Raw genomic sequence first — 58,656 nt, 5'->3', positions numbered from 1 at the left:
GAAAGCAAGTCTGGAAATACAATAAACTGGTGCATGCGTCACACTGTGCGCCACGTTATTGTTTCGGTGAAATGAATTTCTACAATACTGTTACTGTTAATTCTACTCTCTGCAGTGTTTAAATGCTTACATATACACACAGTTACTGTCCCTCCACACATTCGACTCGGTTCTGCTTCTATGCCCCAGCTTTGTTTACTTTTTCCCACCGAGGCTTCTAGACTTCTGATTGGGCCAACATTTCTGCACGGTTAGGAATCTAGCGCCACCTGCTGCTTTGGCATGTTCATAGCAGCGTTTTCCTTCATTTCTGCCTTTATGTGTGGACGGGATTATTTTTTTAAAACGAAAACGGAAAATCTCCGTTTTCAAAAATACCCGTGTACGTGTGGACGTAGCCTCAGTCTCTGACTGGAAGCGCTAATTCGTCATTCGGCTTTTGTCAGACTAAAGTAACTGTTAAAACTGTTTGAAAAGCTAAGCTATACAACAAGGAGAGATTGAGAATTTCCTTTTAGTTCTCAGTTTATTTGATATTGACAAAAGGTAGTCAGTTTTGTCTATTCTTCTGTAAAACAAACTAAGATTTATTTTTAGAATTAATATTTTGTTTCTAAGTGGAACTGACAATTTAGTCTGTTTCGTTTGTTCTATTTTGAAACTTAAATGCTTTAGCGGCTGCCTTTTGTGTAGTTTGCAATATTTGCCTTTATTTATCTGAAAAAGTCTCATGTTCCTTAAGTACATCTACCCTGTTGAACTTATTATGGGAAATAAATATTTAAAAACAAGCTGCTGATTATTTCACATTTTACTTGTGAGCAACGGCACATTTAAATCTTACAAATATAGTTATTTGGCTTATATCGTGATAGATATCGTTATCGCCTGAAATGAAAAAAACATATCGTGATATGAAAAAATCTCATATCGCCCAGCTCTATGAGAATATTTACTTTATTTTTAGGAGTGGCGATCATGAGCTCTGTAATTGCTAGAGAAAATGCTGACTTTGTCTGTTAAGTCCTGACAAGAGAGATTGCAACATGCTCATTAAACGGAGGAGGCTGGAGGCACAACACCTTTCCAACACATCAAACCAACACCAGGCACTCAGCTGAACTGCAGCACAAACCTGAGAATTTAGCCACAAATATTTAGGTCACCCCTGAGAAAAGGAGGAAAAAAGGATTTGAGAGCAAACTTCAAAATCTGGAGTTGGAGTTTTATACGACACTAGCACAATATTATTTTTTAACAGTATTTGTAGTGGAAAGAACATATTTCTGCAGTATTAATTAATTAATTTTCACTGACCAGTGTAAATTCATCAGCTGTTTGAGAGACTCTGTGATCAGTTGTTCTGATGCAGAAGTAACAAGGAATTTGTCCATTTAAATGACCCATTAATGCACACATGAGCTGCTGTGGAGAGGGAAGCATTGGTGATATATGGCAGCTGTTCTGAATGTTCTTAGCTCAATCCTTTACAAAGTAGTTGTTACCAAACTGCTAGTATTTGGTGCATTTAACTGATCAATTATTGTGCATTTTGGTCAACAGTCACTGTCAGGAAGAAAGAAGAAAGTCGTCTTTGCCTGACAGCTGGCGACCTGGATGCTGGTATGACTTTGCATGGAAAATGCATGGCATCCGAGTACCTTTACAGGGCTGGGTCTCAAAGACTTGATGAGGGCAGCTGTCCTGATTCTCCATGTCTTGAATAATCACGGCTCTGGAGCGCGCTTAGGGCGACCGGGGGTGGTTTCAAAGCTCCGCCCCTGCCAGGGCAGGTCAAACTGGCACGAGCTCCCAAGACGACCACTCAGTCAAAGGCAGTCCTCCTGGGAGGGGAAAAAAAGACAGTAAAACATCAGTGATAGTCACAACTTGGTCAATAACACTGTCAGCCTCTCCTTTCAGATACTTTGCAGGGTGGTTATATTCAGCTGCCAACACTATTTCAGGGATCGTTTTATGGCTTCCCCTGCTAGCTCCTGGAACATTAAAAGAGATCGAAAACAACTTCAGCACACAATCTGCGGCTGATAATGTAACAAATGCACAAACAAATTACTCAGACAGCCCAGTGGGTATTCAGAAGTAATAGACCAACCAGAGTTATAAATTATACAATACAAGCTATAACTCCAAGCTGGACTGTAAAGTAAACCCAATACTGAAATGTGTCTCAAAGGAGATGGAAAATTCATTTGGTTTAGTTTTGGAATATTTTTTTTAAAGGATAAAATCTGTTTGGTTTTTGAATGTCAACCACAAATATCTCTTGTATTTCTTGATAGGGTCACATTGTAGTGATAATATCACCCACAGCCTCAGCTACTCAGCCAGAACAACCCTCCGATTCTTTGCCCTGAACACCCATTAGTAACTGTCTGTGGATTGGAACATCTCATTATCTTTCATCTTTATATGGATACAGTCTATCAGCTCTTCACTCATGCTGCTAGAACCCTGGAAACATGCTGTAGCAATAGCTACAGTATACAGCAAACACACACACACACACACACACACACACACACACACACACACACACACACACACACACACACACACAACACACACACACCCATCACAAGACATGTCAACAACTCCTCCTCTGGCCCCTACTCTGCGTCTGCCACCATCACATCAACACTTACATGAACACATACACACACATCTGCTCTTGCCATCAAACACTCCTGATCCCGAGCCAAGACTCAGAGCAAAGGCGGTTTGAGTGATGAATCAAGGAGAGGATCAGAGGAGAGTGAGAGGCATATGAACAAAAGCAAGCACTGCTCGCTCTCTTCAAAGCACAAATTAACAAAAGCCATACATGGAAGTAGCCATGCATAGGAGGTCATTTTTTGAGGGGTGGTGATTTTACCATAATGACTCTCTCTTTAAAAAGAAAAAACAGAGAGAAAATCAAATATATTCTATAGAGTTTGTTCAGCTAGCATATGCCTAAAGACAGTAATGCTTCATTATAGACTCGCAGGGTGGAAAAGCAGACAGTGACAAGTGAAGCAGGTCAAAACTGTCAGCTGGCCAGTAACTCTCTTGGTTAAGGCAAATTCTACATTCACACTGTGGCCTAAATAAAAAAAACACGAGTTGAATGTCAGTTAACAATGATACACTGTCTGTCTGTTGCTATAGTGATTTTTACAACAATGAGCTTAATCAATTTCTATGCACAGACCCAATAAAAAATCATGACAAAGGTTCATTGTAGGGGTTCCCAATATCCTCACCAAAATAACAAACTAACAGCATGTCGTGCAAGAAGTCTACTATTATGTTGTTTACATTTCCGTTTGAATTAATACATGCAGTGTTAATTTACTACAGACAACAAGGTTGAAAAGCTGCAACATGCCTTAATTTCGAAAAAGTCTACCAGAAAATTTGCATAAATTGATTTCGTTTAAAACAAGTTTTTGCATTTTAGGCTGCTGAGGTAGAGCACATAGCAGTGCAAGATTCACCATCGCTTCTTATTTTTATGTTTTCTTTTTGCTACATTACAGCTACAGACAGTTACTCTACCAACACTGGTGCTCTGCTATCGTTATCCATCACAGTGCCAACATGTGGTGTGATGTGCACTGCAAACAGCACACTGACACAGTGACATTTACTGTACTGAACAATGCAGTCTGGAGTCTCCAAAACATCACCTCACACTTTAGTGTAGATACACATGGTATAAGCAGAGGTATATTCATTTTTTAAAGTAATGCAGTCCAGTAATGGGATTTGTCTAAGACTGAAATGTCAGCTGACAAACTTCTCTTTGATTGGACAGAAATCATAACTTTAAAAAAAATAACTCGATACAGTTGAACAGGTTCACAAGCTATGGCTAGCATTAGTCCAAGATACAGAATTATTTCATCACAATAATGTCAGAAATGATATCAAAGACACAAAGCAGTTATATTTGAAAAAAGATGAAAAATATATGCTCATGATGAATTCATGCCAGCAACGGGGGAGACCAGTTACTGTACTTTTCACAAGGTTTTTTCCCCTCATACTTACTTGATGAATGATAAATTTCAGGTTCTCAACAGTTTGCAGACTTCTTTGTCAGAGACAATGCTGATTTTTCAATAAACAACAGGTTTACAGAAGCCATACTAAGGTACTATTATAGAGGTAGAATGGGGTTTGGCATAGTCTTTCTAAAATAAGCAATGCTTTTCTTAAAATTATGTTGGCTAGATGTTGTTCAGAAATCGGTATATACCATTCAGCAATAACATGGGCGTAACTTTGTGCTGAACATTGGGGGGATGATTATACATGCTATTTTGTATAACTATGTTAACTATTTTGCTGTTAACTGAAAATGAGTAAAGAAAATCAACAGGCTATTTATGCAAGGTAGTTCATAATTTTATTGGGGGGGGTTCTATTGGTTGGATCTGATTATTGGGGGGGGGGGCATAAACCCCCCTAAGCCCCCTGGAAATTACGCCCCTGAGCAAAGGGGCCTTCAAAGGTGTGCAAATGACCCATGCATATGTGCACTATAGTATGTATTTCAAACCTGTTGAATTACATGCTATAGAATTACAACTGGTACAGATTTTTTTTTATTCAGTGCTAGTACCATAAAATATAATTTTTTATAATCCTTGTACATACAGATGTTTTTTCTTTTTCTTGATTTTAGATGTGCTAAGTAATAAAATCCCCCTAAATCCATTTACATCGGAAAAATAGTTTTAAATGATTAAATTAGATGGGTTAGTTTTTTAGAACCACACAACTTCTTCAGGTTTTTGTCGCCCATGTGTCAACATCATTTGAAGCTTGTGTTAAACTCAAAGCGACTCAGTGTACAAACTGTTATGGAAATAGGATAAAACGTTTTTTTCCTTATATTTTACATACCACTGTGTTTGCAGTAAACACTAATGTATTGAAAATGCACTTTCATTCTCCTAATAATTGTTTTTTTATTGGAAATTATTACATTCACATTTGAACAAGCTTTCTGTGCGCAGAATTCCCATAGGCATTAAACTGCTGTGATAAGCTCTGGGATTGTTCTCAGCTATGTGATCTGCTAAATGCTTCAATTAGCAGATGATGGTTTTTCATGCCTTACGGAGTCATGTATTGTTACATAATGCAGTGCAAAGAAATAAAGTGTTCTCAGGTTATTGATTATAAAATATGTCTCTTTCATAGTTACTGAGCTCAGGCCCTGTACTGCTACTGTACAGGACGAAACTAGATAATGTAGAGCTACAAGGGTCATTAGTAAAGCTATGACTTTTATTGATTCTGCAATTATTTAGTGGCTGAAAATGTCAGCCAATTGGAAAAAGGGACAATTTATTGGCAGATCCTAGCAAATGAATTTCTGTTAAAAACAAGATTATTGACTGTGTTGTTAGACGGATTCAATGATATGTAGTTGTTTGGTGAATATAAAAGGACTACAGTAATTAAAAAAAATCACTCAGTCATGTAATTTTGACATATTCGTGTAAAACTATCAAATCCAGTATATCCACTATGTTTGAATGCAGCTTTACCAGGGCAGGGACAAAACAGGGCTGCTCCATCTCTTGTTGGATACGTTGCCTAAGTACGTCTCCACAAAGTTCCTCCTTCACTGGCTGACGAGGAGACTCATGCCAGTTTCCCCAGTGGACAATGCATGATAGATTTCTTCTCCGAAGCCCCTCACCACATGCTGCGCCCTGCAGAGACACAATAAATCACATTAATAAACATTTGCAAAGGTTTTCTTAATTTTATTTAACCTATTTGTATATCGTTTTCTGTTGAAGCACTGCAGCAGGCTGGCGACAAGTCCAAATTGGAAAGCTGAATGTGAGATACTCCTTTAAAACTATGACAGAAGCAACAGCTACTGCAGCATATTCTTGAACTACACATATTAGATAAATGTGATGCTGAAAGTCTGCAGACCACAGGAAACACAAAAAGCTGTTAGGCAGTACAGTGCAAAGAACATCAACATATAGGCAGAAAAACCTGTCATACCGCTACTGTGCATGGGGACCAGTCACTCAGCACCCACATGTAGCAAGGCCTTATGGGGCATGGTTTGGTCTGGATGAGCTGGTTGGGACAGGGGCGACCCTCCTCTTGAGCATCCTGAAGGATTCTCCGACTGCGCACAGACTGACCTACACAACACAAGGCAAACATGCAAATGTGACAATAAATCGAGCAGAGTGCATTTGCATTGGATGCCTGCCTTTTATTTCCTTTTTTCCATTAATTGCTAAAACACAGTAAGAACACAGTGGGATTGATCCTCTTAGTTCAGCTCATACTCTCAATTGCTTTGAGAGAGACAAAAATGGATCACTACACAAACATAAGACTCCATAAAACAACTGTTAATACAATGAGTGGCTGAAATGAGAGATGATGATTCATTTAGTAGTGGAAAATAGGCTGTGCCTGCTCTTTAGCTCACAAAATATTTCCTCACGACAAAGAGGAATTAGTGTAACAGCACTATACATCTGTGTCACTGTGCCACTTTATGCTCAGATTTTGCAGTTTCCAACAAAGTGCTTCATTCAAGTGAGCCATTAATAATGTGTGAAAGGAAAAGTTTGCTAAATGCCAGCAGGGAAAAAAGCAGCTTGTGCCTGGGTCCTGTAAGCCTCCATGAGCCATCCAGTTGGCAGAAGTTGTGCGTGCGCGCGCCTGGTGTATGTAATGCCAGGAGAGATGCCGAGCTCCGAGAGCCGCAGGGAAGATGCAGCAAAAAGGACATCCGGCTCTGCCATCTCAAAAATCAAACCAAAAACATTAACGCTCCCATGGCATCCTGACAAAACAAGATCCTTGCGTCGTCTGACACAGATACGACACAAATACGACACAAATCCCTCATCGAGGCAGAGAAATGCGTTTCACAATGTGTGAGAATGAAGTGATAGTAGCAGAAAGAGTCACAGCAATAGGTGACTGAGCTGTGAAAGAAAGGATTTCGAGTTTATATTCCCAGATGAAAGCCTGGGCTAGTGTGAGCTCATTGGGATAAGGGGTTAACTGCAAGTAGAAAGTTAGCGAGTGACAAATTAAAATTAATAAACATAAGAAGAAGACAGTGCCGACTCTCTCTAATTAGCAGAATAACATGCATTCTCTTTGGGAGATTGACTTTGGGAAGCTGAAGCAACAATGTATGCATTTCGGTTAATCATTACTTTGTATATTGCATGAGGTTACAACATGACTTGCACAAAGTGATACTAAGTGTGTCACTGGTTGGGGATTATCAGCTGCATGTTTGCACTCACGGAGTGGTATAGCTATATATTTTATTTAGGAACACTGAATCATTTATGGTGTCCACAAGTGTGAGCTATGGAGCTCACACTTATGGACGCATCTATTGTTAAAACATAATGTCACAAAGGAAGTTTCCAGTCCTAATTAAAAATAAATAAATAAATAAACTTGGTGCATAATATAAAACAAAGAGGAAAAAGTAAAGTATACATTATTGAAAAAAAACCACAACCTGTGCACAGAGTTCCCCTGCATAATAAGGCATTGGATTACACATACGCGTAAATATTTTAATGCATTTAAATGTATTCATGCACTATTCAACATCTTGGTGCATGCCTGAGTAGATGGAATAATGAGGCGCTGCATATGTAGTCCACCGTGTGTCTGTTTATCAGGTTGTTGTTCCCATGAATTTAAGTTAAGGTTTTTAGCTCATGATGTTTTTACCTTGACTCCCACAGCTGTGCGAGCATTCTGCCCACGGCGACCACTCAGAGAGCACACAGCTGACAGGACAGTTGACTACGCAGCTCTCTGTTAGAATCCACTTGTTGATCAAACCAAACTGTAGAAAACAAGAACAGATCTGAGAGGAGGGCTAGCTAATTATTTCCACTAACAAGAAAAGGGGGAGCGCACTCATTTCCATATTTTAAATATGCTACAGTTCATTTCAGGACAGTGGAAAAGCAGCAGCTGAAAATAAAACCCTAACAAAAAACCTTCAGATGCTATTGAGCTGTTAATGTACATTATATTTAACACAGAGACAACATCATTGCTACATTCATCCCATTAAAATTGCATTAAGTGGATAGTGCAATATGATTCTGGATGTGCCAGAGATTACCCAAACATTTGCTTCACAAAAATGAGAAATCTTTTTACGTCTACTGTTATTCAATTACAGTAACGTAAGAGCGCCATTTGTCTTTGCACAAATAAAGTCAATAACATTAAGTTCTGTTTGGCTTAGTGGCAAAGTTGGTATGAAATCAGATACAACATTTTCACTTAATCAAATTGGGCAACTGAGCTTTCAATAATAAATAAGTAATGAGAACAGAAGCAAAGCTGCTGCACTGCAATAGCTGTCAATATTTCAGATTTTGCAAACTATAAGTTAATTTTGTGCATTTTTTAAAACTTGTATGGCTTTGGAATTTGACTTGCACCCAAAATATGTATATATGTGTGATGAAACTTTTCATTTTTACATTAAACATCTTTAATTGTCTACACAGCGATTACCTGCTCACACTTCTGCACCTCCGTAACCTTGCCATCGCTGCGAATACAGTCCAGGAGACGAAAACGTGATCCCTGACCGCAGATGGCATTTTCACTCAGCTGGCATGTACTCCAGTCTAGACGCACACAGCAACATATCTTCATTAGTCTCACTGTCAAACCGTCTTTTATGTCAACGCTACTGGTCTACAACAACAGCAACATTCTGCACAAATCCCAACAAGCTCACACTCGGCTGTTTCTTTGTTTAGGAAACTCCATGAAATCAAGATTTCTTTGTCAAGAGAGACCTGAGACCATTGCACAACCACAAGACCACAATAATAAAAAAGATTCACTCAGAACAACTATCCCAATCACCCAAACAACCAGACCAAATGAAGCAGTAACAAATATTGTACTCAGTAGTCTCTCATGGGGATGAGCGTCTCTAACTCAAAGCTGAGCTAACGTTTATTTCAGAAGTAGTGGTAATGAGGTGCACAGAACTGGGAACCAGTGTAATCATATTCAGTGATGATGAGGATGGGGTATGATGGCAGTCTGGTGTACTGAAACCAAAGGATTTGCTGGTAGACAGCATATGCACTGCAAAGCCAGCTCTGGCAATTTAGGTAAAGGCAAAAGATTCTGGCTACACTGGGAATAATTAACAATTAATAGTTGTATTAATTATTCACTATTAATGAATAATTAAATGAAATAATTAATAATTAATTCACTTTATTTCAATCCTGGAATCCATTCTGGGGAGTCTTACTGATAACTTCTTGCATACAGGCATGTGTGTGCCTATAAAGCTCAAAACCCACATAAAATGAATCTGCAACTGTCTATTTGTTTATTATATTTCAGTTAACTAAAACATTTGAGTTGTTCTCTCTTTGAGTGTGTTATGCACCATCCATATTGGAAAAATGTAAAAAAAATTCACTAAAAATGAAAAAAGGAGAAAACAGCTGTTCCAAAAGGAATCACAGCTATTTTTCTCATAATACTTTTGTAAAGTTTGATAAATATTTTATATTGCTATTGCAATGATTACTGCTACTTCAATACAGGAGAAATCTGTGTCAAAAGGTCTAAATCTAGCTTTCTAGTATGGAAACTGTCTTTAGACTCGCTCGGTGCACTGAATAAGGAAGAGTTAGGGAGGTTTCACAACTTATGTTATGTGGGTAGATTCTAGATCTGGCTGGTTATCATCTGACAGTAATCCACAGACTGTGAAAAAGTAGATCGTTCTACAGCTTAAAAATGAGCATGCTACCACACTTGCAGAAAGTATGTAAAAATAGCTAGCCTACTTAACTCCAACCAGTGCGTAGCCTTACCTTTAAGCTGAATGCACAGGTGTTTACCTGCTCCTTATGTGAGAATGACTAACACTAAATTACAATATATCTGTCTTCTGGCTTTATGCATATGTTGAGAAATGTGTTTTATTGCTCTTTTTTCATCCCTGATGAAGCATCTTGCGATCTCCTTAATAAAACACTTTTATAAATGGGTTTTTTCATTGTTATAAAAACGATATCTTTAAAGCAGTTTTATAATAAATAATAACATTTTTTATTAATATATTATTTAGCTGTAATACTGGCATTATAGTTGTTGGATAAAGGGACTTTGTTGTGTATCACTGTGTTACAAAATAACTAAAAATGACTTAATCTTGTCCCTTGCAGTATACCACGATAATGGATGCATTCTTATAGCAAGTAAACTTGACCTTTTGCTGGTTTTAGGTACGCACCCATCTTGTTTATGGGGCTAACAACAGGTTGTAATCATGTAACGTGAATTAGATCAGAAATGACGTGCAGATTGTCCTACCTGAGACTCTGTACTGGTAGGTGAAACATGTACTATTAAGAACACAGGACTCTGACTGGACCATCTCTGGACAGGGTGAGTTATCTGAAGCTGCGGGGCGCAGGATATGTCTGCTTCTGTTTCTTGATGTATCTTGGTCACATTGCTGCAGAATAACAACAAAAAAAGCAACAAAAAGAAAAAAGAGTGATGGGATGATCAGGCAGAAACAAAGCATCCTACAGCATCCGCTGTCTTTAGTGTTATGATCTACCAAGTTAAACATACTAATAGCTAGAAGTTATGAAATACATTGTTAATTTCAAAATATTTCAAATTTATTTGTGCCCCAACAGCATGCAGAAACTAATGATAAATACTTCTTGTCATTAGAAGTGACCTTTATGGCACTAATTTTATGTAGATTTCCAGTAGATTTCAAAATTTAACGTAATACCATTCAATATCAGTCGACAGCTGTACATCTCCCTAATGAATCCAAAGTGCTTACTTTTTGCAGTTATTCTCAAGGACAAACTTGTTTTTTTTTATTATTATTATAATCAGTAGCAAATAATCCAATAATTTATTCTCATAAAAAGAACATATTTTTGTTCATAACATGCTATGATAAACACATTTAATGAAAGAAAAGCAACCTGAATGAGCCAGCTCAAGGTGAAACCCTCGTTTTCTCTTGACATGAGTGTTATCAAATTACACAGCACAGAGCGTTTAGCGGCCTGATTTTCAGCACAATGTGTTAACCTTGGGCATAAGCTACCTAATAAAAGGTTTATGAGAATGAAAGCTGCAATTGTTCCTCTTCAATAGATCATTTCTATTGACATGATTATGGTTAATTGCTGTGAAAACATCAGTCTTATAAATAATAGAAACTATTTTGCAAATGGAAAACAAAACAAAACAAAATACCCGGAAATTTACTTAAATAACCCTTCATTTGTGTTGTGGTTTACAGATAATGAAAACCTCTAAAAAACTGATGCAGATGCTAATACAGGTAAAAAATTTGATATCAAATCCTGATTTCTGTATCATTCTCTGTTTTCTCTGTTTTTTTATCAGTATAAATATAAATGTTTTTCTTACCCAACATCCAACTCGACTGAACAGCAACACTCGTCAGCAGTAATTGACACATGAAACACATTTGCTATATGGCAGCTGCTCCCTTCACCCTGTTATAAATAATACATATAGAGACTGGGCAGCTAAATAATCTTGCAAAGTCAGTAAGCTAGGAGAACTCATCGACTTTTATACCACACTGTTAAATAATCAACCTCTACACCACACAGTTAAAGGCAAATGAAGACAATTATTGAAAAAACTGCAAGAGTACAACATTTACTAAATAAGGAGCGTTGGCAAATCATTGGAGTCACAATACAGAGGAAGCGAAATCCATTAACAGAGGATTAAATGTGAACTGTCAGCTTGGTCTTTGGTTCAAATATTCTTCTAATAAAGGTCTTTGCATTGAGATGCATTTGTATCTCTGCGCCTGATGCACCACAACACACACGTCAGTCACTGCAACCTCCTAATGAGAAGGTGGTGGTGTGTGAATCTCATGAATCAGCTGCAGTCATTGTAGCTTTAATGTGTTCAGGCTCACGATCACAAAGCCACGTGCTTACATTTGTATGCTTCATACAGAGACTCAGAGATTAAGATTTCTCCTTCTTATTACAGCAACTCATTTACTATAAAATACACTGACTGTCCACTTCATTAGGTGCACCTTACTAGTACCAGGTTGAACCTCTTTTTGCCTTAAGTCTTAATGGCACAACAAGATCCTGGAAACATTCCTCAGACAGTCTGATCTATATTGACTTGATTGCATCATAATGTTGATGTAAATCTGTCAGTTTGCCCAGAAAATATCCCCCATGCCATTACACCACCACTATGAGCCTAAACTGAGCCTAAACTAAACAGAAAGCAGGTTGGGGCCCCGCTTTTATGTCGTTTAAGCGAAATTCTGACCATAACAGCAGAAATCAAGAATCATCAGATCAGACGTTACTATCTAAATGTGATGAGCCTGTGCAAATTTTAGACTCATTTTACTGGGCACTCATTGTGGTCTTCTGTTGCTGTAGCCACTGTACGTCAAGTTTCAACATGGTGTATGTTCAGAGATGCTCTTCTTTAAGAGTTATGAATTATTTTGGCCCTGTGAACTGCTGCTCACTAGTTATTTTCTCTTCTTTTGGACCATTCTTTTTGAACCGTACAGATGACAGTGTGGGAAAATAAGTGAAATAAGCTAAAGCACAGCCCAACTAGGACCAGCAACCACTCGATAGTCTGTGAAATTTCTTCCCTTCTAGAGTAGATATTCCATGATCACATCTATGTGAGAGTAGGGTTCAATAATGAGGCATATAGTGCTTACAAGTCACTAGCACACCTGCTCTGGCATTAACATCAGCACAGAAACTATGTGCCAGGAGCTTCATGGCAGGTGTTTCCCTGTTTTTTTACCCCCAATAATTTATGACGCACAAAACATTGCCTTGGAGAAGCAAAATTTCCACTTTGGCCAGTAATGCTGAAATAAAACCCTAGTTTCAAAAGAGCCTTAAAAACCTTCAAAGAAGTGTAATCAAAATCTACTAAAAACCATGCAGAGAAAATGATGTAGCAACTTGGTCATAATAGTAAAACCAATCTGGGCTTATTTCCACTGCTCTGCAATTTATGTCTTTTTAAAATAAACTTTGAGTTACAGTTCCATAAAAGTATTCGTTTAATCTAACTTAAACTAAAACAAGGCTGAGAAAAGGGAAGCATCAAACTGTTATTACCTAGTATGCTATCGTTTATCACTATGCTGCCTTTGTACCCCACACATCTCGTCACATACCTGTACATGCAGCACAATACCTTCATTCCAGCTGAGAGAGCAGAAATAACCTAAGGGTACAAAGCTTCTGCTAATTACAGTGGATGGGCATTCTTTACATAAAATATCTCTGTTTGATCTAACATTATCACTTACAGAGGAGGTTTTCCTTTCACAGCATGAGGATGCAGAATCAGTGTCAAGCGTTATTTTCATCATCATCTCAAGTTGTTGAATTTTAGAGATTAACTTCAAGAAGCACAAAAATATTTGACCAAACTGCAGCGCAGTGGCAGTTTAAGGTTGACAGCAGAGACTGTAAATCAGCTGCATACCCCGGTGTGTATGAGTAGACTTGCTTCATCAATTCTTTACTTTATTACTACTTTTATGTAGGACAGGATAATGTAAGGCTCACATATTTGATTTAAAATGATTTAGATCAATTGTGTAGATAAAATGTTAAGCTTACTGTATGTTAACATTTTTATTTTATCCTATTTTTTCTCTGCATCAGTATATTTATGTATTACGTACCAGAAATATTCTTTCAAGTGGCTAAATTTCAGTTGAGTCAGTATTTGATTAAACAACAGATGCAAAAACAAACACCTACATCATGTGCAGAGCTTTCCTAGCTGTAAAAACAGGACTGTTTAATTAGCTCTCAGTTTGATGTGTTTTGCATTATTATTTCACCTACAGCATTACTGCAGTCCTTTAATGCTAAAGTGCTACTAAATACTGTAGACTGAAACACTGAATGAATCAATGTGTAGAGTAGACTCAGACTAATTAGCTCGTTTCACCTCTTCTGACTCTAATGTTCCAGTCCAATGAACTGTTGCGTTTGACAGGAAACCTATAACACAGCTAAGAGGCCATATGACCAATAGCCTGTGGCTACAAACACTCGGGGACATATGTTACGTAGTTGCAGCCTGAGGGCTAACCTTCATTATAGAACAGAGGCGTATTAATAAAGTTCAATTTATCCACTTTACCTTAAACTATGCAGAAAATATTACAGAACAAGTACAGAACAGTGCTTCACTGTGAATATGAATATATATTTATATATATTAAGCTATACTGAAGTTAGATAAACACATGTAATGTGACATGTTACAAAAACACCTGGTTTCTAATGACACAAATAATTTTATGGAAGGCCATAAAGCTCATCTAAGCATTTGTGAGCCTGTTAACAGCAGATAGTTGATAGTTAAATGCAGAACTTAATGCACATACATGTTTTTTGCCCTTACTTTTTAGAAATAATAAAAGGCAATAATGAAATACGTTGTTTGATCAGCTGGGTATTTGTCCATTTTTACCTGCAGCTTATTTTATATATATATATATATATATATATATATATACATACATATATACATATATATATATATACATATATATATATATATATATATATATATATATATATATGTTGTTATGGATACAGTTGAGATGAAAACAACAAATCAAGCAACTTACTCCCTGACAATTTGTCAAATAACAGCAGAAACGGCCACTAAATTCTGTTTCTTACCACAGGGCAGTTGCTCCAAGGTCCCCAGGGCGCCATGACACAGTCATTGGGGCATGCCAGATAGCAGACCTGGGCTCTCGGTGGCATTTCCTCTTGATCACACAGACTATCCTCCACAGTGCTGTCTTCCCCATTCCCCGTTGTTCCTTTCTTTACACACCTATGAGCGCAGCAGATGCAGCTGTGTAATAAGTCTCTAGGGCCCCAGAAGCACAACTTTTTTTTGAGTTTTAAAACCCATTTCTGAGTTTATGACTCACACTAGATTACATGTTTATATGTTTTTTGGGTCAGGTAAAATTCTCAAGGTAGTTTGTTTTCACTCGAAATATAACTACAGATTTTTCCTCGTTAAAACGGCTTAATTACATTTCAGGAAGAGTAGCATATTGTTTGTCAAGATGATATGGAATTGTTGTCCTGCAGCAGAGAGAAAAGATTCCCAGCTGGATGGTTGGCTTCAGTCGGATCTCCTGCTTAAACAAGTCTTTACTAGTGTGAGGTCATTATTTGTATCTCTCAGAAGTGGGTGAATTCATGATAACTGATGAACCAGTGACTGTTACCTAGTTTTACTCGCATAGAAGTAGTGATAATCTAACTTTTAAGTAATTTATTCAATAATGAACTCTAATAGCTCATCATTATCTATTATTAGTAACAGTTAATCATGTAATAGATCATTCCTGTTACCCTGGTCATTCATTTTACAGTAAGTACTGATATTTTTACATCATTATTGTACATTTATCTAATATTAGATAAATGTACAAACCTTAAACATTCAATAATTATAGGTAAGGGAATTTAGAACACTTACATACAAAGTACAAACAAAATTTTGCTGACTATTCTCAGAAGAAGAGAATGTACATAAGGTATTGTAAAAACTCTTCTTTTTGAGTGGTTGATTAGCGCAAATTAGTTTCTGTTACTCACACTGAACAAGTCCAGATCAGTTTCTTTGGACACAATAACACAATTGCCCAAATCAGTGTCTATTCTCTCCGACGATGCTTAATCCAACAGCAATGTCAATACTTCACTCTTTTTCTCTGTGGCTTTTTAAAGTAGCACTAAAAGGCAGTGCACAAAAATCTATCGACACTCATTAGGAAGCTGTGGATTGTTTTTGACTGTTTATTTTCCCTTGGCATTGCGAGTGCTGGGGCCAGTGAGAGTGCCAGATTTAGGATCGTTGGCAGTCTTCTCTTTCCATTGTTGCAACGCTAGGCAAGCAGTCTTCTAAACCTAACCTACTCACTGACCTGATCTTGCGGCTTTGGACTCCCTCCCCACAGGCAGGCAGGTCGTCCACAGTGTTGATGGTACAAATGGACCATGGCTCGGCCCTCCACTCGTATTGGCTGCATTCACTGTAGCATGGCAGAGCCTCATACACCTGTATGTACATACACACACATACACAGGAGGAAAAGGACACGTATAATAAACAATAGAAGGAAAGCAACTAAGCATGTGACCTGAAAAACTAGACATGCATACAAATTAACTCATACACACAGTGACCCCACCTGCCCTCCACACACAAGCATGCTACAAAAGGAAGAGTTGGTTGTTACATTTATAGCAAAAATGTAGGAACACTTTTAGTTTTCACACCTAATGAGGTGTCTCTGTAGCAGAAACAGTATCTCACCTGGGTTTTCCTTTGGTAAAGATAGAAAAACACACCGCTTTGAGCTTTCAGGCTTAATTTCTTACATGTGGTAGCATTTACCTTCATGTTTTGTTTATTTTTACCATCAAGCACTTGTGTATTCTTGAGATGTTTTGAAGTCTGCGCCTGAGTTTTATGCCAGTCGATGTTCTTTATATTTTAGAGCATAAATGAGGCTTAAACATAATTAAAAGTTGACAAAATAATACAAATTGTGAGGACAGTCAGAGTAGCTAGAGAAAATGAAGGCTGTACTACAGAGAGGTGCTGAAAGACGTTTTATATACAGCTATAGATGAAAAGTCTTTTTTCCACACTAAAATAAACCTGCGCGTGAAATGGAGAGAACAGCATGGGGTGCGTAAAACGACAATGAGCATGGCAACGGGCCCTTCAGCTGATGATGTAATTGGCTCGCTTTTGAGGCTATTCACTTTTCTCCACTCAGCCACTGAATCTGGCATGTCTGTTGAACCAAGGGAGCAGCCAGCACAATGCTCCTGTAAACACATGTTTACTCTCAATCTATGTAACTGTCTGCCACAGTTAAAGGTGCACTCTTGAGGACAATTTGTGGAGAAAGCTATGACAAGCTGTAATGGGTGTAACCGTGCGCTCACGAGTGTGTGTGTGCTGAGATAGAGACAGGGAATGATTCTCGAGTATTCCCTCCCCTGTGGGCCACACAGATGCCTATTACACACGTCATCATCTCCCATCTGTCCCTGCAGATGCCCCTAGCTTGGTAAACTGGCAACTGTTCTTCTCACACATGCTCCGCTACTACTGCAGAAACACAGCACCAGCTGAAGGGCTAATTTTTATCACCCAAAGAGTGATTTTTAAGCCATTTTCCTCAATTGCTACACTATTTATTCATCACTGATCCCAAACTTTTCAACCCGGGCTGGAGCGTCTCAGTTCAGGTTCACACAGGGAGTAAATTGCAGTTTAAAGCAGGTGCAGCGCAACAAAGAATAGGAACAGCCTCGCCTTTTTAGAGCGTATCGCTCATTCATATACATTCATACAGCACTCTGTTCTGTAATTCCCCCCCCCCACATGATTTCACACCAATGGCTAATTTAGAGTCAGTCAATAACTTTACATGTATGTCTTTGGACTGTGGGAAGATGCTATAGTACCAATAGGAAACCCACAGAGGAACAGAAAGAACATGTAAACTCCACACACACAGGCCCCAGACGACCGTGGGATTCAAACCAATCACTCCTGATATGTGGTTCCAATGCAAACCACTCCACCTTTCGAGTACAACTTTTGTCACACACACTTAATTACAGACGAAAGACAAACAGGCGGCTCTTTTATTCCTTTTAAAAGACTCCTAAAATCATTTTTTTTAAAGATTAACAATACAATAATATCATCTGACTCAATTTCTTTTTAGAACACTTTAAAAAACTGTTCACGATATAATGAAGCCCTGACATCTTGGCAGTGTGAATTTCTCCAGTTAAAAAGCAGATGATGTATCCTCTAAATGCACTTCGGATAAATTACTTCTGTTCGTGTTGCACTCGCACCAATCAAACTATTGTTCTTTCTCTCGGCCGAAGGGCTAGAAAGGTCAGAAGTATATGTGACTTGGACAGATCCGGCATGCATTCTGTCTTCATTAGCTAAAGCAGAGTATACGTACAGAATGAATAGCACTGACCTGAGCCTGCGTGGATGTCCATATTAGCAGTGCATGACAAGCCAGAAGTTGGGGCAGGGGAGAGAAGAACAATGATATGATCATTAGTATAGATTTTGCCTGCAGTGACAGAAATGTATAGTTCTGCGTAAATTTGAAAAACTGCATTCTCCTCGGTGTTTCATTAATGAGGGTAAAGGATGATTAGGTACTTTATCATCTACAGTGAATCTAGGCGTCCCGGATAGTTTGCCAAACTGAATGACTAAAAATGCTGAGAGAGTTTTTAAAATGCTGCAGTTGGTTGTAACAGCTGTGCTCTGGCCAGACCTGCAGCTGAAGGCAACTCCAAGGAATTAATTTGTCTGGAGATGGTGAGCGGGAAGTCCGCGTGAATAAGCATATGCTCAGAGAGGCTGTGTGCTCTGTATCTAAACAAGGTTACTGAATATAAAGTGTTATCTCACTGACAAGTTTCTGTTTGGGTAATTCTGAATGAGTTTAATTAAAACATTCGAATAAAATACACAGCTTTAGATTTAAACATATAGTATATTCATTCAAAATGAATATTAACTAGACTTGTAATGCTTTTTTAAGCCAAATGATTCTTGAGATGGCAAATGTACCACTGCACAGTCATGGTACAAAGATTATATATTGTACCTTCTTTCAGTTATATGGCTTTAAATATTAAAAACAAATAACAGAAGTTGGTTGATCAGACAAGGTCTTAAAATTTGGTAAAAGCAACCTTAAATGAAGAGCAACATATGTCATATTACGCAGTGTCATTACTTATTAAACAAAAACTAAAATGCAATGTCTGAAAAACGATGTACACCCTTACTGCTTCCATTGGAAGAAGGTAAGAAGTAGTCAGATGTTGTTAATCAAATGCACTTGATTACTTGACAATCAGCCCACGCAAACACGTCTATATAAGCGGACATTTAGCACTTTGCTGGTCTGAAGCATTCAGGTGTGTGTTAACACCGTGCCGAGGAGGAAAGACATCAGCAATAATCTTAAAGAAGCATTTGCTGCTGCCCATCAATTTGAGAACTGTTGTAAGGACATTTAAACAATTTCTCCATCCTCCCACAGTGGCAAAGACAACTCACAAGTAGAAAACATTCAAGACAGCTGCCAGACTTCCTAGGAGTGGATGTCCCACCAAGTCCACTTCAAGTCAGGCTATGTGCCATAAAAGCAGAAATTGTGGCAATTTGCTGCCCTGGGGCATTCAGATGTGCCATAACACAATGCCACAATCTTTCCAGGAATCTCAAATTCACCGAAAGGTCAGACTGTGAAATGTTGAGAGGAACCGCAAAAAACCAAAGCGCTACATCTCAGACTGTAGAGGCCTCAGTCAGCATTAAATGTCCATGACAGTACAATTATAAAAAGACTGAAAAAGTAGGGCTTGTTTGTGAGTGTTGTCATGAGAAATCCTCTTTTCTCTAAAAAGAACAAGGCTTAGCTTTGCAAAATTGCATCAGAACAAACCACAAGACTTCTGGAATAATGTCTTTAGCCATTATGCACACAGCATCGCAACATAAAACACCCCATACTAGCCGTCAAGCACAGTGGTGAAGGCGTGACATTTGGTCATGTTTTGCAGCCACAGAACCTGAGCACGTTGCGTTCATTGACCCAACCATGATCTCCTCTTATACCAAAGTATTCTATTCTACAGTCAAATGAGAGCTTATCTGTATGACAGCTAAGTCTTGGCTGGGTTATGTAACAGGACAATGATCCCAAGCATACCACCAAATCCACAACAGAATGACTGAAAAACAAATTAATCAAGGTCTTGCAGTAGCTCAGTCAAAGTCCAGACCTCAACTTCATAGAAATGCTGTTGTGGAACCTTGAGCTATGCAAAAATGAAAGCCCACAAGCCTCAATGAACTGAAAGAAAGGTATAAAGAAGAATGGGCCAAAATGTGAGAAATTGACAAAATCACAGAAAATGACTACATGCTATTGCTGCTAAAGGTTCTTCTAAAAGCTACTGCATCATAGGGTGCACTTAGATTGTTTTTCTTTTGGTAAATAAGTAAAGAAAAGATGGAAACTGTTGTGTGTTATTTTATACCTGAGGTGTTTTAGAAGCTCTTAAGGCTCAGAAGGGCTCTTTTTCCCCCCGATTATCATATCACCATACGTAAAACCTTGGAATTAAAAAAGGTTTAATTTCTTTTGACTGTATATTCTTGTGCTGATAAATCCCCATTAATGCCAATGCAGCAAGTTTTTCCTTGTCATTTTGAATCATTCTTTCATTTATGCCTTTTTCCCACTTGAATTGCATCAGAATAAGTAAAAATATTTAGCAGTGAATATAAAGTCCCATATTTACAGAGGAAAAAACAATCTACTTGCAAGACATGGAAATAAAACTCCATGGCTTCGCTAGATGCTAATTTGTACATGGCTCCTGCCCAAAAAACAAATACACACATACCTACTGTACTCTAGAAGTTTACCCAGTGATGCGCAAGTGCACATAAAAAGACAACACACCTATACACAATCAGATAGATAAAAGACCAACACAAAAGGACTTGAAGCACCAGCAGGCCCTTCTGCAGGGATGGCATTTTATTGTAAACAGAGAGAAAATGGAACACGAAGCCTTGATGCTGAGCAATCTATTCTATAAATCTCTTTCATAGTGTCACTGTGTGCCTCCAACTTCAAATAGACTCTGCAATTATTGTCAGTAGGCCCATGGATGAGCTAAAAAACAATGGCACCACTGAGAAACACAGTAGGATCTATTCTGGGGTGATGATGACCTCTAAAATACACTCATGAGATGATAACTTAAAATGTGCCAAAATACAGTATAATAGAGCCTTGCTTTTGAAGACGTCAATTTGGGATTTTTCAGAAGAGAAATACAACACTGCTGAATGAAAATACAAACAAACTGATTTAAGATGACAGAAGATGAAGCTGGGATAGGAAAAGAACAGAACCAGAGGTGGCAAAAGTACAGACTTCTTGTACTTAAGTAGATACCTGGTTAAAAAATATTGCAGTAATAGTTGCAGTGCTGAAGCAAGTTTTTTACTCAAGTTAAAGGAGAAAAGTACAGGCTGTTAAATGTACTCAAAGAAAGTAAAAAGTTACTCTTTGAAGTATGATTCCACTAACTATTTTTGTGCAAAGGCAACAGAACCTTGTGCTATTTAAATAAATAACTAGTTTCTGTTGTCTACATTAACTCAACACCTAAACAGTAAAATGAGTCAGGAGATACCGGGGGATTCAGCAAGTGAGGTGAGCTTCAGTAGGTTTTCTTATGTGATCTGCAGGCCTGCTGCTCTTCGTGGATTTACACAACTGAATTCAACAAGATGTCAGTACTTTCACAAGCTATGGTGGCTGATGTTGATCCCCTAACATTGACACTATGCTGTTTATACTGGTTTTACACCAGACAGACTTATAACACCTTAATAAATTAATAGATAGATTAATAAACTGAATTCCAAATTTATACTGAGTCACAGGAATTCTGTGAATGTACTCTTTCAACACGCTATACTGTATAGCCATGTATAGTAGCCACAATAGAAGAGCATTGTTTAAGCATTGTTTAAACCACTGTAGTTGTTTTATGTTGCGAGCATCACAAAAGCACATGGCCGACAGAGACCTGACCGTAGCTGCACTTAATTTTAACAGTTGGTCATTGACCATTGAGTTGGTTCTTATTATCCTCACCCTCTCTCTCTCTCTCTCTCTCATAACTGTCTTCCAATTAGTTTTCTTACTATCAAACACTTTCATGAACCAAAGCCTTTACAAGATTTACAGTCTGTCTAACATCCCCTTTGGACCCACTGCTGTGTTGGCTCTACTGCAGGGCAACGCCGTGACTTTCTGTAATTACACAAATTGATTGGCAATCATGCTTTGAAATAATCTCCTTTTCTCATTTATTTTGTAATCTATTACAAGAACCTAGCTCACCAAGACAGGAATACATTAGCAGAGACATTTTGCAAGTACTTAACCTTGCACCATAATAATAGATGTGGTCAAATATCTTTTTCCACATACAAGAGCCTCAGCATCCGCCCTTGTCTTTTGCAATTTATATCACTAGTGTATGTGAAGAAATTCTGTTTCAAATAAAAGAGTCCAACTGTAAACACTTCTGAAGCCATACATTGAGCTAAAAAGGACAAGTTCACACTGACTGTGGTGTTTAACCTTATCTATAACTTCTGCATATTTACAAAACTAGGAATATGTCTAAAAATTCACGTAATATGAGAATATGTGTATGTATATGGGAAATTTGACAAATAATTTGCAGACAGTAACCAAAACAGATGTGCATAAGCACCAGTCTCAGAGATCCCATGTGGGAGCAATGGCCATTCTTTCAGGATTTGTGGTCTGGCCAGCTGATGTCAGAACAAAGACCCATCCCTGTTTTGTCTGGCGGTCGTGGCATACAAATTTTTAAAAAGAGGTTGGTCAGTGGTTTTGAGGTTTCATTCCATTAACTAACAAAGGAACTACAAAAAGAAAACAATTCATTATTTATTATTATCTTTTCTCTATAACTTGCTTTGGACATGACAGCGGTTCTACCATGAGCTTCTTGTTCACTGCTGCATTTCCATTGCTTATAACACAAAAAACTTGCTACATAATTCCCATGCTTCGTTGTTGTGTACGCAGCTGAAATGCCATGGATGATTCCAGGATGTGTGAGGGTAGTGGCTGGCTTCTGAAAAACATGACCTTTCTGCAGTATTTCCCATAAATATTGTAATTTCCTTCTATGTGAACTTTTCTTCTTCCACTTTCACCCATTAGTCACAAAAATACTACATCAAATAACAGTGCAAGAAAATAATTTATCTCACTACTGGGCATATTCCTCACAGTTTTGAAATGTTTATTAGTGCAAAATGGCTTTAGGAAGCTCAAAGAAACACACTGGAGGTGTGACAATGTGACAGCAACACCCTGTGAAGCTAAAGTAAAAGAAACACCTGGAAGTGCAGTGCTTAGCACCGTCACTTCACAGCCTTTGCCTGGTTGTCGCTGGATACTAACAGTTGTTAGGTTATTTAATTGGTACAGCTAACCTTTTTTATAACCCCATTTCTGAAAAGGTGTGTAAATATTGTGTAAAATTAAAAAAACAAAAACATAATGCAATGGTCTACATATCTTATAGATTCAATAGAACATTTTAACATACCAATAGTTCAAACAAAATGTACCACTTGGGGAAAAAAAGATGCAGTATGATGTCTGGCATTGTCTCGCAAGGTCTTCTAAAAAAAGATGTGTACAGCATTGATGGTGCTTGTCCGGATGTTCTGGGTATGAGCTCCTCAGGCACTTGTGCACCCCAAACCATCACCCCAAACTGGCTTTTGAACCCAGCATTGATAACCAGAGATGGGCAGTAACTTGTTACTTGTAACGCGTTACTGTAATCTGATTACTTTTTTCAAGTAACGAGTAAAGTAAGGGATTACTATTGCAAAATCGGTAATTAGATTACCGTTACTTTCCCGTAGGAACGCTGCGTTACTGCGTTACTAAAACCGTGATTTTTTTTGCGAGAATGTCTCATGACAGTGACGTAAGCGAGTGCGACGTTGGTGACAGCAGCTGTGTGCAGATCAACAATGGATAATATATCGAGTGCGGGAGAGAGTATGAGCGTGCAGCGTTTAAAGTGTGGAAGTACTGACCTTACTTTGAGTTTGATTCCATAAAAAGTGACAAAAACATTAGCGTCCATCGTGCGTGGGAAGAAAACTTCTTTTTACAGCGAAAAAACCCCTAAACTTCCGAGCAAGCACCGAGTAGCTACGACGTGATGGGAAACTCACAGAGACACTCGCGCAGATTCTTCAACTGACCGCAGCACACCTGCACCAGGGTAACCCTCCGCCTACCCTGCTCCTGCTTTACAGGTGAAAATAGAGCAAAAGGACCGCTGAGTCTTTGACTTTATTTATTTTCTGCTGTGTTTTACTTGCATCTGTTTGAAAGAGTGAGTGAAAACACAAAAAATATTTTATTTTATGTGCTGGAATGTGTAGAAAATAGGTTTAAATGTTAAACTAATTTATTCAAGTCAGAGAATGTTGCATATAATTAAATGTTTTGCTTGATGCATAAAGTTAAAAGATTAAAACTGATAAAACAAGTTTTAAAAAGAGACTTTTCCATTTGATTACATTTTGTATGATGGATTATGTAGAAAAAGTAGAATTGGGCTGAAAGATCTATCACTTTATCACCTCTTCAGGTTGTAAATCGTGTTTTTAAAAAGTAACTAAGTAACTAAGTAACTAAGTAATTAATTACTTTTGAAAATAAGTAATCAGTAAAGTAACGGGATTACTTTTTTGGGGGAGTAATCAGTAATTAGTTACTGATTACTTTTTTCAAGTAACTTGACCAACACTGTTGATAACAAGCTGGTTGGGCCCACTTACCAATAACTTCCTGAGAACTCAGGAAAAAAGTATCTTTCAGATTAACTTTTTTTGTGATTTCTTTTTGGAGCCAAACAAGGTCACCCAAACACATGAAATATCATTGGAAAGGCCACAGTCGTGATGTGTTAAATAGGGGACTATTTAGCACATCAGGACTTAGTGGGGAAACTCAAATAATTCAAAAGATATAGACCAAAAAGAAATGTCCATTACAGCAGACATAAATGAATAGGCTCGGTCTCAGGAGGGTAGTCCGAAGGACATAGTGTCCATCCATGTTTTACAAAAAGAATTTCAAATTTTAATTTGTGTGACAACAACATTTAACTTTTCCTCAGTCCATTTTTAAGGCGCTTAGGCCATGGACGACAGCAACATTTCTCTATCATGCTCACATAATGCTCCTTTGTATGATAGCACTTTCACCTGCATTTGTGGCACAGTGAACCTTTATTGACCTGTTGCAAATGAACCTAACTATTTACTACTAACTACTTCCTCTTTAGTTCCACTTACTTTCCCAGCCTTTTATTGGCCGTCCCAACTTTTTTGAGATGTGTTGCTGCAATCAAATTAAAAATGATTTTTTTTCTTCAGATTTTTCATGAATTGTATCAGTTAAAGAATTGATATAGGGGTTTATGAGATTTGCAAGTCATTGTATTTTTATTTTAATTTACATTTCACACAGTGTCCCAACTTTCAATTTGCTTTTGATCATCTGGTTGGCTAGAGACTTTCGAAGGGCTTTAAAATGTAGCCTGTTTGAGAATAATGGCAGCACTTCAAACTTTCTTAACAAATACGCAGGGTCTGGCTTACAGGGGGAGAATATCATTTACCCAAGCAATGCCCTTAGTTAATTACACCTCAATGGTCATCAGAAGCTCCATCAGAATATGACTACAAAAGTCTGTCTTTCTAATGAAGCCAATGATGAGTTCACCATCTGGCTGCAGCCAGGTAAGCACAAGATATCTAACATTAATCCTGCAGTTTGGGATCCATCCATTCCCTTGAGTTGCTATGGGCTGTGTTTGATTTTCAACAGAAGGATGAACGAGACTTGACTGAGGAAAATTAACTGTATACACTAATGATTCCAACAGAACGGGGTGTACCCATACACTGCATATAAAAATGAATGTAGGTTTTAGAGGTTTTAGAGTCACACTGTGAAACTTTGGTTCTCTTTAACCTTTTAAAAACATTCTTGATTTGCCTATGATCTCAACGACTAGTTTGAAATTTTATTCAATACAGGGCATTCATTTTGTCAGCTGTAATCAAAAGGACAATACAGCAGGGTATGCTTTAGGCCAGAATAATTTGCGACTGATGGGTCACTACAATGTCATCATGCAGTGTGCCTCGGTTCATCATACATAGAATTAAAAAAAAAGACAATAGCTTTCTGTAAATGCTCAACTCAAGCATGTTCTATTTTCATTTCATAGTCTATATTAAATCTTTGGTGCAAGAGAATCGCTGTGTGTGAATGATATAATATAATAATATTCTAAATAAACTTCATGCAGTGATAAGATGAAAATGAGTTAACACCACCATACTGGCAAGGATAGATGCACATAGTATATGCCACAATAATATAAACACTCTCAACAAATTATTTACAGAAGTATGGAAATTACCAACATGACACACTCATAACTATAACATAACACCTGTCACGGCGATGAAGAGAGTCCCTAAGAACATTTACGACAAAGCAGAACAGCTAGTAACATCAAAGCAGCAGCTATCAATTTATTCACAGAGCCCGAAAAGTAAAATGCCTGAAAGTACAAACAATCAAGTGCTTTTACGGTAAGCATAGCCGATGCTGTACTTGCCAAATCTCAAATTTGCACTTGAATAAGGTAAGCAAAGCAGCTTATATTACTGAATAATGTCGCAATAATTGTGTACTTTGGGCTTTATTTTTGCTGCACTGTGAACAGTCATTATTGAAGATTTTCGAAACAACAAGACAGGGGTGCCTCTGTTACGGTAGGTCATACAATCTGGCATACAAAGAGCTCTCAAAAGCACTTATAGGTCGACACAGTATGTAGAAAATATTGCATATAATGGCTGATACAGTGTCTGTCACCACTGCACCCCTATTTACTCTGGGGAAGTACAACGGCCCACTTGTGTGTCTTCAGTACAAGCCAAGGTTCCTGCAAGATTTATCATATCAATATTGATTCATGGTACTTTTCACAACAGTACAAAGTGGTGACATATTACTGCCAAAAGCAGGTATAACCTTTGTTTTCAAAGTTCCGTGCCCCGGATGAGCATATGCACACAGTCTGCACAAAAATAATTAAATATTTGCTTATGGCTTCAATTTGCCTTCTGCTCAGTACATTGTACCACTACATCTTACATGCTGTGTAAACTGTTTTGCTCATTATATTTGTTGTGCAACCTTATTTGATGTGCAAATGAAGACAGACTTGTTTTATAAAATAAAACAAAAATATGTTAGACTATAAGATATATAACATTTCCTATTCGTCATATTAAAAACATTTTTCGTTATGCGGTTATCCTGAAGCAAAGGACATGATGACTCACAGCTGCTGGCTGTCACAGTAACATGAAAGGCTTTCTAGCTTGAGAATTTTTCAGGAAAAAAAATGACATTCTGAGATGACTGAATCTGACCTGACAAACCCAGCTAAAATGGCTAAAGGCATTACGGGCAAGTTTTGGCTGCTTGTGGAAGATGTATATCCAACACTGCTCGCAGAGTTGTGCATTCCCAACGTCATATGAACATGATGTGGCTCTCTCATCTCTGGGATATATGAAAGCAACTGTCAGTGTAGTAACCCCCGTGGGTTCTGCTCCCTTCACGCATCAGTATGCAAAAACTGCCTCACGTTAAAAAGCTTGCATTTTTCTATTGGTTACTCCATAACTGTAAGATAAATAACAGTAATATATTATTATTAATTTTAAAACATAATTTATCAAAAAAAATAAACGATGGATGGGTAGATGGAATTCATATTAATTGTATTCAACTAGATGTGTATATATCTATAGCTAAAGACCACGTGTTGGTTTTATTCCTTGGGCAGAATCCTACAATTAGGTCCATAAAATTTGTGCTAAGAAATATAATTTTTTTATATTTTACCTCAGCACACCACTGCAGTTAAGTTGAAGGAATTACAGCCATTTTTATACATAGGCCCTCATTTTCAAAGGCTCAAAAGTATCTTGACAATGAACTGAAATGACCAGGTTTAGGTGTGGGCAAATCGATAATCTGGTGCATTCTTAAAACAGGGAATGCACTGGCTAGCTTAACAACATCAAAAGGACTCCAGAAACATGGAATGCTAAAATGTATTGTTTCCAAGTCTTGTTTATAACTAAGAACACTCCAGAGGAAGTAGGTATATTATTATAAAAGTCTGCAATGTGGATGCGATGGCAAAATGCAGACCACTGGTTACACTAAAGAATAGGAAGCCAGGCTTTTTCAGAAATTTTCTGCAACCCCAGAAAACATTGAAAAGTCCTGGAAAACAAAAACAATCTTTGAAAACTCTTTGGACAGATCAAAACAAGATAAACGTGTACCAGAATGATAGGAATGAGAATGTTTTCAGAAGAGAAGGAACACCTTATGAGCTGAAATATATTCCATCATCTGGCAAACATAGTGGAGACAGTATAAGCATGTGTGTCTGCTAGTGGAACTGGACCAGTAGTATTCTTGATAATGTGACTGCATAAAGAAGTAGCAGGATGAATTCTTATGTGTACGAGGCTGTTCATTCAGATTCAGTGAATTGAAGGTTCTTTACAATGAAAATGGGTAACGACTCAAAAAACAAAACACAGCCAAACAACCCAACAGTTTCTAAAAGCAACTGTCAACATATTTAGCTAGCTTCAGCAGACAATGTGTGTTGGTAAGAATGTTAGATTCGATGTGTAGGTTGAACAGTATTTTATTTAATCTGGCTAGTAGGAGAACAGCACACAATGCAGGCTCTAAGGTAGGTAAAACTCCCAGAACTCCAATTTCCCAGCAAACATATGCAGACTCAATTATTTTTTAAACTTGTTTATAACTTCAGTTTTGGCATAGAGACAGTAATAACGGTCACATGTTCATGAAGTGTGATTAGCTAATCCTCACAACTTTAACGGGACCGTGGTTTAGGTCGAATTGTATAATGCATGAACAACAGACACATCTTTTAATCATTTACTAAGTGAACAGAGTTAATTATCCTTTCAAAATAAGATTTTAAATCTGTAGAGAAAATCTGATAAACTAAAATACTTGAAGCCAATTACACCAAATGTATTAAAGATTTATCAACAAGAGCTAAGCCATGAGGGAAGACTAGATAAATATCAAAAACAAGTGCTGACAAGACTAGTAGAAATTTAATCCTGCAACAGCCAACAGCATCAAACATTTACATGTGTTACTGAAAAAACAGTGAGCTTGGGTATCATAAACAGCAGCACCATTAGAGCTTAGCTTGGCAGCAATACCAGCAGACACCATGACATTTCTCATCAGTAAATGTGTGGTTGAGATAAAAAACAAATTGTCAGTAAATTAAGGCCTATTTAAAACCGTGTGTCACCATTTTCATTTTCTTTTCTCTAAAGCAAGACACTGTTACCCAGTAGGATCAGCAGCCCCGTAGCTTACCGACAAATACATAAACACCCATGTGAACGGAGCCAAGAGATCAAGCAATGGCCAAGAAAGCACAACATACCTTATTTTGACTCTGTCAAAACAAAACAGAGTCTGGGAAATAACTGTTGACTGTTGTATTGTATATAGGATATGGTGGGTAAAATCTTAATCATTTACATCTACATATCATTTACATATACTTATAATTAAAATTCTGTCTTACCTTTTAAAAAAGTGGCATAGATTTTTAAAATAATTAAGGAATTTCTTTTGAGACTTTAAAACAACTGTGATGTTTGATGCATGCAACAAGCCCTATTCCCCTATCCTTCACACTGACATTCATACAGCACCTGCTGCATACATACAAGGCTTTCTCTCTAATAGACACAGTCACCCACATGGATTGATGCATCGGTGCAGTCTGGTGACAGAATAAGCCCAAGATTGAACCGCTGACAACTATTGAACTGTTTCCAATTCACTACAAAAACAACACTGTTTGTAAAAACTTATAAATTAAATATAATTATTCATTCTTATAGACGGGATAGATGAAGCATCATCATTTGAGAAATGGAAGGCAATTTTATTAATTTTACATCTTGCTTGTTGTTCACCAAAAAATTCTTAAAACAGCATCCACAGACAAACCGCTTAGCACACATAGTGCATGCAGTGTAGACCCCAAGGCCTTAACAGAATGAAGACATGTGTTATATGGAAAGTGAATATAGTACGTGATGTCTCAGCATTTGGTGGTAAACAGTTGGAGTTTTGATGAAATTCAGATATCTCTAGTAATTATAGATCCAATTTGTGTTTGCCTTGGAGCTCAGCTTTGACATCTGTGAGCTCTCAGTGGCTATCTCTCAGGGCATCTTGTGTTTAGCAGTATAAGATAAGATAACCTTTATTAGTCCCACACGTGGGAAATTTGTTTTGTATGCTACAAATAGTGGTACTCTTACATCAATGAGAAGGGGTTCATGATTTCATTAGAAAGGTTTTTGGGTGAATTTATAATTATGTTTAAAAATGTGAGATATACAGTGGTGTGAAAAAGTGTTTGCCCCCTTCCTGATTTCTTACTTTTTTTGTATGATTGTCACACTTAAATGTTTCAGATCACCAAACTAATTAAAATATTAGAAAAAGATCCCCAAAAGTTGATTCTGTTCATCTGGTTTTCAGTGAGAGAAACATTTCGTCACTCATCCAAATGACTTCTGCAGTCTCAGTTGAATGCAGGTTTCCCCAACCTTATAAACAATTCTTTTGTACAATGACTGAAACTAGCATCACTGACAAGATCGTCAGTGGTGCCTTCCTGCAGAAGGCACAGAGTCAGCTGCTCAATGAACGGGTGAGACAACATTTTTTTTTACCATTGATGTGCTAAAATCAAAAGAGGCGCGGATCTGACAGAGACTTACAATGTTTCCAGATGAGAATACTCTTCAAAAGGTGTTTGACTTCACTAAGAAGGCTCGTCTAGCACAGCATGAAAGTCTAAGACCAGGCAACAAAGGAAGTTTGACCCACTTGTTGTGCGTTGGAAACACCAGCAAAATACGGAAATTCTAAGCGTCCAGACGAGAGAAGGATGCCGCACCGAGGATGTGGACAAGTGGGTAAAAGATTTGTCTGACAGACAACTCATCCAAGCAAAGAAAAACATCCTTGCAAAAGGGTTGCTGTGACACAGAGAAAAATCCCGCTAGTAGAACTGATCACAGCCACAGAAACTGCATTGCTGAGACAGGCTGAAACTTTCATCTGCAGCTGCTCTGCTTCCACATCTGCAATGTTGTTGTTTCGAATTGCTAAGCCCCCAGTCTATTTACACCTAGAGGCCAGTGCCCACTCTTTCATCTTTTGCCATATTACAATGCTGTGATTGCAGCCATTCCCCAACTGTTTGGAATGGTACTCATGGCCATTGATCAATTGTCAGTGATCAATGAGCTTTGATCAGTGGTTGTTGATCAATGGTCATGACAGTTTGCATATTAATGGCCACGTGTAAAAAAAGGGATTGCTCCCTAAACCTAATAACTGGTCGGGCCACCCTTAACAGCAGCAAGCATTTGCAATAACTCTCAATGAGACTTTTACAGCACTGTGGAACAATTTGTTCCACTCATCTTTGCAGAATTGTTGTAATTCAGCCATATTGGAAGGTTCTCGATCGGATTCAGCTTAGGTCACTCCAAAGTCTCCATTTTGTTTCTTCTAAGCCATTCAGAGATAGACTCACTGGTGTGTTTTGGTCCTACTGCAGAACCCATGTGCCCTTCAGCTTGAGGTCACAAACAGATGGGCGGACATTCTCCTTCAGGATGTTTGGGTAGAAAGCAGAATTCATGTTTCCATGTACCACAGCAAGTCTTCCAGATTCTGAGGCAGCAAAACAGCCCCGGACCATCACACTACCACCACCATATTTTAGTGTTTGTATGATGTTCCTTTTCTGAAATGTTGTGTTACTCATAACACCAGATGTAATGGGGCAGTCCCTTGCCCAGTCTCTTTCTTATGTTGGAGTCATGAACACTGACCCTAACTGAGACAAGTGAGGTCTGCAGTTCTTTAGATGTTGTTCTGTTCTTCTGTGACCTTCTAAATAAGTCATTGATGCACTTTTGGAGTAATTTTAGTAGGCTGGCCACTCCTAGGAAAGTTCATCACTTTTCCTGGTTTCTCCATGTGTGGATAATGGCTCTCACCATTGCTCATTGGAGTCCCAATCCCCTAGGAATGGCTTTTTTTAACCCTTTCCAGACTGATAGATGTCAATGACTTTGTTTCTCAGCTGTTTCTTTGGATTGTGGCATGTTGTGTTGCTTTTTGAGATTTTTTAACCCGCATCAGTTTTTCAGATAACTTCTATTTAACTGACTTCTTCATTCAGCAGGTCTGTAAGTAATCAGTCCTTGGTGTGGCAGTGAAACTGGTGTCAGGTTTATAAAAATGTGGTCAATCACTGTTAATTCATGATTTAACAACGTGGGGGTGATCACATTTTCACATAGGGCCATGTAGGTCAGGATTTTCTTTCCCCTTAATAAACACCATTTAGAATCTGCATTTTGTGTTTACCTGTTTTATCTTTGTCTAATATTTAAATTTGTTTGATGATCTGAAAGATTTAATTGTGACAAACATACAAAGAAATAAGAAATCAGGAAGGGGGCAAACACTTTTTCACACCACTGTATATACCTGTACTCCACAATTAAAAATAAGGGTATATATGAGACACTTATCATGATGGGGAACCCATACTAACTGTAATGAAAATGAACCAATAAACATCATATGTATGCAACTTTAAAATCTCTCCTAATTTAAAGCTCCCCCTCTTGTTTCTCCTATTTTCATAGCTGACAATATGTCGAGGCTTCAAGATGGAACTTATTTCAAGAAAATGAGAAAGACAGCCATGTATTGCCAGTGGTGACTTCACTTCAGTCTATGGCCAGGCACCCTTGACAGCAGTCACGCGTTTCCTGATGCAATGTTTAAAAAAAAATACTGTCAGTTTTGTATTTATAACTCCACATTCTCTGAGAGAAGTGACAAACACATGGTGTATTTCAAGGAGACAATATATATATATATATATATATATATATATATATATATATATATTAGGGGTGCAACGATATTCGTATCGATATTGAACGGTTCGATACAGTGCTTTCGGTTCGGTACGTGTATGTATCGAACAATACAACATTTGTAATTTATTTTATCAACTTTCCTTCTGACGATGCTGTCTGTGTGGAGCGCTCAGTGAATCTGCGTTCGACTACTCCGCCTAGGCTGCACTGTCGAGCGCAGATCCACTGAGCGCTCAACACAGACAGCATAGTCAGAAGGAAGAGCGCAGGGCACCTCCCCCACCCTCATTCAGATCTGGCGTTTGGAATTATTTTTCATGTGACGTATGACCCTGAAGGTAAGCGAGTCATGGACTAAAGTAAAACAGTATGTTGGATGTGCCATGCAATGCTCAATTACATGGGTGGGAACTAGTGTGTTAGCGCAGTTAGCTCGTTAACGTGTTGGCCGTCTAGCCCCATGCACGGGGCGATCGGCGGTAGCTCGTTAACGGAGATTTGCCATGTTGTGGTGTTAAGGTCATTTCAACGAGATTAACCTGAAAGCACTAGCGGGAACACAACGAATATGACTGCACATTTACGCCGACATCATCCTAGTGCAAAGACAAAAACAACAAGCATGCTACTAACTTTAGCCGAGTCATTTAGACAGCTGTTAGCACATGATTCTCCTTATGCTGCTGAGAATATAACCCAGAAGAAGCGGATAGTATAGCTTTTATTTTGGAAAGAGACATTTCTCTGTAATAAACTCTCTTTTCCAAAGATGCATGATTCCTCAATCAGATACAGGGCTTGCAATATCGCTAGCCTGACGTCCTGGGGCTAGCGATTTTTTCAGTCGGGCTACCAAAATCTATCTCTTCCCTGCCCGTCGGGCTATTGTAAGAAGGAAAAATATATGTCAATGCTTTTGCATTCTTTCAGAAATGTAGCTGGGTAATTATGTCATTGGCATCGGTGAGCCACTGTCAATATGTGACATATTGAAATCGCGTTTGAATTTGCGCTTGTTTTTTTGCTTTCACTTTGCAATCGTGCGAACTGTGTATAGAGAGCGACAGCACTGATCTGTGAGTGATGATAATTTGTGCACCAATTCCTCTGACATCGTCTTATTAATCGTTAGCTTACTATGCAAACATGACAAGTGAAATCTCCCGCAGCTTAAACATGTGAGAGGTTGATCGCGCAGAGAATCGCTGAGCTTATGTGAGTGCGTGTGTAAAAGCAGCAGGATTTATATTTGACTACGATGACCTGGATGACTGAGAACCTTCACAGACAGATATATATTTTAGTTCTGCTGAGCCAAATAAGACAGGTCAGGGTGAAGAAGTGACAGCCAAAGAAAAGCTTACCACAAAACGGAGAAGTTATGACAAATGAGACTATAAGGCAAAAAGAAAGTGCAGCTTTATGGTTTCATGGACAAAGTAATTTCTGTGGCTGCAATATGACAAGCTAAATAACCAGGGCTGCACATAAGTGGTCCGCAGGTGCGCATTCGCTGTCAAAATAAAAAACACGCACAAGGGTTAGGGTTAAATTTAAAAACTGTACTTTTGAGTTAAAATATATATTTATAATTTTAATAAATGACAAATTAAAAAGGCATGAACATTTTTTTTGTATCGAAAAAATATCGAACCGTGACACCAAAGTACAGAACCGAACCGAACCGTGAATTTTGTGTATCGTTGCACCCCTAATATATATATATATATATATACATATATATACATACATACATACATACTGTATATATACATATATATACATACATACATACATACTGTATATATACATATATATACATACATACATACATACTGTATATATATATATATATATATATATATATATATATATATATATATATATATATATGTTGGCTATGGTTTAAAACAATAATAATACGTCAACAAAAGATTTTAGATATGTACTTCATTACAGTATACATGATATTTGGTTGGAGGCCTTTTGGCATAGATTTGGCAAGGTAGTTAAATTTTGGCAGATATTGACAGCATCTTGCAGTTGCTACAGATTTGCTGGTTTCACATTTATGATGTGATTCTCCTATTCTCCTGGTGTAGCCACTACCAGCTCCACCATCATCATTAAGTTTGCTGACGACACCGTCGTGGTGGGCCTGATCTCTGACAACAACGAGACGGCCTACCTGAAGGAGATTAGGAATCTGGAGAACTGGTGCCAGAGGAACAACCTCCTTCTAAACATCAGTAAGACAAAGGAGTTGATAGTGGACTTCAGCACTAAGCAGGAGAGGAACTACCGGACCCCCGTCATCAACGAGTGCCCAGTGGAGAGAGTGGACAGCTTCAAATACCTCGGAGTTCACATCCCGTCTTGGTCCTGTCACATCAACACTGTGGTGAAAAAGGCCCGACAGCATCTCTACCACCTCAGACGCTTGAGAGACTTCCAACTGCCCTCCAAGGTGCTCAGGAACTTTTACTCGTGCACCATAGAGAGCATCCTGGCGGGAAACATCTTAACCTGGTTCGGGAACAGCACCATGCAGGACAGAAAAGGCTCTACAGAGGGTTGTGCGATCAGCTGAGCGCACCATCCGCTCCGAGCTCCCTGACTTGCACTCAATCTACAGCAGGGGGTGCTGGACCAAGGCCAGGAAGATCGTGAAGGACCTCAGCCATCCCAACAATGGACTGTTCTCTCTGCTGAGGTCAGGAAAGCGATTCCGCTCCCTGAAGACCAACATAGAGAGACTGAGGAGGAGCTATAAATATATATTTATATTTCTTCATACATCCTTATATATTTCTATACTGTGTATTTGCGTATTGTGTATTTTGTTGTACAGTTATTTTATTTTCAACTTTAATTTATATATTTTATCTTATTCTTTCCCAGTTAAATTTACCCTTCATTCTAATTTGTTGTTGTACAGTTGTTTCATTTTTAACTTTAATTTTTATATTTTATTTTATTCCTTCCTAGTTAAATTGACCCTTTTTAATTTTCATATTTATTTCCTATCTTATTCATAGCCTTTTTTTTCTGTTTCTGTAGGTCACGAGCAATTGTGTAAGCATTTCACTGCATATCATACTGTGTATGACTGTGTATGTGACAAATAAAATTTGAATTTGAATTTGAATATTCCACCACATCCCAGAGACACTCTATTGGATTGACATCTGGTGACTCCGGAGGTCAATTGAATACAGTGAACACAAAGACATGATCCATAGCCTATGGTTTGTCAAGAAAATATCCCCCACATCATTACACCACCACCAGCAGTCTGAGGTGGATCCCTGTTTTACCGTCCAAATGCTGCAGCAAAAATTAAGACTCATTAGACCAGACAAGATCTTTCCAGTTTTCTTTTAGAAGATCTTCTTATCAGTGGTGAATTGTAGACTCAATATCCTGTTGATAGCTGCTAGCTGACAGGAGTGGCCTAGGTCTTATCCACTGGGACTGTCCGAGCAAATGACCCACCACAACTCACTTTGGGATGGGTGGGTCGATTTGGGAGATGGAATGTGTCCCATTGTGCTGGATGAGGACTAACTTGCATTATTTCAGTTAATGAGTTTTACACAGATATACTCGCTTTTTTTGGTAACCTGTAACTGAAATTATACTCAGCTACTAATACTAATGATAGAAAGATGGATATGCGCCCATGAATGTTCACATTTTGGTCTATCTCTAATTAATCTAAACATAGTTTTGCTATGATTTATATACAGTCAGTGTTACAGCTGGATCCATACATGGATAAAATCAAAAACATTGGCTAGTTGTGACTGAACAACTGCTGTTTAGGGGTGGCGTTTATCAAAGTGCAAACAAGAGTGCCGAGTTTTTAGTATTCTTCAACATGAAGTTAATTCTTTACTTACTCATTTCCCACTTGTACACCACAGCTTGGGGACTTTTTTCAGTGAGAGTGATGCATGCATTATTCATCATGATTAACTTGTTCATGGTCATTCATTTATCAGTACAAAAAAAAAAAGAAAATATATACATACATATGGGCTTGCTCATTAACAGCACACTTTTGAGTTTACTTTACAGAGCAGCTTCTGCACAGCCTTTTTGACATTGTAGCCATTATTGCTCATTATTTCCATGGTGGCTCTCTCTCTCTCGCTTTCGTTTTCCTTCTTGCTCTGGCTCTTCCTTTCTCTATCTCTCCCCCTATCTTTTGCGCTCACTCAGCCGTGTGACAAGAAGATGATTTGTGGCATGCTGTAAATTTTATAACTGTCGAGCCAATCACTTCTGGCTGGGGCTCAAGGGGAAACATCTGCTGGTAGGTGTGAGGCTAGAGTTTGGCTACAGCGATTCACAGTTCAGAGTCAGCGACAGGAGAGCAAGTGTTTGTGAAAGAGGAGAGACCAATTAGGATTGAGAATTTTCGTTGTCGTGAAATACTCCTAACAGACATTAACTACATTTTTACAAATGTAAAAATAGAGAGCAATGGACAATAGTTACTTTAGGACAAAGCAAGGATAAACCAGAGGATAAATCTTTCTTTGACATCTTGTTGAGACCATTTAGAAGTTTCCTCATTTGACATAACAGGAGGAAGCACCCTCGCAGCTCTATGCCTACAGAACTAGCACAAAGGTTAGAGTATCTCTCCACCCACACTTTGGACAGATGTACTTCACTTTAAATGTCCAATTTAGCAATGTTAACAATGAGCCCCACTCCACAGTCTGGATAAATCCATGAGGACATGGGCAACAGTGAGCTCCAATTTAAGTGTTGAGGGTTATTACAGGGCATTACAACAGGGGCCATATAGACCTTGTTAGTGGGCACTTAACCATCTGTACACAAATCTCCACTAGAACACATTAGAATATTTTTCACACAGCCATGCCTCATCTCCATACTGACCTCTACAAACTAAAGTGTCCTTTCAAGCCCATTCAAGCATAGAGGCAGCATTCATAAAACACTTCCTCTCTTTAAACCGTGACCCCACGAGAGATGTGCTGTCACAAAATATTCAGGGCTGTGCAAAAAAACCTGACTATGGAATATCAAAAGCTCCCATCTGTCCACTTCCCTCCTCTCTATTCTTTCTTTTTTTGTTACTTAATTTTCTTCCATTTTTATGTCAAGGAAAGGGCATGTCTTGCAAGGCCATTGATTTGGCGACTCAAAACACCAGACAATGAACTGATCACCCCTGAGTCCCTCTGCCTAAAGGGTAATAAACCTTGTCATTGAAATGTGAGCAGAATTCATCAAAGGTATCCTAAAAGCCTAAATGAGATGTGTCAAACACTCACATGGAAACTGCAGCATGCACCGTACAAATGTTTCCTGTATAAGATAGTGTGTGCCTGCGTACAGCAAGGAGAACACTATTAGCACTAAGACGGTATTTGTTTCCACATTTAGCATAATTCTGTGTTGCATGTACTGCAGAAGTACACGTGACTTCCATTATTTGTTATTATTAATCTCTGGCTCTCTTTCACAGTCTGTCTTTTCTTCTGTCTTCTTCCCATCACCTCCAACCAGTCAAGTAGATGGCTGCTCCTCCCTGAGCCTAGTTGTGTCGGAAGTTTCTTCCTGTTAAAAAAAGAGGTTTTCCTTCCCACTGTTGCCACGTGCTTGCTCAAAGGGGGTTGTTTAATTGTTGGTGTTTTTCTCTATTATTGTAGTGTTTTCACCTTATAAAGTGCCTGAGATGACTGTTGTTATGATTTGGACCTACATAAATAAAACAGAATTGAAAACTGTATTATCCCTGAAAATGACCAAGTCTGAGAAAAAGGAACTTAAATAAGCAGCAAAAGAGCTGATGAGCGCATTTCTGTGTGGTTTTACTGTGTCTCCTTGTGTAAATTTCTCCCTGAAATTTTTAACTGTTATTAATAAATATTAATAAAGATCAAGCAACAAGTGAATACGAATTCCACTTTGAGGACAGATTCATAACAAACAGTTACCTTTCAATATTTGCTTTTTCCTCTTGTATTGGATTCTATATACTACACTGGTGCTAGCCTTACCTGGTTCTTTAAATCCAGTTTGGGACATGGTCGTCCTCCATTGAAAGCTTTCTCTCTCAGCCACTTAGACCTGATCTTTAACCCGCTGCCACAGGATGCACTGCAGGGGGACCAAGCTGACCAGTCACTGAGCTTGCAGTCTATGGGGCAAGGGATGTGGCAAACCTCCACAATGTAGCCTGGAATTTAAATTGGCAGACAGAATGGGCAGGGATGATTCAGACTTGGTCTGCAGCTGCAGTGCAGATCACATTAATTATGTCAGACAGTCACGCTACTGGTGAGTGTTACCCCAGACCCTGGACTTACCCACCGTGAGACCGAGGGCTAATAAACTGACTAATGAGCATTTAATTCCTATGCTGTATAAGCTTTTTACAGTGTGTTAAAAAAATTGTTGTTCTCTGCGTTTGGTTTTTAGCTAGACTTACACAGCAAGGCTTCACGACACAAGGAAACGACCATATAGGACAAAGACTTACAGTTGTGTTTTAGTCACTGACATTTTTCTTTCACATTAAAAGTTAAATTGCTCATACTCTCATCAAATTTCATCATCAATTTACTATATATAGTGAAATAAATTAGAGATATAATCTATGTTGCATGTATCTAATACAATGTTGTATGTTTATGAAGGATACTCATTATTTTTAGCTAAAATGTGTAATTTGTAGGCATATCTCAATTAGTCCTACCTGACTCTGTACAGAGTGAAGGGCTAACCAGGTTCTCCTGCTGGTTAATGCAGGCAACAGCCCTGTAGCGCAGACCTTGGCCACAATCCTTCACCTCTCGATGGCTCATCCAGCCCTGTGATGATCCCAAGACCGAAGGATCAGGGAGTATGCAAGCAGACCAGTTCCCACAGGGCTGGGACAAAAACTCATCACAAGGACATGTCTCTGTCTCCTCCAGCGGGTGCAACTCCTTATTCAAGCAGGTTTCCTTTTTTTTGCTACGACCTAAGCAGAAGATGGACAAACAATGCAAAATTACTGAACTGGATGGGCAGAACATGTTTTGTAATAGGACACGAGGACAGCTTTTTTCCACATTAGATAAGAGTCTTGAGAGATGAATGTATAATAAGGTGTATTGTTTAACATAAACAGCAGTTACAGTAATTAAAAAGTGTTCATTAAATGTAACAGAATGTATTTATGTTAATAAATTTACAAAGTCAGCAGGTGAGAAAACTAAATAACCAGTGTAGCTATTAGCTGAGTGTAAATTGCTAATTTGCACCATTATAACTGTGAGACACTTACAGGCACATTGCAAGTTCGCTTGCTCTCTTAAATCCACCATCTCTACTCTTAAGAGACTTGTATTTGAGCCTTAGCTAATAAGATCACTGTTTCATTTCTTGTGGGAATCATTGCCTCCCTTTCACTGCTGACTCCGCAAGGCAGTGAATTGCTTTAGAAGCTGGCTTAAAGTTTCATTATTCTCACTCACATTTAAGCCCAAATCATAGTTATGTGCAGAAATACAGTATATTCTCTAAAGATGAACTAAGACAATGTAACCAACTGTTAAATCTGCCATCATACAATAATAGAGCATAAGGTGTTAACATGGAGTGACAGTAGCTGTGTTTTATTGTATAGTTATCAAACGCTATTATGTAGTATTTATTGAAATATATTTGTATAATACTACATTTCTTTCCTCTTACGAGTAATTCCACCACAAAATACTGCAGTCAAATGGCAGGCTTTTCCCATTATATACCACAAACTGCTGCGAGGCTGGATGTAAACCAATTTACTCAGTAGGTCATCTTTTGCGATTCTAGTCTATGTTTGTTGAGTTCCTTTAGAAGAAACACAGCCGAGGCAGTAAAAAAAACCCCGAGGCAGTAAAAAAACAAAAAACAAATAAAATCATAACCAACAAAAAACACTTATTTGTTCCCTTTGTCGTGTGACGCCCAAAAAACCTCATTGTATAATTGGTGCTGTTCGCAAATGTATTATTGCTTAATTTCTCCATTTATTTTAAACCCCTTGGGGAAATGGTGCATGCTTAGTGTCTGTGTTATGACTCTACAGCTACAGCGAAGGTTAGACTTGACTAGAATTGCTTTACCATACTACTTAGACAATATTAAAATGGACAATACAAATAAGATTATTGTTCCATTCAGCTAAAACATAATTTCTATATTTATAACCTGTTGCAGCTCATTTGTATGTAAATGCACCATCGTTGAATATAGCACATTCGTGCACTGTGTGCTACCGTGAGGAGCAGGAAGGATAAAAAGTGCTGCAGCATTGCAGTGTTCTCCCACCGAGCAGGGAACACAGAAAGATCTGTCATTTAAAAATCTCTTGAATGTGTTCTGGTAATGGGCATTTATTCCCTCTCATTCTTTTACAACCATGATTTCTCACCAGCACTTAGTGGTTGCTGTTTATTATTAATAATGATCAAAAGTGCAGAGTCTTTGATTCAAAGGGTTGACAATAGTGGAGAAATGGGTGGACAAAGCTGCACCGACACATTAGTTATATCATTAATCTGTAATGTTCTGCTCAGCTGTTACATTGCGATTAAGTGCTGTAATTGTGTTTGGAATGCCTACCTTCCTTCAGCCTGTCTCTTCTTGTTTTATATCACATAATCATTTTTATAAATTTGCCTTTTGGCAAGCTTTTTTTAATTGTACTCCAACAATTTAATTATTTATTTATTTTTTCCTTTTTTACAGCATGCTTACTTACAATCCACAGAACACAGCGCATCTTATGGGTTGCCAAGTTCTGGTACGGCTTCTTTTAATAGAGATTGTGGCACCAAAATGAGTCTAAGAAATGAAAGAGGATTTAACTGAAAACATTTTACACTATCATCCGTCTTTATCACTGGGTATTAGTACATGGGTTAAGCGATATACAGTGGATTGAGCATGAGTATTTTCACAGTTATTTAATGTTATTTAATGTTATTTAAAACAACAATAGTAATACAGTGGCTGGAAATGCCACTTTCAATATCTGGACTGGCAACAGATACAACCTGTCAAGCTGCCCAGCCCCTCAGAAGTCTACCTTATGATAGATTGTCTGCTGTGTCATATGATAACATAACACCTATAAATATCCTGCTTTCAGTGATGCATCAGTTAAAATAAAGAAATAGATTAAACAGTCCCCTCTGTTGTCACCTCTTCATGTACTCGTCAGTACTAGAGAAAAATTTAAGTTGACAAGCCCACTGCCCCCCACCCACACACCTCAAAGACTATAAAGGGACAATTCAAGCAAATGGAAGACAAAACGGTTACATATCTTTATATTTCATCTTCTTGCCATTCAAAATGAAAATAAAAATGCAATTTAGGTCATAATGAGTCCCTGACATTGTTTTGTGTGTTGCTTAATATTAATATTAATATCATTTTGTGTGTCCCTTAGGTTTGGGGTATACTGTGTGTAAAATTAATATGTTTAGGGGTTGCTGTTTTTTTTACCAGAGAATCTCCAAACTCTGTTTAATAATACATCAGATCTGCAAATGTGAATCCCTTCTGCCAGATTAAATGCACTGTTAAACTGACTATGCTGAAATTGAAAAAACACTATATTGCAATCATGTTTACCTCCACGTTAAAGTAATAATAACAATAATAACAATGATTTCTGTATAGCACAAAACCAGCATTATAAAGTGCTCCACAGAAATACAGAATAAAGGAACAAACTAATAAAAGAACAAATTGGCTGCCACTCAAGCAACTGAGTGTTTGTATTATGTAGAGACAGATACATTACTATAGCAACATTGACAGCGTATTTAGCAAAACAATGTGTGTGCTGTGACAGTATGATGATATCTGAAGACATGTTGCTAAGGTGTGTAATGTCTATCACTGCTTTCCTTTCCAGGTGATTTTAATGCTTTACAGTAAAGCCTCATAGACTTGAAGAGATACAGACATTGACCCAAAATAATTCTGGTTATATATATAAAGATGAACAGGCTCCACTGTACCTTAAAGACTACATGAAGAGAATAAATCTCTGTCAAAGTGCAAATTTACTTGAGACTGCTAGTTTTTAAAATTAGAGCCTGCCCCGAAGAGCTGCCTCTAAGTGTGGATTCAGAAAGCAGAGACCCTCTGTACTTTTTTCTAATAGCCACTTAAGTCTAATAACCTACAAAGTGTACTGAGATTACTTCAGTTTCCTGGTGTAGTATGACATGTTTACCTTATGTGCTGTTGTCTATTACACACAAATGTACTGTAATAGCACCTCCAAGCAAAAAAGGATTCCTCAAAAACTATCAGGAGACTTTTTAGTGATTAACATGATGAGTTTTTTTTCAATATATATTTATACATCAATTTTCTTTCACTCATTCAATTCAGAGTCATGGAAAAAAGAAACCTAATTTAAACGTCTTGCTTTAAAAGGAAGAAAATTCAATGTAACCTGCTGTACAAAGAACAGATGGCATTGTATTATTTGTAGGTTTATGCAGTACTGCTTTTGAGGTGGTTATTTTCTTGTTGTTTGGTTAAAATAAATCCTGTTAGTCCCACATGAATAGAACCATTCAACAATTTAATGAATTGCATTCCCCCAAGAATAAGCAAATTGCTACGTTATTGTTACAATTAAAGTAAACACCTCGTGCACTGTAAAATGAAAGCACTATAACAGAACTCCTTGACCCGAGCCAAATGGAGAGCTCACAAACACTCACAACCTGGTAAAAGAGTTGCACTGTGGTTGTACTAATCCTGCTATGCCTGTGCACCTCTGTTTATTTTGTGGATCCTGGGTGTCTTTAGCTCCCCGTGTGCCCAGTCAGTGAGCAGTCCATCTGTTTCGTAACATGATTTGATTGCAAACATTCCTTATCGAGTGTGAACCCACTGCCGTCACAGTGCAATTCACCAACAATCTGTTCAATCTATGCCACTGCTGGTGGTTGATTGAAAAGTGCCAGTGCAATATCACTTCACTGGCAACTTGACTTTGCAGGCAAATTACTAGTTAAAGATCTGCAGGCAACACAAAGAGTGCAATATCTAGCTTATTTTAATATTATGTATTTTGTATAGAGATTTTTCCTCTAAATCTTCCATATATAATGTGTCATAACCTGATGCTTCTTTAAAGCCATAATATTATGCAGAATTATCGAACAACACTGCCAAGCATTTGGATGTGAATGCATATCTTTGTATGTTCTGACACCCAACTGTTAAAGAATGATGGCTGTTCCATTGTTGAGGCTGAGCCATGCCCCCCTATTTCATCTGCACCTGTCTTTAAAAAATACATGAATTTGGCTTGTGAGATAAAGTATTTTCTTAATATTTACTGATTGGTTTATGTATATTTCAAAAGGTTGAATTGATTCATGGCTTACGTACGTTTGTTTTTTAAATGTCACCATAAACACTGAGAATATATTATATTTTTTCACACTGATTTTGACTAAAATGCTCTGACTCTTTATTCTTGATATTTTTTCAAAGCAAACCTAAGAAATAAAGTGTTTGTACAATACAATAAGAGTGCATTACAATGAATTACAAAAAATTCAATATGTGTTAAAGCTGCTATATAGCTTGACTGATAGACTTTATATTCTTACATATAATATTAACTTCCTCAAGTTGCAACACTTAAAGTGAATTATTCATGTCATCAGTCCTACAGTGGCTGAGTAACAGTTGTCATGAATGAAAAAGTCTGACTGTTCAGTTTGTTGTCTGGCTCTCTAGCGGCATAATATTAAAACTTTTGTTATGTTACCCCAGAGTGTGTAATAAATCCAACAAATTTTGTCCTTTTGAATTCCAGCCCACTTCATTAAAACATTTTACCAACACACTTCTTCGCAGTTTGAGTGGACTTTTAAAGACTTTTCAAACCCATCACTTAGCAATCAAAAATTTTACCCATTAAACATAAAAAATCAGGTCAGCTTTGCAAAGAAACTACTTCTTAACATTAAAATCATAAAAACTCACAAAGAAGAAAAAATACAAAAGAAAAATTATGGAATGAAATCAGCTTCTAGATAGCCATTGACCATCGGAGCGAGCATATTTCAATAAACGCCTGTCTAAAATGATACACAGGTTCTACTTAGAAGGCTCAGAGTCAGAGCGGTTGTGAAATGCACACTAACAATGCCGGCTAAATCATTGAAATGCAGTTAAGGGCGATCGTGGCTCAAGAGTTGGGAGTTCACCTTGTAATCGGAAGGTTGCCGGTTCGAGCCCCGGCTTGGACAGTCTCGGTCGTTGTGTCCTTGGGCAAGACACTTCACCCGTTGCCTACTGGTGGTGGTCAGAGGGCCCGGTGGCGCCAGTGTCCGGCAGCCTCGCCTCTGTCAGTGCGCCCCAGGGTGGCTGTGGCTACAATGTAGCTTGCCATCACCAGTGTGTGAATGTGTGCGTGAATGGGTGGATGACTGGATATGTAAAGCGCTTTGGGGTCCTTAGGGACTAGTAAAGCGTTATATAAATACAGGCCATTTACCATTTAAGGTCTTCAGGATACTTGCACAAACACTGCTCTCGGATAAGTGGGGGAAATAATTCACAGAAGGTAATGTTTGAATACTCATTCACCACTCATTCTCCTGGAAAATATAGCACCAGCTACTACTGAGCACTTAAAAGGAAAGTGCTTAAAAAAATGATGATTTTCTAAAAGATTTTTTTCACCCAAGTTAAATTCTGACTGATTCAGTTTACAGCGGCATAACAATAATTATTTTCCCTATTAACATTTATATTATTAAGACATTGGTGTATTTAAAACTAGAATATTATCATTCCCTAGAGTTATTTTTTATAACGGGTTCAATTTTTCAGTATTTTACTGATGTATGAAACAGACCTTCAGCATTTACTATTAAGGTGTTATTTATTCATAGACACATGAGTTAAAGATGATATGTTCAGAATGTTTTCAACAACACGCGGTAAACCAATGCTGCTAACGATAAACACTAAACAAATCTGATGCACATCTATTCACAACCAGGCAGCCAAATGGAAATGAGTAAAATGATAATGTGAGATGTCCCAAAAACACTCAGCAAAAGATAATGGTGGTGTTCAGTATGCAGTATACTGGTGGATCGTATACCATCATAGTGATAGAAACAGACATTCACACCTATTCAGCATGTGTTTAGACGTTTGGGAATTACAGCACCTGCAAGAAACCTATACTGGGTGAACATGCAAATTCCTCACAGAGAGGCATCAGCCTCCCTATGGACAGTTTTTAAAGTAACAGTTCTAACAACTGAGCCGATGCTGCCTCAATGTGGAGTGTCAAATACACTCCCATCTAATTGAAATGGATTGCTATTTTTGAAGCATGTGATATATAAAGTCAGAGGTGTAATAAATTAAATCTGCTACTTAAAACAACATGTTTGTGTCCTTTAGTATATAAGACAGAGGGCAGGGTAAGTGTTCAGAAGCTGACAGAACAGTAAACAGTGGGTATGGCTGTTCGTTTTATGCCTTTCTCCTTTCAAGCACAGCCTGTTTGTGAACATAAGTGGAATGGTACGAACTAAAATATGAAAAATAATGTATACAGAGCTTTACAAACAGCTTTTATTCTAAATAGAGAATTATACCCACCAGCCACTTCATTCATAGATAGATCTTGCTACTACTGGTTTGATCTCCCATTGTGACTTCACACCTACCTTAGTTCTATGTGGCACAGATTCAACGAGATGCTGGAGATGTTACTCAGAGATTTTGGTCCATAATGACAGTGTCACACAGTTGCTTTAGATTTGTCAGCTGCACATCCCTGATGGGAATCTCCCATTCCATTACATCCCAAACATGCTCTGTCAGATCGATATCTGGAGAATGTGGAGGCCAGTGGAGTACAGGAAACTCACTGCCATGTTAGAAAAAAATCACTTTGAGATGATTTGAGCTTTGTGACATGGAGTGTTATCCCTATAGAGGAGGCATCGGTCTTTAAGGGATGGATACACAGTGGTCTTAAAGGGATGGACATGGTCAGCAACAATACCAAGGTAGGCTATGGCTTTTGAATGATGCTCAGTTGTTACCTGAGGCCCAAAGGGTGTTGGGAAAATATACCCCAGACCTTTACACATTACACCACCAGCCTGAACTGCTTATACAAGCCAGAATGGACCCATACTTTCATGTTGCTTATGCCAAATTCTGATGCTACCTATAAAAATGTTGCAGCAGAACTCATTAGACCAGGCAACATGCGGCCAATCTTCTACTGTGCAAACTTGTCAGCTACAGTATACCATGAGATTGTAGTCTTATTTTACTATTGCAGCTGACAGGAAAGGGACCTGGTGTCGTCTTCTGTTTCTGTAGTGCATCACCTTCAAGGCTTGAAGGTTGTGCATTAAAAGATGATTTTCTGCTTACTGTTGTCTTTCTGTCAGTCCAAAGCAGTCTGGCCATTCTCCTCTGATCTCTGCAATAGCAAGGGAACTGCCACTCACTGGATATGATCTCCTTTTTTGCAATCCAGAGATGGTTGTGTGGTAAAATGCCAGTAGATCATCAGTTTTTGAAATAGTCAGAATACCCCGTGTGGCAACAGCAACTATGCGACATTCAAAGTCACTTCAATAACCTTTATTCCCCAATGTGATGTTTAAACTTCAGCAGGTCGTTTTGACAATGTCAATGTGCCTAAATGCATATTTACATTAGAAATCAATAAAGTGGCTATTGAATGTATATTTACTTTTGCAAGTTTTCCACCCTGTTTAACCTGTAATGATTAGAGGTTAGTTTTTACATTGCCTTTTGTCACTTGGATCTCCATCAGTGTATTACAAGCCTAGTGTCCTGGCAGGCCCAAGTTGAAGCCGCCCAAACATGATTGTCTATGTTTGTTTGTTTGTTTAAATACAAATGTTGCAGTTGTTAAGGTAGCTAATGCATTTTATTAGTTTACTTTTAATAATATGCAATATTAAAACCTTGTAAAAGCAAACCTAGAAAGAAATGTAGGGATAAAGATAAGGTACATGTTACGAATTTTAGTTCTCTGATGATATTTGTCTACTTAAGTCCACTAAATATAGTTTACGGTGATCTAGATCATAGATACCAATATATGGTTAACCGTTTGGTGCTTCATGGCGTAAAGTACATAAAATACATTTTCCGGTTTCTCCCTCTCTCCTGCCACTCACTGAGTCTTTGTGCAGAGCTCTACATGTGCAATCCCTCTGTTCAGTTTACAGGCAAGTATAGTGCTTGCCACTGGTATATGAGGCTGGTATATGCTTCACCAGATAAAGGTACTTCAAAATACAATAGTAAAAATACATTAAAAATTTAAAAAGTTGACTAGATGGGAACAGAGAACACTGAGAACACTGAAAGCACTGGTTGCTTAGTACTCATTTCCAAATTCGACCTTGATTTTAATGTCCTTTATCCACCTGTATCCTGTCAAATATCTTCAAATGCTGAAATCATTCTGAGAAAATTATTTCACTGTCATCCAGACAAACAGACATAAAATTCTTCCCACTAGAGTAGCTGTCTCAAAGATCAGATTTTGCCATGATGAGACGCACAAACAGACAGACCCAACAACTGAAAACCATCCAAATTCTTCTGCCCTGGTACCTATAGGCATACAGACACCTTGACTATTGGATGACTGACCAATCTAATACCAACGTTAAAAAGGATAACACCGGCTGCAATGACTGTATGCTGTAGTTTACAAACTTCTTTATCCTTACACTTGGTAAAGAAAGTAGGATCATTTCCAATCAAATGTCCAGATAAATTTGGTGATAAAAAGTGATAAAGACACAAGTGAATTGAAATATTCACATGTTCTGACTGCTATGAACAGACAATTATGCTAACACACTTCCCCATGAGCTAAGCTTGATTTCATGTGGTGGATTATAAGAGCAATATAGAAGGAGACAGGACATGTTTACTGCAACCCCTCCAGCAACAGATAAAATATTAATGTAGACAAATAGTATCCTGCCTGGTCTGAAACCACAGCATGTAATTCAGATTTTGCCATCTGTACTAAAATAAGAGACTACAAGCTGTGAGGGATCAAATTTAGACGTGATATTAAACTACAGGAACTGTGTGAACTCACACTGTAACAAAGTGCTGGAAAAACACATTTGAGTTTTTACAGTATTGTACATTTCTTCATAAATACATTTAAAATGCTATATTTGTTTAGTAAATTTTAGTATCACTGAGTAATACACTGTACTGCCAAAAGTACTCACTAGTCAGCCTTAACACAATTGACATCAAATTAATCCATGGGGTTTAATTTGATGTCGGCCCAGCCTTTGCAGCTAGAACAGCTTCAACTCTTCTCGGAAGGCTTTCCACAAGGTTTAGGAGTGTGTTTATGGGAATTTTTGACCATTCATCCAGAAGTGCATTTGTGAGCCCTGATGTTGGATGAGAAAACCTGGGTGACAGTCTCTTAGGGCCACATCTCAAAGATGCTGAAGTCAGGATTCTGTGCAGGCCAGTCAGATTCTTCCACACCAAACTCATTCATCCATGTCTTTACAGACCTTGCTTTGTGCACTGGCGCACAGCAATGTTGGAACAGGAAGAGGCCATCCCCAAACTGCTCACATAAAGTTGGGAGCATAAAATTGTCCAAAATGTCTTGATATGCTGAAGCATTAATAGTTCCTTTCATTGAAGCTAAAAGGTCAGCCCAACAACCCCGTCCACCAAACTTCGCAACTGGCACAATAAAGTCAGACAAGTACCGTTCTCCTGGCAACTACCAAGCTCAGACTCATCCATCGGATTGCCAGATGGAGAAGCATTTGTCACTCCAGAGAACACATGTCTACTGCTCTATATTCCAGTGTCGGCGTGCTTTACACTATCTGACACTTTGCATTGTGTTTGGTGATGTAAGTCTTGGATGCAGCTGCTCTGCCATGGAAAGTCATTACATGAAGCTTTTTACAGACTGTTTCTTGAGGTAATATGATGGCCACATGAAGTTTGGAGGTCTGTAGTGACTCATTGTGCAGAAAGTTTGCGACATCTCTACACACCAGTATCTCTTAACCCCACTCTGTGATTTTACTTGGTGTATCACTTCATAACTGAGTTGCTGTCATTCCCATTCACTTCCACTTTGTTATAATAACAGTAATAATGGATGGTGGAATAATTAGTAGTGAGAAAATTGCACAACTGGACTTTCCAGTTCCACAGGTGGCATCCTGTCATGGTACCACACTGGAATTCACTGAGCTCCTGAGAGCAAATGTCAGCTGTTGCAAATGTTTGTAGAAACAGTCTGTGTGCCTAGATGCTTAGATGTTATACACCTGTGGCCATGGAAGTGATTGGGACATCTGAATTTGAATGGATGAGTTTTTTGGAATGTTTTTGGCAGTATAGTGTGCGTGTAGGTGTACGCTGGCAAGCTACATATATTTTGATTGCTGTCAATGTTCTAATGAGATTTTAAGCACAAACAACACACCTGTAGCAAATAAAAACTTCAGGACATCATTCATACTTATATTAAAGGCAGAAAATTTGCCACACAAGCTGAGATCTTGGCATAGTTCATTTGTTTTCATTTTTTTTCAGATTTCAAAGTTGTTCTACTCTTTTAAACTATAACTTTGTAATTAACAATTAGTTCCCCCCTCTGCTAACCCCACAGCTGCATGTGACACTATCCACTCTGCCATAGCTCGGCTACAGACTCAGCACCCGAGTGCCTTTATTGTGATCTCGGGTGACTTCAACCATGTATCACTGGACAATACACTACCAACATTCAAACAATATGTGGACTGTCCCACCAGGGGAGAGAAAACTTTAGACTTACTGTATGCTAACGTCAAGGATGCATACAGCTCCTCCTCCCTCCCCCCACTTGGTAGGTCAGATCATAACCTGATTCACCTCACCCCCCGCTATGTGCCAATTGTGAGGAGGGAACCTGTGACCACCAGGACTGTTAGGAGGTGGTCAGAGGAGGCAATAGCGGAACTACAGGGCTGTTTCGAGGTGACCGACTGGGAAACACTCTGTGAGCCTCACGCCGAGGACATCAATGGGCTTACTGAGTGTATCACAGGCTACATAACTTTCTGCACCGACTCCATTGTTCCAGCTCAGACTGTTCATTGTTACCCAAATAACAAGCCGTGGGTGACTAAGGACATCAAAGCCCTCCTCAACAACAAGAAGAGGGCTTTCAGAGGGGGCAACAAAGAGGAGGTGAGGAAGATCCAGGTGTTACTAAAGGACAAGATCAGAGAGGCTAAGGACAATTACAGGAGGAAGCTGGAGTGGAAACTCCAGCAGAACAGCATGAGAGAGGTGTGGAGGGGCATGAAGACCATCACTGGATTCAGGCCAACCAACAGCAGGGGAGCTGAGGGAGGTGAGAATAGAGCCGACGAGTTGAATCTGTTTTTCAATAGATTCGACACCACAGTGTCTGCTCCCACCCCCACAACCTCACCTGCAGTCAGCCTGGAATCCAGAGCCACACCACTGTGCCAGCCTCTCTCTTCACATGTTGCCTCCTGTGAGATTCCTGACACCCCTCCCCCACCCATCACCTTCACTCAATACCAGGTTGAGATGCAAATGAGGAGACTTCACTCAGGCAAGTCTGCTGGACCAGACGGAGTGAGTCCCCTTGTCCTCAAGACCTGTGCCCCCCAGCTGTGTGGAGTCTTTCATAAACTGTTTATGCTGAGTCTGAGTCTGCAGAGGGTCCCGGTGATGTGGAAGACATCATGCCTCGTCCCTGTACCAAAGACGCCTCGTCCCAGTGGCCCCCAGGATTACAGGCCCGTGGCACTGACCTCCCACATCATGAAGACCCTGGAAAGGCTCATCCTGGACCAGCTGCGACCCATAGTAAGACCACATCTGGATCCCCTTCAGTTCGCTTATCAGCCTCGTCTCAGAACAGAGGACGCCATCATCTACCTGCTCAATCGTGTCTACACCCATCTGGACCAGCCGGCGAGCACTGTGAGGGTCATGTTTTTTGACTTTTCCAGTGCTTTCAACACCATCAGGCCGACCCTCCTGGGTGATAAGTTAGCAGCGATGCAGGTGGATGCTTCTCTGGTGTCCTGGATTGTTGATTACCTGACAGGAAGACCACAATATGTACGTCTCCCACAGTGTGTGTCTGACAAGGTGATTAGCAACACAGGGGCACCACAGGGGACTGTCCTCTCCCCCTTCCTCTTCACCCTCTACACCACAGACTTCAGCCACTGCACAGAGACATGCCATCTTCAGAAGTTTTCTGATGACTCTGCGGTGGTTGGATGCATCAGCAGGGATGATGAGACAGAGTACCGGGCTGTGGTCGACTCCTTTGTCACGTGGTGTGAGCAGAATCATCTGCAGCTCAACGTGGCAAAGACCAAGGAACTGATCGTGGACTTCAGGAAGACCAGGAAACACTTGACCCCTGTTTCAATCCAGGGGGTCAGTGTTGACATTGTGGAGGACTATAAATACCTTGGAGTACACATTGACAATAAACTGGACTGGGCTAAAAACACCACAGCACTTTACAGGAAGGGCCAGAGTCGTCTCTATTTTTTTGAGGCGACTGAGGTCCTTCAACATCTGCCAGAAAATGCTGAGGATTTTCTATGAGTCTGTTGTGGCCAGTGCGATCCTCTATGCTGTTGCATGCTGGGGGAGCAGGCTGAGGGTCGCAGATGCCAACAGACTTAATAAACTGATCCGTAAGGCCAGCAATGTTGTGGGGATGGAGCTGGACTCCCTCAAGGTGGTGTCGGAGAGGCGGATGCTGTCCAAGATAAAGACAATGTTGGATAACACCTCCCACCCACTCCATGACATGTTGGTCAGTCACAGGAGCTCGTTCAGTGAGAGACTGAGATTACCGAAAAGCACCACTGAACGACACAGGAAATCATTCCTGCCTGTGGCCATCTCCCTGTACAACGCATCCACTTAACACACTGTTTGCTGCTACAACTACACATGTTTCTTTTCCAAATATTTATTTATAAGTGACTTATGTATGTATGTATGTATGTATGTATATATATGCATATATTGTACTATTCTTAGTTAGCGTATTGTCTGTCTTGTTAATGTTTGTTTATAATGGAGCACTGTAACAAAAAATAATTTCCCCCAGGGATCAATAAAGTATTCTGATTCTGATTCTGATTAAAATAAAAACAAAACAATAAAAAGCTGTAGAAGTTGGTCAAAAGTTGGCAGTGTTCTACTCAATTTTACAAAAGAATTTTTTTTACCATCTGCAGTAATAGAATATGAATAAATAAACAAGACTCATTAGTTTGAACTAAATGCAGAAGGACATAAAAATGTTCATTAATTTTGTAATTTAATGTAAAAGTGAAACAACATAAGTTTTTTTTTTATCTTTCACTAATATGCATTAGGTCTGAACTGGTATATTCTGACTTAAGAAAACTGCCACACGCTCAGACATTACAAAAGCTTTTATCCTCTCTGCTTTTATTTATTTCCAAATTGACTACCAGTCATATCAATAAAAATATAAAACAACAATGTGAGAATGCTTCACCTGAGAACACAATCCAATTGTTCTACCAGCAAAGATTAAACAGTTGCCTTGAAATTGCGTGTGTCTCACAATCCGTGAATAACGAGTCTTTACCTGCAAGTGAGCGCTTTCGTATTCGAGAGCTGCCACATCCAGCACATTCAGAGAACTTGGACCATGCAGTTAGAGTGCAGTCATCCTTGCAAGCCACCCGACACTCTCTGATCTGAGGGGGCAAGGGACCAGCCCATTGCAGGCACTCTGTCATATTGGCAGACTCTCCGCTCTGTCCAACACAACTGACTCCTGCAATTACAAGAATGCCATTTCAGTTATACATTGCACAAATGACAAGCCATTCTTCATCAAGCCAAAATTCAGTTGTCGCTACTGTAAAATAGTCTTCGAAAATTCCTACTATGCCTGAGAAAAGGTTCACAGTTTTATGTGAGGTTGCTTGGACTGAAGAAAGAAAATGCCTCCACAGTGTAGCCATAGTTAGAATATTCTGGTGCAGCTTTCATGTTAGCATCAAGTGAAATGGTAATTCAACCTTCAAGCTCAACACCATTATCAGACTTCTTTAGATAACTATGATTTATTGTATAAAAACAGGACATTCATAATAAAAGCTTAACATAAAAGGTTAATAGCTTTGACAGAATGATCTACATGTTTTAAAAAGAAATTATTGGAGCCTGATCAAACAGGGATAGAGACATTACAATCAGCAATATGTGCCAGGGTGTGCCATGAATTATTACATTAGCTGCATAACAAAAGCAGATGTGTTATTTTTCTTTTACTGATAGTGGGTCTAGCGCTCAGTTGAATAGAAGAAACATTTCACAGTCTAGCCTGTTACTTTCCTTTAGACATAAATAAATGAATGCAAATAAATGGAAGATGTAAGAGGTGTCTTTTTCAGAAAATGCAACAGCTGGCATCATCAAAGGTCAAGAGCAAAAGGAACAATCAATATAAGGGATAGATCAGAATGAGTTTTTAAAAAGCTGTACTGTGAGACTGTATTTTACTTTAAAACAAACATGTTTCAACATGCTCAATTAACAGTAACGTTAACATTTTGATGCTTAACAGGTTTAATATTAGCAATGCTTTAGCATATCAGGATCACATAGTAATAAATCAAGTACTTTTCACTGAAATGCCCAATCCTAACCTGCAGGCAGGTTAATGCTTACCAAAAATAATAGTTTCCATTCCTTTGGGTAAAGGCCAAGTTAGCACATTAGCATGCCCAAGAAAAAATAAACAGAAACCTAACAATATCACACTATGCTGAAATAAAATGGGTTAAAGATGCTTTCAAAAAACTCCTTTGAACAACTGTTTATGATTTGCTGACAGACAGGGAAAGATCGTAATTACAATTATGACAAAATAAAACTGGAGTCTGAGACAGTAAAATTGGAGCTTAGTTGACAGGATGGCTTTTAGCACCCTCAATCATTGATAATTAGCATTTGTGTAACTTAATATCCTAGCATGGCAAACCACACATTAAGCACAAGCAATGATGGTAATGAAGTTTGAGTTAAATGGTGTATCAATAAATATGTTTAGACAAATGTTGCAGGAATATTGATATTTTATAGACAGTTAGTTATACACCTAATTATCTAATCTACAAAGGGAACATATTATGGAAGAAAGCACATCCATTTGTTAGAAATGCATGCATGACATTTAAATAACGTAAAAGAAATAGATTGTGTGATAAGTGCTTTTGCAAATCAAATAGCATAATAATTGAAACACTACCCAGATTTAAAAACAAAACAATAAAACAAAGTAAATAAAACATCTGAATTACAATAATCAACACATCTACTGGTTGATAAAAGGAATGATTTGTCCCTCCCAGATTCATGAAACACATTTTTCAGACACTGCACACAAAGTAGCTGCATAAAATAGTACTATGTGTAGAGTTTTAAATAAATAAATAAAAAAACACAAAGAAAATGAAGTTAAAAAAACAAAACAATGCCTGTGGACATATTGGCTCGAGTTTGCTGGCTGATGGAAGGCAGAGGAACATTTTTAGCTTCGCCAGGTTCTGTTAACTGTGAAGGAAAGGTTGAATGGACTTTGACGCCTTGAAAAGGAATCCTCGTAGATAAACAAACAAACTGCACAGGGCATTATAATGTTCAAATACTTTGCACTGTCACTCTGGGATTTAAATAAATTATTGTTGCCAGTGAGGGGAACTTCTCCTCCCGCAAGACCTCCGAGTCTTTGAGGATTCACTGATCTACCAAACATGCCTTTAATCCATTGTATTGATTTGTATTTGACTTTTAAATTTTGCCCTCTGACAAAAACTGTTTGGTTTCTACATGTCTGCTGAAAAGGCGTGGGATGGTCATTTACATACAAAGCTTCTGCACAGGCAGCACAAGGAGGATGGTAGCTGTTGTTATAGTGCATTTACGTAATGGTCAAATGCATAGCTATACAAAAGCCTGCATGTTTGTCTATAGGTTAATTCTGTAAGCCATCAAACACTTAAGACGTGAGAATATATTGAAAAATACATTTTTTTTTATGTCTTGTCTTTTAGCTAGTCTCACTGAAAACCCAACTATGTGATCCCCAGAAGCTTCTTATTAAGAATACTATCTCGTTGTCATCTTGTTTTGACTTGGGGCCATCTAGTCTATCCATGTTTCTTTCAGGCTCTGGTTGCCTACACCCGCATCATCTCATCATCTCCCCTTACAAGTGGTTACTTTTTGTCAAGGCATCCCAGCAAATGACAAGGATCATCTCTGATTATATAGATACTTAGAAAGGTATGTTGGAGTGCCATTTATAGAAGGTATGCTTTCAAGAGGCTTGTCATATTCTGCCTTTTTAAAATCCCAGAGAGCTTGAAGGTAAAAGAGATTCTTTAAAAACATCAAATTTCTTTCTCTTTTATTCAGTCCAATCCAGAAGATTTTTGTTTTACATCTTTACTTAATATAAAGTTTTTAATGCATTATATATCCAGCCCACACATCCACCATCAAACATCTTCATTTTAATTCAGTCATACTGCTTGTATAATGTTCTTCAGTATAATGCATTGTGAAGAGTAATGTGGACTGGATTCATCATAGCCATTAAGTCACATCTTTCCTGGAGCAAAAGATCATCAGCATGACTCACTTTCTACTGAATAATTACTCACAACGGTTCCAGTTCTACTCAGGGAGGAATATAACATATCCAGCTGGTTATGATACAAAATTTGGCTGAATTTAGACACAGTATGTAGTGCAATATGCACTGACAAACAGATCACTCTAGTGGTTATCAGCTACAAATTCACACAGGTAATCTGCAGTCAAGTGTTCTCTTTCGTTTAGTGTTTTTATTTTATTTGGAAAGGTTCTAATTCATCTTGTCAGATCTTTCATTTAGTAATGCCTCTTATCTGCGAGCACCTCAGCGGGTTAGTTGTATAACACAAACCTCTCCTCGTTCTGCACATTATGAGACATTAGCATTCATGCAACATGCCTTGAATCTGGCATGAGGCCAGATTCACACGGACATGGAAGTATTTACCCAAGGCAAGGAAATATTTGTGATTGGATTTGAGGTTTACAGAGCCAATATGTTGCAAATTCTGACTATTATTTTAATCTCATAGTAAAGCTCTGAGCCTGAGGTTCACAACATTTTGACTGGTTTTGACTAGGCAGAAAAGCCCTGGTTGCTCTTTAAGTTGTTCTTCTACCATCTTTAAACTATTCATAGTGACATTTATCATCACTAGTCAGTTTCCAGAGGCTGCACGGTATTTGTATTAAAACATTTCTTTCTCCCAGTAGAGGCAACTGCAACTAAAATGCTGCCTATCTCAAGGAAAGTAATAGTGGTTTCTACATAGATTGTGTGTCTGTTTTTACTTTTCAGTGTTAGAAATTAAGTCAAAGAAATATGAGATAAACCCAAGGTTAAGTGCATAATTGACTGTTTAATACACTTACATCTACCTTAAAGCAAATATATTTCATTGATGTACAGATATAAAGTTAAAAGGAAACATGTTAATGGGTAACACAATAAGAAGCAGAGTTGAATTCTGGTGATTTAAAAAAAATCTATGCCTTACTGTGCTGTGATCTGCTGCTCACTATCACAGATATGAAAGCTGACGTGTCAGATTAGAAAAAAACACTATGGTCTGTTCGTGACCAGAGAACAGAGGACAAATTTCATAGTGCATTGCTAGTTGGTAGAAGCACAATGCAATGTTAATATTTTATGCTGATCATTTAAACAGTACATATGTTGTCAAGAAGATAGGATTACATTCATAGTTGTTGACCAACCTGGTAAACAGGTTAAAAAACGACAGTTACTCTTATATGTAATCTGCTTAACTACCATCATGCAAAGATGCAGCCTGATATGCACAATTCATCTTAGCATGCAGTGCACATATGCGCTACGCATCTCAGCACTCAGTACTGAGAAGCATATTGAGTTGCTATGGTTCCTAAATGCTTCCGCATTGTGATCATACCACTTACAGTTGATCATGGAATATCTAGGAGTGAAGGAATTTCACAAACTGACTTGTGGTTCCATCCTATTACAATTCCATGCTCAAATGAGCTCAGTGAGATCTTTAGTTCAATCCATTCCTTTACAAATGCTTGTAAAAGCAGACTGAGTGGCTAGGCAGCTGATCTTAAGCACGTGTGGCACTGCATCTGAAAACAGCTCAATTCAAAGATGACTTTGATACCTTTGTCCATACAATGTATTCGGAAACATGATTCACTTCAAGCTGCTGAAGAAAGCCAAAGACAAGCAGCTAAAAGCCAGCCTAGATTTTGCACTGAAGGAGGATCAAGGTCTGACATACTAATGTTGCAACTTTTCATATTCAATTTTTCAATGAAGAGAAGCATTTGAAGTAGCTATCATCTCATCTCTCACACCCTTACAACAGGATGTGAGCAACTATAATTAATAGCAAGTCTGGGGGAAATAATTCAAAGTTGAATACTGTATTAGGGTCATGCCTTACCAAT

At 38.4% G+C, this 58,656-nt stretch overlaps 1 protein-coding gene across 1 annotated transcript; it reads right to left on the bottom strand.

The window, feature by feature from the left end:
* Positions 1-5,492: 5,492 nt before the first annotated feature.
* Positions 5,493-53,898, bottom strand: LOC113007599 (thrombospondin type-1 domain-containing protein 7A-like). Its single transcript, XM_026144313.1, has 11 exons — positions 53,711-53,898; positions 39,704-39,970; positions 39,006-39,184; positions 18,170-18,175; positions 16,076-16,209; positions 14,808-14,967; positions 10,399-10,543; positions 8,563-8,678; positions 7,759-7,876; positions 6,040-6,185; positions 5,493-5,732 (listed from the first exon to the last, which is right to left on the bottom strand). The coding sequence occupies exons 1-11, from the start codon at positions 53,862-53,864 to the stop codon at positions 5,493-5,495; spliced, it is 1,665 nt and encodes a 554-aa protein (XP_026000098.1). The 5' UTR covers positions 53,865-53,898.
* Positions 53,899-58,656: the final 4,758 nt, after the last annotated feature.

Source organism: Astatotilapia calliptera, chromosome 16, assembly GCF_900246225.1.
Source record: "Astatotilapia calliptera chromosome 16, fAstCal1.2, whole genome shotgun sequence".
Lineage (NCBI taxonomy): Eukaryota > Metazoa > Chordata > Actinopteri > Cichliformes > Cichlidae > Astatotilapia > Astatotilapia calliptera.
This window is presented reverse-complemented; position numbering and strand designations above follow the sequence as displayed.

What these genes read in the sequence shown, in the direction of transcription:
- LOC113007599 (XM_026144313.1), bottom strand. Translation starts at nt 53,864, where the DNA reads ATGACAGAGTGCCTGCAATGGGCTGGTCCCTTGCCCCCTCAGATCAGA. An exon ending in TTCACTCTGTACAGAGTCAG is followed by an intron (nt 39,185 to 39,703) that starts GTAGGACTAATT and finishes TTTAAATTCCAG; the next exon opens with GCTACATTGTGGAGGTTTGC. An exon ending in GTCCAAAGCCGCAAGATCAG is followed by an intron (nt 14,968 to 16,075) that starts GTCAGTGAGTAG and finishes CTGCGCTCATAG; the next exon opens with GTGTGTAAAGAAAGGAACAA.